Source organism: Phyllostomus discolor, chromosome 6 (genome assembly GCF_004126475.2).
Source record: "Phyllostomus discolor isolate MPI-MPIP mPhyDis1 chromosome 6, mPhyDis1.pri.v3, whole genome shotgun sequence".
Classification (NCBI taxonomy): domain Eukaryota; kingdom Metazoa; phylum Chordata; class Mammalia; order Chiroptera; family Phyllostomidae; genus Phyllostomus; species Phyllostomus discolor.
The window spans coordinates 50446005-50517566 of NC_040908.2; the positions used below are offsets into that span (position 1 = coordinate 50446005).

Here is a 71562-nt window from a genome sequence, read left to right on the forward strand (position 1 = left end):
ATCTTCTGTATCCATATTCATGACAGAGATTGCCTTGTACTTTTCCTTTGTCATATGATCCCTGTCAAGCTTTGAAATTGGGTTAATAATAATATGAAATGACTTAGAGGGAACTCCCTTTTTCTCCCCTATACACTTGATAGCTTTATGAAATTAGAGTAATCTATATTTTCAGTATTTATTGAATCTCAGTGTAAAAATTGTCTTGGTGTAGAATTTTCTTGTATGAAATTTTAAAACTTCTAAACTATTTTACTGGTTATAGAATTATTAAGTCTTTATATTTCTTCTTGAGTGCAATCTAGTGAGTTAGTTTTTTAGGAATTCAATTTACCTAAGCTTTCAAATGTATTGACATAAAGTTGTTTATAATACCATTTTATTGACGCTTTAATATATCATCTATATTTTACTACTCTTTTTTTGTTCCTAGGATTGCTTGTAATTCATCTCTTTTTATTTATAGTCAATTTTACCTAAAGTTTGTCAATTTTCTGCTTTTCCAAAGAACCAATTTTTGAACTTGTTGAGCATTGCTATTGTGTATTTGTTTTCTATATTATTAACTTCTGATACTGTCCATATTATTTCTTTCCTTCTCTTTATTTTGAATATTTTATGCTTCTTTCCTTACTTTTGGAATTCAATGCTTGACTCAGTTTTTACACTTTCTCCTTTTATAAAATAGACATTTAAGACTATAAATTGCTATAGCTGCTACTCACAAATTTTGATATGAAGTGCTTTCATTAATGCTGTGTTGAAAAAATATTCTACTTCTCATCATGAATTTTTCTTTGACTCATGTTATTTAAAATATGTTGCCCAACTTCAAAACGAATGAAAGTATTTTGATTTATTTGGAGGAAAATATTTACTCTGTCTTTAATTGAAGTTAGAAAAATGTGTTCTTTATGAAATGTGGTCTTTGAAATTTTTTGAGATCTGATTTATCCCTCAGCATGTGATGATATTCATAAATATCCCATATATGTTTAAGAAGAATATGTATTCTCCATTGTTCTCTATATATATTCATTAAAATAATCTTGTTAATTGTGTTAAAAAATTATATTCTGAACTGTTTCATCTACAACTTGTTGAGAGATGTGTGTTAAAAATCCTTAGTCTAGTGAGATGGTTAAATTCTCTTGAAATTCTTACATTTTTTCTTCACATATTATGATAGGTGTATATAATATAGAATTTTTATCTTCCTAGTGAACTTAATTTCTTATCCTGAAATTCTGATTAAATATTTCTTATATGAAACATGGGATTCACCAGTTCCCAAAATCAGTCACATTACACTGTATCCAATTTGTGGGTCACAGTTCTAGTTCTTTCTCACTCACTGCAGGGTACTATCTAAAACTGTGATCTTTGAGGGGTTTTGACAGGTTTCCATATCTCATGGCTTCAGGATATTTTGGAAGTTCTACTACACTGGTAGTACATTTCATGTGAATAGCAAGAAATTGCTTCAGGCTAAAGGAAATTATTATAATTTCCTCCCAGTTAAGATGGTAAATAGTAACATTTCAAGTGGTGGAAATCAGTGTCTTTGTTTGATAGGGGTATATTGGAATATCCCATCTGAAGATGTGGGAATGGATTAGATATCCTTCATGGCATCTAGGAAAGAAAATGTATCGGAGAAATTTTAAAAAATTAATTATAGTTTCTTATTTTCATATATAACATTGGGACTCTATATTTCCTCTGAGATCTTTCTGTTTCACTGGAGAGACCATTGCTGTATGTGGACTGTTTGACTTCACTTTCCTGGCCACAAAAGTGTGAGGGTCATGAATTTTTTAACCAAACAGGGTCAAGGAAAATTGGAATTGGGATTCAAAAGTATTAGACATTATTTCTTGTACTGGAAAGATATGTCAACGTGAAAGATGAGGCTAACATTTTTGTTCTGCCATCTTTTGCCATGAGTACAGAAAAGGATATTCATAAGATGGAAAGAAGGGGAAAGCAGAATTTAGAAGGTAGCAGAGCTAACATATGGCTTCAGGGAGAGAGAAGGAGACATGGGTCTTGGTGTCAATATGGTTCCTGGCTCCCGTCTCTTTGATACCAGCTGCTTTTCTTACTCTCACATTATTTTAGAAGCTTCAATATCCTTTCCATTAACCCCCTTTCTGGCTTAAGCTACTTGGAGTGAATTTCTACCCTTGCTGATCTGAAATACTACTGTGCACATCAACTGTAGAACAGTCTTCAGAGCAGTCGGATGGTGTTGGAACCATTCCCAGAGCTGTGGTTAGTAGTATCTGAAGCATCTAAAGGAGTTCTATATAAAGGTCAGTTCCTGAATATTGGGTCTAATGAACCTTGACAACTTGCTATCACCACATGCACTTTTGATCAAATGGAAATTACAAGGAATTTTAGGTTAAACTAAATTCAGTGCTAAATAGTTTTATTGAAACTTAAAGAAACCAGACATAACTAGGAGAAAATATTTCAGAATGAGGTGACAGAAAACATTAGAACCTACATTTTTCTGCATAGAATATTTTATGACTAAATCCATAGCAACATCTTTTTCAGTTTTCTTCTGTACTTCCACATAAGGAAATGTTCACAATCCAGAGTACATTAACACTGAAGCACTTTCCCGAGTAAAAAAATAGGCTTGCCCCTGAAAAAAAGAAAGAAAAAAACCAATATCAATGTCTTTTCAAGGACTTTTGGGGAAATGTGGGGTTGTGGGTAGGCGGCAGGGAGAAGGGGATGTCACACAGTTTCTAAACTAGCTCTGCAACAATTTCAAGATCTAGCTAGCTAGCTATCAAAATTAAATCAGTTTATTCAAGGATCTGGAAAGTTGCTGTTAGGTTTCGTTCCTAGGTGGATACTTTGATTTTGAGAGTTATTCTTTAGATGCCCAGAAACTGAGTGATTATTTGAGCAACAAAAAATCAATAGATTCTATTGGTATTGTCCTTTCATTTAGTCACTAATGTATTTCTTTGAATATATCTTGAATATTCTCTAGTTTTGCCTTGAAAGGTGTGTTTCATAATGCTTAAGAGCACAGAATCTAGAGCCAGAATGGTTAGGATTGACCCAGGCAAGAGTTTTGTGACCTCTGTCTGTAACTCAATTTCTTGTTCCAGGAGCAAATTAATTAACACACTTAAACCATGTAGAACAGTACATTGCAGGGATCAAGTGTTATGTAAGTATTGGCCTTGATTATCATCTCTGAGTAGATGGTGTTTTCTGTGGACACACCTGAGAGTAATCTGACAATCCCACTGGCACTCATTTGAAGTGCCACAGTGGGAAGGCTACTGACCTTGAATTTCTTCTGCCATGTACGTTGGAACCCCTTTGCACATGCCAACGATGGATTTTCCAACTGTTCCAGGTTGTTGACTTTGTTGGGGTTTGATGGAGTACATCAGGCCTTTGGGAGGTGGTCCCCTTGGTCCTTCACCCTGAAGCTGAGTATGGAGAAGACAGGGAGAAAGAGGGGGGATGAATGCTAAGTCCAGTGGTTTGTTGAACTGAGGGTTGTATGCAAGACACACAGGCAGTATTGCTGGGCTATAATTTTTTCATAATAAAATGAATAAAAACCAACTGCAACCATGTATAACTGAATTTCTAAGTGCCCGAAGGGATTTAGCTGTTTTTGAAACCTCAGCTTCTCACAAAAGCACAAATCTGAGGTTAAATTTATTCTGAAGTTTGGGCCTTGCTTGGTTATCTTATATTTCTTGGATTGAGCTATATAATAACCAGCTTCTGAGAATGCAGTTAATTTATTTTCTCTACCTGGTCAATGAAAGGTAGTCATTGATCAGTGAGGGCAGATGTGAGCCACAGCATTTGAATGTGGTGCCAGCCACTTCTCCTCAGATACTTACCCACTCCACTTCCTCTTTTGTGTTGCACACTACTGTAGTCAAGTGGGAATAATGACCTCATTATTTACTGAAAGTCGTAAGACCTGCTCTGGAAAAAAATAAAAAGAGTTATTTTTACCTTCTTTTCCTTGACCATGGCATCAAGGGCTTGAAGAGAGGGCAAGGCATCCTTGTTCATTCTGTGCACAATGCACGCCTTCTTGTGAAAGACTCTGATTGCAGCAAAGCCCTGTTAGGAAGGCGGTAGACAGTGAGGAGCAGGTTCTTCAAGGGGCTTTCTCATCAGAAATCAGTTTCACCAGCAGAGGGAATGGAACTCTGAGGTCGTGGTGAACTGGGATAAGAGTGGAGGATCTGGCCCTGTTTTGCAATTATATTAATCACTAATATTTCTAGAGATAAACTGCAAACTCTTTCAGGGCAAAAACTGAGTGTCTAAAACTTGTTGCTTTATCTTCAGGTTCTAGCATGGTAAGAGTCATTTACATATGTCTGTTTTACTGAAATAAACTAAAATACTATCACATTTTAATCTCCTTTGATCTTTACATTTTGGGGAGCCAGATAAGATAGGAATTCATATTCTAATTGATCAGATGATAAAACTAAAACCATAAAGAGTTGGCTTTTTAAAGTATAAAGTTTGTTAACTGCAGCGCTGGTAATTGCACACTTGGGTCTTCTAACCAGAGCCAAGTGTTTCTTGCTTCCCTTACCAATCACTACCATTTGCATTTTCTTTGGTCCCTTTGAATTATAGGTGAAATGTCAATTTCTTTCTTTCTAAAAGGAAATTGAAGATAGAATGAGAAAGGCTATGTTTGGGCAGCAGTATTTTTGTGATAGTCTTTCAGCATTACAGAAAGTATCTTGCAGGAAAAGCAAAAGGATGTTCATACTTGTCATATAGCACCAGAAATCCCTTGAACCTAGTGGGTCCTCATTACTGTTCATTGGTTTGAATTTTAACTGATTGTGGAAAAGCTTACTAACAGCAGCTATATCTGGGGGGTGATACTGGGTGGATAAAATAAGCACTTTTACTTATAACTATGCTTATGTACAATTAGAATTTATTTTTTTAATGATATTATTTATGTATTTATTAGGGAAAGAGGAAGGGAAGGAGAAAGAGAGGGAGGGAAACACCAATGTGTGGTTGCCTCTTTTGTGCCCTCTACTGGTGACCTGGCCTGCAATCCAGGCATGTGCCCTAGACTGGGAATTGGACCAGAGACCCTTTGGTTCACAGGCTGGCACTCAATCCACTGAGCAACTCCAGCCAGAGCTAGAGTTTATTTTTAATGTTTATGATTAATAGGCAGTTTTTAGTTAAAAAAGAAGTCTTATATTTGTAAAGAATGGAAATTGTATATTGGCTACCTACAGTTTCATAGTCCCAGAGCATATGCCAGGAGTCCCATCCATTATTATTGTCAACATTGGCCACGTTATGCTCATTGTTGACACTCACTGACTGCTGCCCACTTCCACCACTGTTGTTGTTATCGCTGATGTTGATATTCTGAAATGCATAAGAATTTGATAAAAGTTTAATATCACATTCCTTTGCAAATACATTTTGGTAACACACTTTAAAATGTGAGACTTACATAGTCAGCAAAGGCAGGAGCCAGGAGTATACCAAGAAGTCCAGCAAAAATGATCTGAAATCATAAATATTGTAACATTGGTTTCCAGTTACATGGCAAAACAGTGTCCTCTTCCTTCTTTCTCTATCCAAGCTTGTGAAAAATCTTTACTAATTTTACCACTCTGCTGAGTGGTCTCTCTGTTCTTTGACCTTGTATAGTTTTAATCATAGAAAGTTTTAATGGTAATGTAGAATTGTAGGTTAATAGTAATTATATTATTATGATATGTAGTTTTAGAATTCTTAATGTAGGCCTTGTGAAAAATATAATAAAGTGTTAATATATTGAAAAATAAATTTGAAAGTGAATAGCATACATGATGTGAAAATGATTATAAGTTCTGAGAATCACATCTGAAAATGATTTAAGTTAATTTTCCTATTTGATATGAATGCTTTACTCATTTCATAGACCTCCTAACAGCCAAAGAGGTTTTTTTAATTTTTATTTTTTAGAAGCAATAGATTAGGAAGCAGGTCAAATACCGATGCTGAGAAGCAAAGGATGGAATGCCTGGCTGTCTGTCAAGTGTGGATAGCAGAAGGGAAGTCAATAACTGTCCCAAGGTATCTGTTTCAGTCATTTGTCACTGGGTCACAATATTACTCATCAGAACACAGAAGTTTATGTAGGTTGTCTGGTGCTGAGTACCTGCTGTCATTTCCCTCACCAGGGACAAAATTGTTTGAGAAATGCACTGGTAATCCAAGGTAGTTTTTTTTATTTGTTTAATTTTTCTCCTGATAGCCTAAGAAGGAAGTAAAAATTAGTCTCCAAAAAAAAAAGTCAAGAGGTGAAAGAAATTTTAGAGATAACTAGTACAATGATGTCCTTTCACAAATGAGGAAATTGAGCTTCAAAAGTCACATAAGTGACTTGACCAAGTTCGTACTGGCTGAGGCATAACTCTTGTTCATGGTAGAATTAGGGAAGATCCAAATCTGACCTTCTTTATTTTTAACTTTGTTGTTTTTGGAACTTGTTTCTAGATGATAATTTTATACTCACTTACGAAGCAGAGTCTAAAGTAATAAATTTTAGTATTTAGTAATAAAACTTAGTGTTTAGTATTTAGTAGTAATAAAATTCAGTGTTTTTTAAATTTAGTATTTAGTACTTTATGTTCAAACATGAAAATACTCATCTGATTGTAGCCCCATGCATGATGTTATAAGAAACACAAGATACAGTTACTTTGGCAGAATTTTGCAGTCCACCTGCTATTCTCTCAGCTTTTTATCTGGAACCACAGGTGAGATGCTGCACTAGCTTTATGCTTCAGGTGTTTTCATGAATAAATCACTATTGACATAGTGAATAAATCACTATGCAAACTGTTCTTATTTGGAGATCCATTTGACAGGAGAGAATGTGACAGTAAGTTCTCACTCATTTGTTTTAATAATATGCTTTTTATCTTGCCTGAACATACTTACAAGTTTGGTAAAAAGAGGATTGTAAGATGTGGGGGGAAATCAGACATTTTCTAGGGATTAGGGATTGTGCTCTCTGTGCAGACTTAAATCAGGAGATCTGGAGAGTGATTTTATGAAAGACAGCGTGGTATAAGGTGCTCAGACAGCTGTCTGATCTCAGTATAACTATCCTTTTCTATAGAGATGTTTATAAAGGTCACAATTCCATGAAAATAACAGAGAAATTTTTTTAAACCAAAATTTTCCATTATGGTGATATTTCCATAAGAAGCAGATGACCTTAGGCTCAGCATGTTGACAGTCTCCTGTTATAATGTAGTAAATTCAAAAGGAAAATTTTACTCACTGTGAACCTCATCTTGGCTTCACCAAAGCAAAGGAGTGGAGAAGGCAGGCAGGCATGGACTCAGACAAGAAGCCTGATATTTGTACTCAACTGGCTTTACTCAAACTAGGTGTGACCAGGTGGAGTCAAAGCCTTATCTTTCTTCATTTCCCACATCTATGTCACATCCATTATACCAAGAAGCCTTTGGACTATCTGCCTGGTTAGTTAGGCACTTTTACATGGAATTAATCTGACTCATCATTTGTTGAAGTTGAAGATATCACAACAAACTCAATATGATTTATGATAACTTTTGGTCCTACTGAAGTATGGGTGTGGATATTTTATATATTGATATTACTCAGATTCAGAGAAGAAATGATCCCTAAAATCAAACAAGATCACAGATGAGAAACTGTGGGCACACTGGGCCTTCCTGATAGCAGCTCCTGTAAGAATGTGGGAATGACTTCACCTTCTTACCTTTACCTGAGCTCATTGTAATGGTTTTTCTTAGGCTGACCATGTTCTGTTAGCTACCCCCACCAACCTATCCCCTTTTCTGCTGTTTTGAGCTCTCTCCATGATAGTACCATACATCTGGTTAGACACCCTGGGGGCTGTCTTCAGCCCATTCTTCTGACCACCACATCCAGTTAGTTTTGTCATTTCATTTTAGGAATGCCTCTTGGGTTTTTTGTTTGTTTGTTTGTTTGTTTTGTTTTGTTGCGATACCTCAGAGGTGGTAGACTGCTTTAGCATCAAGTTGAACATCAGTTTCCCAGCCACTGGCTGCCTAAAGCTCATTGGAATAGACAATACAAACTTTTTACCTTTTATAAGAAGCATAAGGACAAGAAGTTGCTGCTGACACTCTGGGTGAAGAATGGAAGGGTTATGTGGTTTGGATCAGTGGTGGGAAAAATAAAAAAGGTTTTCCCAGGAAAGCAGTGTGTCTTGACCCACAGCCATGTCTGCCTGCTGTTGAGAAAGGGGTATTGCTGTTATAGACTTGGGAGGACTGGTAAGAAAAAGCACAAATCTGTTTGAGGTTGCACTGTGGATGCCAATCCCAGTGTTCTCAAATTGGTCATTGTAAAAAAAAATGGAAGAAAGATATTCCTGGTCTCACTGATGCTACTGTGCCTCATCACCTGGGGACCAAAAGAACTAGAGAATCTGCAAGCTTTTCAGTCTCTCTAAAGAAGATGGTGTCCACCAGCATGTGGTGAGAAAGCCCCTAAACCAAGAAGGTGAGAAACCTAGGACCAAGCACCCAAGATTTGGTGTCTTGTTACTCCACATGTTCTGCAACACAAATGTCAGTGTATTTTCTGAAAAACAGCATACTAAATAAATAAATAAATAAATAAGAAAGAGGCCACAGAATATCTTAAACTTCTGGCTAAGAGAACAAAGGAAGCCAAAGAAAAAGTCAGGAACTGATTGCCAAGAGACAAAGGCTGTCCTTTCTGAGAGCTTCTACCTGTAAGTCTGAGTCTAGTCAGAAATGAGATTTTTCTGAGAGTAACAAATAATTAAGATCAGACATAGGAGGGAAGGAAGGAAGGAAGGAAGGAAGGAAGGAAGGAAGGAAGGAAGGAAGGAAGGAAGGAAGAAAAGGAAGAAAAGAAAGAAAGAAAGAAGGAAAGAAAGAAAGAAAGAAAGAAAGAAAGAAAGAAAGAAAGAAAGAAAGAAAGAAAAGAAAAGAAAAGAAAAAGAAAGAGAGAGAGAGAGAAATGCCTTTCAAGTCTGTCTTTGCCCATAGCTCCTCTCTCCTAGACTTTTACAACAGTCAGGTAATTGATCACTCTGGTCACCATCTTTATATTTTAATGCACAACTCTACCAGCCAAATTTCATTGGCAGCCCAGGAGATACACTTCAAACTCATTGGAATGTCATCAGAGTCCTTTATAACAAAGTTTCCAGAGCCTTCCAAGCTGTATCTGTCATCCTCTGCCATGTACCTACATTCAAACTGAAAGAGTTCCCATCATTTGGGGAATATTCAGGATGTTCCATGCTCCTGTGCCTTCACACACGTTCTTCTCTCACCTGGGAGCACCAAGGCCTTGCCTTTCTTCAATTGGTAAACTGCTATCCATTTTTCAAGGCCCAGCTCAGTACCAGTGCTTCCTATCACATCTTCTCTATATCCTAGGGGGAACTTTTATCCCCCTGGAGCTATGCAAGAAGTCTCTGTCCCTTTATTTACTTCTAGATAATTTATTTTTCAGAAATTATGTTAAAATAGTAAGAAATGTTTCATCAGAAGCAGAGTAGCAACTGTCACAGGCAAATACATAAATGCTCAGGAGGTGAGTTTAAGATTCCCCCCTGCCCCGTTCTTTTCTACAAGTTTAAACTAGTAAAGCAAATTACTGAAGAGGAAAACTTTATTTCATTAACCTCTATAAATTTCCCCTTTGGAAACTTTTTTGAGCCTTGATTATATTTTTATGCATGAATTGGAATCACAGCACATGACTACAAGGTTCTAAAGCTTGATTCACTGCCAACACCTCTTTCAAAATGTTGGTATGGGTAGTAAGGTTTTATGTGTTTAATGTGTCCACAGATTTCTTTCCAATTTCCTCATTAGTTGCAAAAGATCAATAAGCCCAGGGTGGAAGGCAGACATATGGGAAGAGGTCTTCACCTGTTTTAGAAACTATCACTTCACTGCAAAGTCAAAGAGTGGACAGCATGGTGACTTTCCAGTCAGCCATGGGTAGTCATTTTAGCACATGCGTGCAATGCCTAGTGCACTTCATGCATATCACACCTTACCAAGGACTTGAAGTTGACATTTTCTGCAGTAGGCCTGTGAAATGTTCAATGACAAACAAATGGAAGGAGAGACAGACTGCAGGATCTAATAATCCTTCTCTTAGAGATTGACAATTCACATTCACATATTAAATGCACTAAGAAATCCTTAGGGGAGCAATCTATGTCAGTTGCTTCATTCAGATCCTCCTAAACTTAAGTGGCCGTAGATCTCCATTGTTTTTCCTTTTTCTTATGTTAATTTATTTTTATAACACATATTAACATCCCTGGGGGACACGTGCTACCTCTGAAGATGCAGCCTGGATTTGAAAATCCATTTGGGGAGCTACTGATTGGAGCTAGAAGCCAGGAGACTCAGATTCTGTTCTGCTTTCTTCTTTCAGCAAGCCTTTTTTTGTCCTCTAGGCTTTAGGTTTCTAATGGATCAAAAGGAAAAAAATTCCTTCTGTATACAATACTGTTATTTCAGTGGCTCCTCTGTACTTTGTGTGGTATATGTATGAATGCATGTTTGTGAGTGTGTGTGTGTGTGTGTGTGTGGAGGAGTTGGGGGTAAAGTGGATGGTCAACCCTTGTCTCTCATCCAAAGCCAAAAGTCTTAAGGAAGTGTGAGCAAGACTCCCTCTAATGCTGAGAGCTGTGCTTGTATGACTCTTGTCCAGTAGGAGAAAGACACAACATATCCATGTTTATTTTTTTGTCACCTCTAGAGAACCTAGACTACGCCGGCACATAAATGATCCTCATTAGCAGCATTTAGTTTTTTTTTTCACCTTTTAAAAATTAATCCTCACCCGAGGATATGTTTATTGATTTGAGAGAAGGGGAGAGAAGGGGAAGAGAGAGAGGAATATCAATGTGAGAGAGAAATATCGTTCAGTTGCTTCCCATATGCACCTTGACTGGGGACAAAACCCAAAACAACTCAGACATGTGCCCTACTCAGGACTCAAACTCGCAACGTTTTGGTGTACGTAATGATGTTCCAACCTACTGAACCACCCGGCCAAGGCTCAGTAGGCTTATTTTTAGTATAGTAATCACATAAATGAGATGCTTAAGCTCGAGAATAAAACATGCATTTTCTTTATTTATTTCTGAGTTATGGAGCCATGGGAGAGGTACTGGCTATGAGGACTCACCAAGGGAGTCCCAGGAGATGGTGTGGCCCCAGGGCCCAAAGGTCAATGTGGGGCAAACAAGCTTAAGAGTAAATAAGGTCTGCCCTTCCCACAGAGCTTGATGTGGGGCAATGGCAAGAACCAAGCCCTTATCACCATTTTATCTATCTCACAGTGCACACACCCCACGCCTCACTGTATTCCACACCCTGTCATGTTGAACTGAGCAAGAACTCCCTTTGTGTGGAACAAACAGGGGTACAGTCCACATATAATGTGCTCACACTTAGAGTTGGAGGACCCTCAGTGCTTTCCACAGACTTTTCTCTGAGTGGAAGAGAATGTTCATTTGCAGGATATGTTTTCAGCATTAGATACCTTTATTCAAGATTCCCTCTCCTGTACAGACGTGTTCATGGGCTGACTTTGCAGTCACCTATGAAGCCCTTAGTAATTTTGTCCTCCCTTTAATTCTTGCCCTGTTTCTGACATTTAGGACTCAGCTGGCCTTTAGCCCACTTGACCTCATATTCTACTTGCTTGAACATAGAAGCCCCCTCAGGCAGAGATTCTGTCTCAGTCTCTTTGCCTTGATTCTTGTTTCCCGGAGCACCCTACCCAGCAGTCTGAAGATCCTTGGGATGGTCTCAAGTCAGGTGATTCACTGTGAGGTGTGAACACACTGTCACCTCAGGGGAAACTTTTGTCCCCATAAGGTCTTGTTTACCAGCCTGCAGCTAAGACTCCAGTTACAGGCTCTGGTGTTATGGCTCCCAGGGCCTGCGGCAGGGGTTTGCTTATCTCAAATCTTCCATATACATCTGTGGCCAGGAATGACACATCCAGAAACAGAGCAATGGAACATGTAAGTTAACATTTTAATAACTATTGCTAAAAAGCTCCTAATTCCAGAAAATCCATGCTTATTACATAGTTGTTTTTGTATAGCAGAGAAATTCTTCTCAAATAACAGCCAAGTGGAGGAAGCTCCTTCCCAAGGTGTGACAGAGCCCTCTCCCTTTGTTTCCTCCAGGACCGTTGTCTTCCAAAATGTGTACAGCACTGCCTTTCTGTTGCTGCTTGTATGTCTGTTCAATTGCATTTGCCAAACCTTTTGGATCCTCCCCGGTGGCAACCAAACTGGAAAAATCCTGTTAAAAGAAGGTCTCTTGAGTGATGACTTCATTTATATAAAATATGGGAAAGTAGAGATAAACAAAATGTAGAACAATCGAACCTGGGTCAGGGCTTTCATTCTGAAAAGGATTTGGAGAAAATATGTCCATATAAGTTACAGAAATCACAAAGAAACTTTATAATGATCTCATAGCTAATTCAGAAATAAGATCATTTATTCCTTGTGCAGTGTTCATTGTGAAGCAGGTTAGAGAAAATCGTGTAAAAGCACTCATGCTTAAGGTATGCTTCTTCAGCCATGGCCATCGGGCCTGGAAAGGACAAAATACTCAGAGGAGGATATTGGATTCTCAGGGGGGCCTCAGGGAATTTTGAGTTTCCAGGTTTATTTTTCAATAAGAGCAGGTCACCATGCTCTGGCAAGTGCAATGCCCCAGTTAAGCACAAGTGCTACAGAAGATTCAGCGATATAAAACAACCAGTGCTCATACTCCAAGATCCTGAAATCTATACGAGAGACAGGGCTGGCTTCATGGACACATGACCAGTGTAGCCACACAGGGCTCATGTTCAGAAACAGGCCCAGCCCTGGCTGGCGTAGCTCAGTGGATGGAGCGTGGGCTGGGAACCAAAGTGCTGCAGGTTCAATTCCCAGTCAGGGTACATGCCTGGTTGCAGGCAATGACCCCCAGCAACCTCACATTGATGTTTCTCTCTCTCTCTCTTTCTCCCTCCCTTCCCTCTCTAAAAATAAATAAATAAAATATTTTTTTAAAAAAGAAGACAGGCCCATACTTGAGTTTAATGCTTTGTAGGCGCCATTTTGAAATTCTTAATGATTTTAGTTTTGAATATGTGTCTTGTAAGTGAAGTCTGATGAGACAATAGAGCATGCACTGAGGGCTTGGAACAGTGGCTCACTTGTGATCCCACCTTCTGCCTCTCCCCACCTCCCTGGATAGACCCTCTGCCTCCACTGGTGGGGCCTGGGTGCAGGTGCAGGAAGGGTCAAACCTTAACATGTACACCTGCATGCTGAGTCACAGGGTGAGGTGCCTTTGAGGATTTGCACTTACCTTGCCAATATCCCCATGCCCAAGGGAGTGTGACATTAAACAGCAAATCAAACACACCATCATAAGGTGAGAGAAAGAGAGAAACTCTGGAAGAAAGGAAAAAGCTTTTTTCTGCTTTTTGAACAAGGGGTCTCCTATTTTCATTTTGCACTGGGCTTTGCAAGACACACACATAGTATGGATACACCAAAGTAAGGCAAGAAAAAGGCAAAGTTCCGAGATGCTTTTCTGTCCAGAGTCACATGGCAGATGAGAATGGAATGTTCTCATGTAATCTGAAGCCTATGTTCCTTCCCTTATGCCTGGCAGCTTCTCCAAATGAATAATAGAGACAAAATATTCAGAGGAATTTGAGCTCTTTGAGTTGAAGTAGTTATGGGGGCTTCATGCAGAAAATAGACATTTGTTTGAACCCTCTGGGACAACCTGGACATACATATATAGGGGTGAAGGATTAGGCCACTCCCACCCAGGGGAGCAGCAGAGCCAGGTGATGTGAGCTGGGGTATCAGTAGCTGTGAGGAGACCAGCTTATAACATTCTTAACACCCTCAGATTCAACTTTATGTTCCCAAAATAACTCTTTTAATCACAATTAGATAGAGACAAATTGAGTTAGAATTATTTCATTTACCAAGAACCTGCAATTTGCTATACATTGAGCTTGAGGTGTTATATGGATTTAATCCTCAGCAATGGTCATTTGAAATGTCCCTTTTTCCCTGGCCTTTGTGCTCAGGCATGCCCTTGCATGTCTGAGGCCTTTTGCTCTTTCTCACAGTTCTGTGGTGTGTTCCAACACCCTTGAGCTCCTCCCAGTAAATTAATATTTTAGTTGGTGGCCATGGGAGTTTCTCTAAAAAAGCAATCACTTGATTTTTTTTCTAACGAACACACCTTTACATTTGATTTGGTTTCTTCATAAAGGAATATGAGGGCACACATTAAAGGAGACATTAAACAGGTATGTATATTTAAGGAATGTAGATAACATTTACTTTTGAAAATTTCATGATTCACCTTAAAATAGGTTGAGAGTATACAGATGACATGTGATGGGCATCTTTTATATCTTTTAGGCTGTGGGTCTTTTGCGACAGAACTCATATGCCTTGCTTCTAGTCTAGGATAGTTACTGCCACATGATTGGTGCTCATTCAAGGATGGTCTCAACTGTAATTCAGGTACAAAATAGATGCTACTAATTTTGTTCACTTTCCTAAAATCTAGAAGAGGCCATACAATTTCCTCTCTATTGTTGAATGGGAAGTAAAAAAGAAAAGAATTTAAACTAAAAAGTAATCTTCCTTGGACCATTAATAGTGTCAGTGGAATTCCGTTTTCCTCATCTTTAGTGAGGTTTTCCCCTCTTCCTTTTGGCCACTGTTCAAAATGTTTTGCCAGTCTAGCCAAGTCCTTTATGTCAGCCCTATCTTAACCTAATTGCTGCTACACTGAGAAAACAGAAGGCATCAATCAGGCTTCTAGAGGTGTCATCCTTCATCTCCCAACCTCTCTCTTCACCCGTTCTTCCTTGCCTCTCATCTTGGAAGAATGTGCTCTTAACAGAGTCCAAGCCCAACACCACCTCTGATGCTCACCTTCTCCATCAGATGGTTGTCCTTACCTCAGACTTCCATATCTTCCTGTTGGTTTGCTACTTCTTTTTGGTTTGTATGGGCAAATCTTCCCCATGCTAAAACAAAAACAAAAACAAGCACAAAAACCTTCCCTTAACTCTACTTTCTTCACACAGAGAGCCTATATCTCCCCTTCCCTCTACATCTCTTAGAATTATGTAGATTTTCTGATTCCACTTCTTTACCTCCCAATCATAGGTCAACCCACTGCAGTTTGGCTTCATGTCCAAGGATAAAGGCTGTTGCTGGGACTCAAAGGCAAAGAGCCTAACCCTGCAACTTCTGATATACTGATACCTTTTCAGTATATGAATTGACTCTGTACTTTTTTCTTTTCTATGAATTGGCTCTGTACTTTTTGACCCTGATAGTCTCATCTTTTTTCAAATTCGCTTCTTGATTAACTTCTGTGACACGCATTCTTACATCTGCTGCTTTTTCTACCACCCAGACAATGTTTGGCTCTCTTCTTCCATCTGTCCCTTCAGTGTTGGTGTTGGAGTCTATCCTTGATTCTTTTCTTTCATCACCCTGCCCATTATTTCTGGAAGACCTCCTCTGCTCTAAATACTTGAGCTGCCCTACACAATAGAAAAACAGACTTTGCTTTACAAATACATATGTTAGAAATATTTAATAATCACATTTCAAAATCAAATACACTTCAAACCAAACCATTTTTGTCAGTCTCCAGTATGCTATTTTTCTTTAACTTCTATTTAGTTCAGTGACATTTTTAACAACTAGCCAATCAGAAGAGGCACCTTAGCAATCCTCACCCTATCCTTCCCCCTTACACAATTGGTCACCATGACTTGCAAATTCTACCTTTTAAATATTTCTTTTTGAAAATGATCTAAAATCTTTTTTTTCTGATCAAGAAAGCAGCTTCTAGAAAATTACAGAAAACTTGGAAAATTACCAAAGAAAATGATTGACACATTATTCTACCATGCAAAAATAATCACTGTTAACTTTTTAGTATATCTCCTTTTTATTTATTTGAGACTTCTTTGATCCATGTGTTATGTAGAGGTATTATTTTGTCTACAAATATTTTGAGATCTTCCAGCTATATTTCAACTATTGATTTCGAATTTAATTCCATTGTGGGCTGAGAACATACTTGGATTTTTATGCTTTTAAATTGTTAAGATGTGTTTTATGGCCCAGAATGTGATCTACCTTGGTGACTGTTCCATATGAGGTTGTTCCATATTCTGCTGTTGCTGAATGAAGTATTCTATGTGTCAGGTAGATCCAATTGATTTAGTTCAACTATATTCTTACTGATTTTATGTCTATGTGATCTATCAACTACTGAACAGAGGTATTGAAATCTCTGCTAGAATAGGAGGTCTTTCTATTTCTTATTGTGGTTCTATTGGTTTTTGACTCATATTTTATGATACTCTGTTGTCAGGTACATGCATGTGAAGGATCATTATATTTCCTGGAGAATTGACCACTTTATTATGATGTGATCTCTCTCTTTATCTTGATAATTTTTCTTGTTTTAAAATCTGCTTTAACTGAAATTAATATAGGTACTCCACCTTTTTAAAAAATAATTTAGTGTTAGATGACATATGTTTCTTCACACCTTTACTTTTTTCATTAAAAAAATGTTAATGTTGACACTATTACAGATGTCCTCCATGTCACCCCTTCTGCCCAGCCCCCACCCTACATCAGCCTTCACCACATTGTTGTCTGTGTCCATGGGCTATGCATATGTGCATATATGTTCTTTGGCTAACCTTTTTCAGTTTCCCCCCAAACCCGTCCCCTCTGAGATCTGTCAGTCTGTTCCATGTATCCATGCCTCTGGTTTAATTTTGTTTGCTAGTTTATTTTGTTCATTAGATTCCACACATGAGTGAAATCATATGGTACTTGTCTTTCTCTGACTGGCTTATTTCACTTAGCATAATAATCTCCAGGTCCTCCCATGCTGTCCCAAAGGATAAGAGTTCCTTCTTTTTTACAGCCAGGTAGAATTCCATTGTATAAATGTACCGTTGCTTTTTTATCCACACACCTTTACTTTTAACCTCTGTGTCTTTGTATTTAAAGTAGGTGTCTTATATAACATTTCCATCAGTTTTCAATTTGTTTTTTAAACATTACCTCTTTTTACATTTAACATTGTTTTCCTAATCAGATTTATGGTAATATAATTTAGAAACACTAAAGTTTATCCTTATCACTCTGCAGTTCTTTGAGTTTTGAAAACACATGCAGTCTTACAACCACCAGCAAACTCAGTGCAGAACACTGTCATCACCCCCTGAAAGGTGTCTTGTGCCCTTTTACAGGCATCCCTACCCCTCTTTCCAACCCCCTCCAACCACTCATCTGTTTCCTGTCCTTTAAGTTTCATTCTTCCAAATGCCATGTAAATGGAATCATATAGCAGGCAGTCTTTTGATTCTGGCTGCTTTCATTTACTGTAATACACCTGAGATTCATCTGTGTTGTGCCTCAGGGGGTTGGTAGTTTCTTCTTGCTAAGTAGTGTTTCATTATATAAATGCACCACAGTTTATCTGGTCAATCACTAGTTCAAAGGCATTTGGGCTTTGTTTCCTGTTTTTGGTGACTTCAAATAAAGCCACTATAAATATTCATGTACAGGTTCTAATGTACCCATATATTTTACTTCATTAGGAGTGGGTTTTCTGGGTTAGATGGTAACTTTATGAGAAATTGCCAAACTGTTTTACAAACAAATTGTAGCTCCTTGAATTCCCACCAGCAATGTCAGATTGTTCCAGTTGATTCAGATCTTTGATGACTCTTGGCATTTTCAATTTTGTTTGTTATTTTTAGTGATTCTAATACATGTATAGTGATTTTAATTTGCATTTCCCTAATAACAAATCAGGCTGAGCATCTTTTTTATGTTCTTTCTTTCCATCTGTATATATTCTTTAGTAAACTCTCTTTTCAAATATTTGGTCTATTTTTAAAATTGAAATGAATGCTTTCTTATTATTACTTTGAAAGTCCTTGATGTATTTTAGATGTTTTTTATCAAAAGTTCTTTTGCAAATATTTTCTCCCCCAGTCACTGCCTTTTATTTTCATGTTCTTAAGAGTGTCTTTGGAGGAACAGATTTATAAAAAGTTTATTGCATTCCAATTTATTAATTATTCTTTTATGAATTTTAATATAATGTTAGCTGCAGGTTTCTTATAGATGTCTTTATTAGGATAAAGACATTCTTTTCTATCCTAGTTTACTAAGAGATGTTATCATGATATGTTCAATTTTGACAAATGCTTTTTTAATTTAAAATTTAATTTTTAAGTATATTTTATTGATTATGCTTTGACAGTTGACCCAATTTTTCCCCTTTTGCCACCCTCCACCCAGCATACCACTTCCCTCTAGCAACACCACCCCCTCTTAGTTCAGGTCCATGGGTTGTGCATGTAAGTTCTTTGGTTTCTCTATTTCCCATGGCATTCTTAACTTCCCCCTGCCTGTTTTGTTCCTACCAATTGTGCTTCTTAATCCCTGCACCACTTCCCCATTCTTCTATTATCCCCCCCAATTTCATAACCCTCCAAATGATCTCCATATCTATGATTTTGTTCCTGTTCTGGTTGTTTGCTTAGTTAGTTTGTTTGGTTTTTAGATTCAGTTGTTGGTAGTTGTAAATTTGTTGCCTTTTTAGTGTTCATGGTTTTGATCTTCTTTTTCTTAAATAAGTCCCTTTAACATTTTATGTAATAATGGCTTGATGGTGATGAACTCTTTTAGCTTGACTTTGTCTGGGAAGCACTTTAGCTGCCCTTCCATTCTAAATGATAGCTTTGCTGGATAGAGTGATCTTGGATGTAGGTCCTTGCTATTCATCACTTTGAGTACTTCCTGCCAGTCCCTTCTTGCCTGCAAAGTTTCTTTTAAGAAATCAGTTGATAGTCTTATGGGAACTCCTTTGTAGGTAACTGTCTGCTTTTCTCTTACTGGTTTAAAGATTCTCTCTTTATCTTTAACCCTTAGCATTTTAATTATGATATACTCCTCTTTGGGTCCACCTTATTCGGGACTCCTCATGCTTCCTGGATTTATATGTCTATTTCTTTTTGCCAGATTAGGGAAATTTTATTTCATTATTTTTTCAAATAAGTTTTCAATTTCTTGCTCTTCCCCCTCTCCTTCAGGCACCCCTATGATTCAGATGCTGGCACGTTTGGAGATGTCCCAGAAGTTCTTAAGCCTATCCTCATTTTTAGTGAATTCTTGTTTCTTCTTCTTGTTCTAGATGAATGTTTATCTCTTCCTTATGTTCCAAATTTTTAGCTTGAATCCCAGCTTCCTTCCCTTCTCTGTTCATTTCCTGTGGATGATTCTTTATTTCACTTAGGGTAACCTTCATTTCTTCCTTTATTTTTTTGCCATACTCAGGGAGTTCTCTGAGCATCCTGATAACCAGTGTTTCAAACTCTGCATCTGACAGGTTGGCTACCTCCATTTCGCTTAGTTCTTTTTCTGGTGTTTTGTTCTGTTCTTTCATTTGGGCCATATTTCTTTGTCCCCTAAATTTAGCAACCTCCCTGTGTTTGTTTCTGTTTACTAAGTAGAGCTGCTTTTACTTCCTGTCTTAATAGTTTGGCCTATTGTGGAAAAGGCACCTGTAAGTTTTGTGGGGCAGAGCCTTAGGTAGTTGCCAAGGCAGGGCAACCCACTTTTCCACTTTGTGGTTGCATAGGGAGGGGTTAGAGAGGACACAGTGCCACCACCTGACTTCTGGTGGTTCTCCCCAACTCACCCTGTTTCCAGTCACTTCGCCCCCTTCCCATGTGCAACTGTCACCCTTCCAGCTGCTGTCCCAGTGGTGAATCCCAGAGTGGGTGGGTTTTCATACATTCTAGATGATGCTGGCCCTTTAAGTGGTAAAAATTCAGCAGTTACTTCTGCCACCCCAACTACTACTAGTTTTTACAGGGATTTGTCTTCCCCATACTAGAATCCTCCTCTGTGTGGTCTGGGCTGAGGCTGGGAATGCTCACTCCCAAGATAGTCCTCCTGTCTGATCCACCACCACTGCTGTGGTGGCTGCTGCCTTTCTGCACCTCATTGCCTCTCTGCCCATCTTTGTGAGTTTGCCCCTCCTACACATCTGGATGAATGTCTCTCCTTTAAATCCTTGGTTGTTGGACTTTCATACAGCTTGATTTTCTAATGATCTGGGTGTTATTAGTTTTGAGATATGGTTGTAATTCTTTCTATGGTTGTGTGAGGAGGCAAAGTGTGTCTACTTATGCCTCCATCTTGACTGGAAGTCCCAAATGCTTTTCTATCAAGGTGATCATATGGCTTTTAATTTTTATATTAAAATATGTGGGATGATATTGATTTATTTTAAAATATTAAATGAATCTTGAGTTCCCAGGCAAAAACTTTGTGTATTACATTATTATTTTCATATATTGCTATATTTGATATGCTCATATTTTCAAAGATTTTTTCATCTATGTTTGTGAGGGTTATTGGTCTGTGTTTTCTTTTCTCATGATACCTTTGTCTATTTTTTTCTATTAGTGTATGTATATTGGACTCATACAACAAACTGTGAAGTGTTAGCTTCTTTCCTACTTTCTGGTAGAATTTGTGTAGAATTTACATTATTTCTTCCTTAAATGTTGGGTAGAATTTGCCTGTAAAGCCACCTGGGCCTGGAGTTTTCTTGGCAGGAAACGTTGTAAACTATCAACTCAATTTTTTTCATTGATATAGGGCAATTCAAAGTATTTATTTTTTCTTTAGTGAACTTTGCTAGTTTGTCTTTTTCAAGGATTTTGTCCACTTTATTTAGGTTGTTGAATTTTTAGACGTAAAGTTGTTTGTAATAATTCCTATTATTCTTTCAATGAATGTAAAATCAGTAGTGATATAGTGATGTCCCCTTTTTATTGGTGATGTTAATAATTCATATCTTCTTTTTATTGGGCAGTTTAGCTACAGAGTCATCAATTTGGCTGATCATTTAAAATAAGCCATGGGTGCTTTTCATTGATTTTTTCCCTTATTTTTTATACCTAATTTCATTGATTTCTGCTCTTTATTATTTGTTGCTTTGTGCTTGCTTTGGGTTTAATTCCCTATTTGTTTTCAGGTTCCTTAAAAAGAATAGTTAGATCAAGTATTTGAGACCTTTCTTCTTTCTAATGTGAATATTTAATGCTATAAGTTTCTAAGTACTACTTAAGCTTCATTCCACAAATTTTGACATGTTGTACTTTTAATTCCACTTAATTACATATACTTTCTAATTGCTTGTGGCTTCCTCTTTAACCAATGGATTATTTAGAAGTGCTTTTAAAAATGTTCAAATATTTAGGGGCTTTCCAGGTATCTTAGTTTCATTTAAATTTAATTAAATAGGCAAATCTACTTAATTAATAAAATATATGCCTATGACCTCATTACCTGAGTAATTGGTTGCAATATAGACCTGACTTAAGGAGCCCATCTTCATCATTGCCCCCTGAGACTCAGTGAATATGACAAGGATGCCAACTGTTCAGTAATGCCAGCCTTTGGACACCAAGTCTGCCACTCCCCAGTAACAGCCAAATGACCCAGATTCTGCAAGATCCTTCTCCTCATGTGAAGGCCACTCTCTATGCCACCCCCAACTCTTTCAGGGACACCCTGACCCAAGGATAGGTAGGACAGCAGCCCTGTGCAACTGGAAATAGATACAAGAAGATGAAACCTTTGCCCATTGCCCTTTATATGATTATAAAGGGGTGTACCTGAAAAGGGGGGTTTATTGTAATGGGTTGCAGCCAGGGCCCACCCCCAAAAAGGGTTTATAATGAGGTCCAGAACTTGGGGTATCCAGGAAATATAAAAATATAGGTGAACTGAGAGATGGGAGACATGGAGGAGGGCCATTGAGAGTTATTTTGTATATCAACAGTTGGCCAATTTCATACCTGATATGCAAAAATGGTTATTTTACATATCTATAACTGCTGGCTAGCTTCATAGATATGTTAAGTAGCCATACTTTGAGCCAGGGACATGAGAGTGACTTTGACCCATGATGTAACTGGGAGGTAGCTCCCCCTAGTTACAATGCTTGTGTGAGAGCTTGAAGATGGTTTGCCCCACACCACAGGGCCATGCCTGCCAGGGTTAACTATGGAAGCCAAGAAAGGCTTGAAAAATACAGGAAGGCTGGCAGGAGTAGCTGATTATGGGAGGAGTCAGAAATGGGGTTGCAGAGGAAGATTCCTGTGGGAATTTAAACCCAAACATGGCAGCCATGTGGGGGCAAACCACACGGTTTTGGGGCTCCCTTTACCGCATGGCTTAGGAAGCAGGAGAGCAAGATGTAACAGACATGCAGAGCTCTCTCTTAGCAGTTTAGAAGAACACAGGAAAGACAATGCAGGACTAGGGACAGGGACAATAAGGGATTAAGAAGGACAATACAAGGACAATGTGAGACCTTGCAGGGAAGGAAAGGGGTGAAAGGATTCTTGCTGGTGCACCATGAGAAGGTGCCATGTGGTTTTGGATTAAGAACTGGAGATCATGGGGATACAGCTGGTAGTGTTGGGAACCACGGCAGACCTGCCAGCCAACCACAGATAACTGAGTGAAACCAGAAGTGAGCTGCAGACCTGTTTTTCTTCTTCTGGAGGATGGTACATCTGATTGACATGTTCTAACAATAGTCTGACAGGGCTAAGAGGGAAGGAAGGGCTGTGTGTGTCTGTGGGTGTTTTAAGGGACTTTGGGATTTTAATGAAGACATTAAGTCATTACTCTAAGTCTGTATAACTTTTGAATAAATAGTTCTTTTCACACACACACAAAATTAATTAAATAATACTGTCTGAATTTGCAATTCTCTAATAATTTATGAGGCTCAAATATTTTATTTATAATAAAAATGACAATAATATTAGGTAAATATCGAGAGCTTACCCTGTGGCAGCTGCAAGTATTTTATTTATGTGAGCCATCAATGTTCACAAAGATGTTTTGAGCAGGCACTTTGCTATCCTTTCTTTCCACATAAGAAATTAGAGAAGTTGGAATTCAAAGAGGCTGTTTCTGGAGCTTCAGCTCTTCACCACCTCTTGTTAGTGCTTCTTCTTCCTCTAATTAGATTCTTTGCCCATTAAAAAATTATATTTGTTCATTATTTTCCCATGGACTCATAAAAACATTTTGTAAATTGAAAATATTACCCTTTGGAGATTTCTAGTAAGCCCCTGACAGTTTATTAATAATAAAAATAAAGAATGCTGCCCTGGCTGGTGTGATGTGTGGACTGAGCACCAGCCTGCAAACTGCAAGGTCACAGGTTCAATTTCTAGTCAGGGTACATGCCTGGGTTATAGCCCAGGTCTGCAGCTGGGGTTGTGTGAAAGGCAACCGATTGATATATCTCTTACACGTTGATGTTTCTCTCCCTCTATTTCCCTCTTCCTTCCCCTCTCTCTAAAAATAAATAAATAAAATCTTTTTAAAAACAGAGAATGCTATTTATTTTTAAGGAAATGAGAGAATATTACCTTTGCCTTGCATGTGTTAAAAGTATTTTTTTGAGTTTTAAATTTGCCTTTAATTTTTGCTTTTAAAGACCAATTATCTTTTTATATTTTATGCAATTAGGCTTATATATCTTTATTCTTATGATTTATTCTAATACTTTTAGGCTTGGAAAAAATCTTTTCTGTTGCCAAAATTAGATCAAGGTTTACTTGTATTTTCTTGCAGTGTTTTTCTTATTTGCTTTCTTTTTAAAAATTTTATTTCATTTTATTTGTTTCCATCACTATTTATCATCTCACACATTGTTTACATGTTTTTTTTTTTAAATTGGGAATTATTTTTCTTATGATAAGATCTATATTAGCTCGCCCAAATAAGTATACCCTCTTCCCAGGACTATTTAGATTGAATCTTTTTTCCTCTCTAAGCAGTTTTGGGCCTTTTCTTGGGTATGACAAAAAGAAAAAAAAGAAAAAGAAAAGACAACATGATAATGAATTCATAGGTTGACTGCACCATATCAAAGAGGAACTTTGGGAGAGTGGGGGAGCAGAGGAGAGGTTATGTTATGGCCTTAGGATGTGGATTTAGGGTCCCTAAAAGAAAGGAGTGGTTATTTATATAACATAAAAAGCAATGAAGAATATAAATATGTTTTTGCTTGTCATCAATTGATATGGCCAACATAATTTTTACTTTGGATTATCATATCATTCTACTCATGCCTTTCCCTTTGATACTTAACATTTACTATATTATAATAGTTATTTGTGTTTTATGATAGCAAACTCTCTGAGAGCCAAGATTCATTGCATCTAGTTCATCCTTCTGTCCCTTTCAGAATGTTCTCCCCATGATTTTGACAAGGTGGGAAGTCACTAAGAATAGAAGGAAGAAAGGAGATAAATGAAAGAAGGAGAGAAGAAGAGGAGGAAGAAAGATAAAATGGATAAAGGTAGTATGAAAGAAAAATAACATGATAAAAAGTGGGGTAATCTAAGATATGGAGGAGAGGAACATATAGTCAAATGATTTGAGTGTCTTTTGTGTCAACTGAGTACCTGAACCTTTCTCTACCTCTATCATCCCATCTTCTTTCTTTTATTTAGAATATTTCCTCACTCTTACCCCTTGGGGAGATTAGTTTAGAAGGAGACTACAGAGTGAGTTAAAAGCCCATCTAAGAGTCTTCAAGTTTGTCCTAGAGTTGATGGAGAATTTTAAGTCTTGAACACAAGAGCGATGTTGGCATGGTGGTGCTTTTAAACCATGAATTAATAGTGATTTTGAGGATGAAACAATGGACAACCTGAAAGCAGGAAGTACAATTTTGGTCTTTTGCCATAGACAGGCTTTCTTTCCCTGGCAAGAGCTAAGCTTTGTTTCTCTCACATCTAGATATGGTAGTGTAACTGGTCTTTACCAATGGATAATGAACAGATGTGGCCATTTCAGTCTGAAAAAGTTAAAAACAGATGTGTCTTCTCAAATTGTTCATCTAGACTCCCATCTGCCAGTTCAATGGGGTCAGAATACTGTGAAGCTACATAGTGAAAACAGGGAAATTGCCTAAGGAAGAAGATGGAATCCACAAGTCATCACTTGGAGGAGAGCCACCCATCAAGAAGTCATCTGTGTTGGACTTTATGTGAATAAGAAATAAGTTTATTTAATCAAGTCACTGAGATGTACATGTTTGTTATAACAGCTAGTGCCAATCATTTTAATTAACATCATTGTGACAGGGATAGTGTGTGGTGATGATGACAATGAATGGAATACAGGCTGATGGGTTGGAGGGAAAGGAAAAATGGCAGAAGAATCAAGGATAACTTCAAAGTAAGCCTGTAGACCTGGAGAAGTTGTCATCAGAAATAAAAATGTCCAAAAAAGAGCAGCTTTGGGGAAAAACAATGCAACATCCTTTCTTTTAGGCATGTTGAACCTTATATATTATGGCACATCCAGATGTAAAACAAAGAGTTGCAAAAGTAAATTGTGGGAGAGAATGGAAAGGGAGAGAGTAGGGGTGAAAGAGAGAAAGAAAAATATTGCAAAAATAGAGCATTTAGTTCTCATAATAGAAAAGGTAACAGTTACAATGAGTTTAAACTTATGTAAAGAAAGGCAACAAACCAAGTGAATTTTTATTTAGTTTGAATAGAATAGCAAGAAAAAGTCTTATTTTTGCCACTAATTATACATATATGACCTTGGCCATGTTTTGTTTTGTTTTGTTTTAACCTATTTAAATCTTAGTTTCCTCATGAGAGGTTTGAACAGGATTTGAAAACAGCTCCTTCAACCAGAACCACCCATGGAGGTTTAAAAGTCCCCATGCTTGTGCCCCTTCTCAGATCTACTATACCAGAGCATCCAACGTGTAGGTGCCACCAGCACGAAGCCCTTCCAGGTCAGCAATGTTGTCCCCTCAGTGGAAGCTTAGTCATGCATTTCAGTTTTAAGAACTTTTACAGTGTCTCATTCCCGTATTGAAAAGTTTTCACCATTGAGTTTGTGGATAGGCCTAATTTTTCCAAGTCAATTTTTTGGTCAAGAAACATTCTGTTTCTGGGAGAGAGGTTGAAAAGATGGGTGAAAAAGGTGAAGGAATCAAGGAGTACAAATTGGTTGTTACAGAATAGTCATGGGGTTGTAAAGTACAGCATCTGAGGTATAGTCAATAATATTGTAATAACTATGTAAAGTGTCAGATGGGCATGAGATTTATTGGGATGATCACTTAGTAAGTTATATAATGTCTAGTCACTGGGGTGTACACCTGAAACTAATATAGTATTGTATGTCAACCATAATTGAAAAATAAAAAATGGTATAAATTAAGAAAAAGAAGAAGAAACATTCTGGAAGCAGAAGCCTCCTTGCTAATACCCCCACCTCAGTAAGGCAAGAAGTTATACTTATCTAGTAACTAACAGAGAGACCCTATCAGACTAGTAGTTACAAGCGCTGACTGTGGAGTCAGGTTAGGCTCAAATTCTCTCCTGCCCCTAGAGCTGTGTAAAGTGAAGGAGTTACTTGACCTCTCTGTACCTTAGTTTTCCTATCTGTAAAATGGGACATGAATAGGAGGTAACTTAGAGGGTTGTTATGAAAATCAAATGAATCAATATATTTAAAGTGCTTAGCAAGTGCTAGAACACATCAAGTACTTCTCAAATGCTCACTATTATCATTAGGAAGCCTATAGACTCAGAACCCCTGTGGACAGGCAGGAGACTAAGTAGCGGGTAGGAGGTAATACCTCTGTCTGCTCTCATGCCTATAGGAGTAGGGACCAGCTTGCTTTGGGGGTATTTTGGAGCCAGATATGGGAGCAAAGTGGAAGACATACCACAAAACTATAATCCTTCTTGCTGCTGCTATCTCAGAAAGCTTAAGAAAAAAAAGCACATTTTACATCTACCCCAGCTAAACAGCCTGCAAGCAGAATTCCAGTGAACCAGGAAACTTAGTAAGCTATGTATTTCAGTTTTACTGAATAAGTAAAACTTAGTAAGCTATGCATTTACTTAGTAAGCTATGCATTTCAGTTTTCAGTTTTAGCTTTACCCAAATTGCCCCGATGTCAGTGTAGTTGTAGATCAAGGACGTCACGCATGCTACTTCTTTGCCTACTGTAGTGCTTCGCCCCCTTTGTAACACCTTTGCAACTTCTTATTTGTTTTTGTATTTCTCCACCTTCTGAGTTCATTATCCCGCCCTTACACTCCCTACATTTTTCTGATTGTAGCATTATAAAAATTAAACAAATTAAACTTTATTCTCTTTATTTTTTGAATCTGAGAATTTCTCAATATCCCTCTGTCAATAACTGTCAATAAATCACAGTTTTTACTGTGTTTTGGGCAAGGAAGGCTTAATGTAAAAATTTGGTTAACCCTGGTAATTGGGTAGAGAAATCTCTGAGCCCTATTCCTCATGAATCTCTGGAAATTGCAACCAACTCTAAAGGGGAGGAGAAATAAAGTTAAAGGTTGTTTGTTCTCAAAACAGGCTTCCCTCAACCACTCTCCTTGCTTCTAGTCTCATGTCCATTCCTTAGGTGGAGGAATTCAACAAGCAGGGCAGGGACAAAAAAGATGCTGAGTGGGGCCCAACTCAGGTCTTAGGGGAAGACTTTATTGTCGGGGCGCAATATTAAGAATATGCCCTTATATGTCTATGACAAGTTTGTGGAAAAGGAGCATCTTGCAATGTTTTTAAAGGGTGTAAATTGAACTCTCAAGTGCAACAGAGAGCAGATAAGCAGGGAATATTTACAGAGTGACCAAGTGGTGAATTTTCATTACTGACTAATGGACTTCATTGATATCAGGTTATGTGGTTGGGTCTCAATCCCGATAAAGGAGTTTGCTGGGGTGTGTCAGATATGGCACAGCTTTCTCCAAAATGATCAGTTTGGAAAGCAATTTCCACACCTTAAACCCAATATAAAGGGTAGAAGCTGCTCCAGGCAGCCTTACTTGCTCCAGCACCTTTTCCCTTCAGACAAAATGAAAATCCTTGTGAGTATTTGCTTATGCTTCTTTATGCTCTTGTGGTGGCTGTCTGCAGAGTATGTTCATATCCAATATGTCTTGGATTTCAGGGTTCTTAGACAAACACTGTGTGTGCTTCTAAGCTTCTGTGATTAAATTAATGATGTCTTTGTCAGGAATAGTGTTGAATATTAAGTCAAATAGTTGTTTGTCTATTGTCTACTTTTTGAGATGTTTCTTAAAAGAAAAAAGAAAAATTTTGGAAATACCTAGAAAATTTTAATTTGGAAAATATTTAAACATAATTCTTATTATGAATTTTAGAGGAAAAGTAATCGTTTTAGGATAACTACATTTACTATCTAAAAGAGAAGTGGTAAGTTAAAAATAATAATGTCAGTAATATTAACGATAGTAATAATAGCAGCAATCATTTCCTAAATGTATTCTATGCCTTATGCTAAACATTTCACATGAATAATTTCATTGATTCACTTCAACAACTCCAAGAGCTGAGTAGTATTACCCCATTTTACAGATGAGAAGACTGAAGCATAGAAGAATGTGATTTTCCCAAGCCAGTGAATTTGGAATTTAGCCTTGAAATTTACCCAGCGTAGGCCCCACTTACAGGAGAAATGACAAAGCATCTCTGTCATGACCACTCCTACTCCTCCAACTGACTATAGCCCCGACCCCACTCTTTCCCAAAGCTCCTCACCGCAGTGCTCCACGGGCAATTGGACTATGTTCTGATCTTTATCAGAACTCCTTCCTCCAGTCTCTATCCCTTATTCTCATTTAGAAGCTGAGGGAGAAAGTAGAATGATAAGTACCTCCCCATAAGGTGCTAAAGGCTGTTAGTTTAAAGAGTTTCCTTTTCCAGGAGTCTCTTGATTTTCCAAGAGGAGGCCTGACCTGAATCATAAAACTGTAACTGTGGTATATTAATCTCAGTGTTGGATGGGTGGTTATTTGGAGGCAGGGGCTACTTCCTGAGCTCTCTCTAATTATACCACTAAGGTGGTCAGTCCTCCATCTACAGTCCTCTGTTCATGCCCCCGTATTAAATCCATTAACAGAATAGCATGGGGGCGGGAAGGAGTGGTGGGGGAGCGGGGTGGAAATGGAGACAACTGTACTTGAATAACAATAAAAAAAGTAAAAAAAAAAAAAAAGAATAGCATGGAAGTGTTAGAGGCTACTGGAGCCACCCAAAGCCAGAGAAGATTTGACCCTATGCAAGTGAGCAGGTGGGATACCTGCACACAGGTCTTTGCTAGACACTGCCCGCAGTCATCAGGAGAGCGATGTTATTGGCAATATAAAAAGTACAGTAGAAAAGTCCCACTGACAGTTCTCAAAAATACCTACCTTCTAGCAGACCCCCTCCAGCCACAGTTTTCAATAATAGTACAGGTCACTGTGATGTCAGAAGAGACTGCACAAAGCCAGGATCAGAATATTGCACTTGACTTTTACACAAGTACAGCAAAATGTCAGACCTGCCTCACTGTCAGTTCCATGACCTGCTGGCCTAACATTTGTCTGATGGTAACATTAAGGCACAGGTTGTAGGAGAACAAGGTTTTCCTTGATGTCACCCTCAAAAGTTAATCATGTCCCAAGCATCTTATTTTCATAGTTTCCCTTAGAAATCCATTCTATCTATTGCCCATGAATCCACTTTTAATCTGTTTTACCACACCCTCCCCCCCCCCTTTTCTTTTTACCAGAAGACACAAATTGACTTCTTGCAGTCCAAAACCAGAATGAATCACACCAGGGTATTCCCACAGTAAAATCAGCCATTTCTTACTGCTCTTCTGCCCCAACTTCTTCCTGGCATAAGAACACATGCTATGTAGAAGTTTTTGATGTTGGAAAGGGCTGGGAATTGGGTGACAGACATAGAACCTTGTATCTGGTAAGAGCATGAACTCAAAAAATACCTGTTAAATGAGTGAATGTGTGTGTAATTTTATACTTTGAAAATGGACTGTCGACGGTCCATGACCACACACCAGTGTCTCTGGGTGTGTTTTCTGAGATGTTTATGCTAGTTCTGCACAGTGTCCCCTCATTCCTCTGTCTTCAATGACTACCCTATAGAAGATGGAAGTGACTGGTCTGTTTTTCAGGTGTTGTCTCTGGTGGTGCTAGCCACCTTTGGAACACAATCTTATGGATTCGAGGTGAGTTGATTCATTATGAACTTTATAGCTTGGAGATGTTGGGAAAAGAAAAGGCAGAAATAAGATAATTTGAAGGACAGTAGGAGTCCATAGTATTTGGGATAGAATCCCAGAAATAACAAATAATGGAAACAACAAGATTGATTATTTCTTTCCAACTATAATATCTTAAAAAATGTAAGGTATTACTTTAAAATATGGCCAATCTCATTTTTCCTGTGATGTCATTGCTTTTCCTATGTAATAAATAATCAACTATGAGGAAAAGTTTTACATTCTTATTTTAACATGTATTTTCAGTCTGGGATCCCAGAAGAGAGGTTTTAGGCTTCGATTTCTTGTTCATAGAAGGTGGGAGGCTTTATTTTGCTGGGAGGGATCCTTTAAAATGCGTGGGATTTATGGAAATACCATTATTTTTTTGTTGTCAATCTAGGTGTACAACATCATCAGCCCAAACAACAATGGTGGCAATATTCAAGAGACAATGACAATTGACAATGAAAAAAATGCTGCCACCATTAACATCCATGCAGGATCATGCTCCTCTACCACGGTTTTTGACTATAAACATGTAAGCAGCAAGGGAATTTTTGTATTCTTCAAGACTAGGCTTCGGAAGGGCAGAGGGGCAGGCATTTTGGACACAGTTGAATTCTAAAATGTATCCTGCAATTCCATCAGGATTTCCTTACTTCTGCTTTTCCTTTTAAATGATCAATCTATTGATTAACCAACAAACAAAATCATTTCTAAGAAAAAAAACATGACAGGAACACATGTTTACTTGACCTTTTTAGGTGGAAATTGGAAGTGTGATGATATTGTCTCACTACAGCTTCAGAAAGAATGATCAAAGCCCAGAGCAATGCCTGGAACACAGATTCTCAAAAATATTTGTCAGATAAATAAGAATGAATTAGGGCTTCTAATACAAAATATTATGCAAAAAGACCAATTATGAAAAAGTTGCAAATTGCCAGAAATCCAGCGCAACTATACACATTTAAGTAGGCATGTAGGCTACACAATAAATCATGCTTCTTCTGTAAGAAGGCAAGTATGTTAATTAAAAACACCAAACTATTTTCAAGTTTTAGTTGCTGTTATTAATACTAAGTCTCAGAAACCTACTCAGAAAACTTATTCTGTCCTTTATCCAAGTCTTCCTCTGTTTGTTTTCCATTTGTTCCACTAACATTATGAGTTTGCTTTTAGCTGTGCCCAGTAGATGTGGGAGAGCTGTTATTCATTTCTTGTTATTCTTTTCTCCTTTTCTTGTAGAAACATCCTCACATGCTTCCTCTCCACTGGTATGGGGGGCTCCACATTTGAGAGTGTGGGGTCTTTGAAAAAATACAGTTTAAAAGGAAGCTGTACTGAAATTGTTTCTAGGCAGTTTCCAAAGAAATCCTAAAAGTATCTTAAAAAATGGAGTGGTGAGGATTTGGTTTAAGTCTCTTCCACTATTGTCACACTTGGCCTGTGTCTATTTTTGAATTTTAGGAACTGGCAATTTGTGAGAAGTGAAAAATAGGAAGTAGAAGGGTGTATGTCTTACAGAGTGTACCATTATTTGGAACTCTGAAGAGTTCCACCCTAGCTGAGGATTAGATGGCCTCAGGTTCCTTCTGGCTCCATGGTACTCATCCTCAACTGCTCTTCCAATTCTTACTTTTCCAACCCATCCCTACCCGACAGCTTGTTTTAGAGGTAGAGAAAAGATGGGGAAAAGGTGGGGAAAAGATGGTAGAGGAGGGAAGCATATATGAAGCATGTGTGGGGGGGGTGAAGGTAGGTGTAGGTATGATAAGCAGAATTTCTAAAGCAACAGTGTCCAGTGGAACTTTCTGCGGTGATGGAAATGTTCAATATCTGCATTTTCCAATAGGGAAGCAGCTAGCCACTTGTGGCTATTGAGCCCTTGAAAAATGTGACAGAGAAAGTACATTTTAAATCATATTGATTTTGATTTTAAATTTAAAGAGCTATAATGTGGCTAAAAACTAACATATTGGGAAACACAGTTCTAAAGAATATTGTATATTCTCCAAATCCAGGAAGAGGCTGGACAAAATGTATAGAAAGAGCCAGAGAGCTCTGCTTCTCAATCTTTCAGATCACAAACTGCAGACCCTTGTTCCATGACATGAAAAGTGGGGCACAAATCCTGGGTTCTCACAATTTCAGAGACAGAGATGACAGTGAAAAAGTAAAAATACTATGTCAAAGAAGTCAAGTGGACAGGACTGACTGCAGATTGAAGAGAAATCACATGTACTCACTGTGCATGCTCAAGGCTTTCTCATGGTTCATATGTCATTCTCACCAAGTTCACAACCCAGGGAGCTGGGAGGGGCAGTAACTGTGCTCTTGCTGCCTCAGGGCTACATTGCATCCAGGATGCTCTCCCGAAGAGCCTGCTACATCCTGAAGATGGACCACAAAGCTATCCCTGCCCTGGACCAACTCAAACGGTACATCTACGAAAGGCAGGTAAATATTTCCCATTCTTGAGCCAGGGATTACTGATGACTATGAAAAATGAAGAGGGTAAAGCGATCATAATACTATACCTTACTGCTCTCCACTTATTAGTATTTTCACATTTATTGTTTTTGTTGCTGGAGTATATCTCTTAGCTTGATTTCCACCATACAACCCCAAATACAAGAAATTTTAATAAATTCCAGTGTTTCTGTGGAAAGGGCTACACAACTTCTTTTCTCAGAGCAAGGCTCAAAGAAATAGTGGATGGCAAAAAAGAAGTGGAGTTATAATATCCAATGATGCAAGGTGCAAAGAAACAATATAGTATAGACAAAATAAATAAACACTGCATGAAGCTAGATATCTGGGGTGTGATTCTCCCTCCATAGCTTTCCATTTGTGCCACCTTTGGCACAGGAATCACTCTCTTTAGTTTCACTGTCACCACCAGTGAAATAATGTTGGTAACAACAAGGCTTCTCTGGAGACCAAGTGGTCAGGAAGAGGCGATATCTAGAATCCCTGACCTTCTATTTAATAATCTGAAAAAGTCACCAGTTAGAATGAGGTATACCAGATGATATCAATTTATTTCTACCCAATCCCACTCTCTTATACCGGTCTAGGCTCTGAACACCATGTTCTCCAACAAATACACCTGGGTCAAGTACAACCCACTGCAGTCTCTGATCACAGACGTGAAATGGTTTGTGTTTGGGTCACCCATTGAGCAGCTCTGCAAACATGTCCCCTTGTATAAGGGGGAAGTGGTTGAAAAGACACGTGAGTACCAGTAAATCATTCCTTCACCAAATATTTTCTGAAAGCTCTAATGTGCCCCACACTCTGCCAGGTGTTGTGTGAAACACAAATAAATAAAAAACATGACTCGATTCTGCTTACTTTAGGAATTAAATCCCAACCATGTTAGGAGAGATACAGAAATGAAGAAAACCCTGCCTGCAAGGAACATGTAGTCTGGTGGAAAAGCCAACCCATTAACACAGAGCATGGAATAAAAGCAGATCCCTGGGTGTGAAGGAAAGGCTATTGTACTGTACTATTGGAAACCCTAATGTACTGTACATGGTGTGCATGGTGACTGCAGTTAATAACATAACACTGTATGCTTGCCAGTTACTGAGAGAAGTCGTAAGCATTCTCACCACACATGAAAACCGAGTTACCTGTGTTAACTATGTGATATGATGGCTGTGTCACCTTGATCTTGTGATCTTTCTACCATGTGTATATACATACATCAAATCATCATGGTGTACACTTAAAATATATACAGATATGTTTGTCAATTATTTCTCAGAAAAGTAATATTCTCAGAATCCAGGATAAAGTTGGCCCAAGAAAAAGCAGGCAAAGTGCCCTGGCAGGGAATAAAAGTCCTGAGTCATCCAGGTAGCACATGTCACTGCAGTCACTACTGGTATTTTTATACAAAGTCTCTAAATACAGAAGAAAGGCCAGAGGGAAAGAGAGGCTGAGCCACAAGAGCAACAAAGAGCAACAAAAATTCCCCCAGAGTAGTGGAAGGTAGATAAAGAAAAAAAATAGCATTCAATACATTTGCACTGCCCAGAAAAACTTCTAGTGAAGACATTTTTCTGTTTGTAAGGTCATTAGTATTTATGAGTAAAGACACATAGGCGTGGCATTAATGTATAACATCAATTGAATTGAGCCAGACAGTACTTCTTGGAGTTGTCACTCTATTTAAGTTAGTATATTATTTTCCTTTGCAATATGAGTATAGCTAAAATCTTGGGCAACATGAAATTACATGTACAGCCACTAGTCAAGACATTGACAAGAGGTGCTGGTTTGCTGCATTCTAATAATGTATTTCTTAATGTCCTTTCTTCAAAAATGTTCCCCTTTTCAGAAAACATCGGTGCTCAAGGCTGTGCAAAGGCTGGGCTCCTGGGCATCTTTGGGATCTCCATCTGCGCGGATGTTCATGTTTAAGCATCAGCCCACTGGTTGCATCTTTTCAAAGAAATACATCCTTTGGTTTCTACTCAGCAACCAAATTAAATTCTGTCCCAATGCCCCAGCTAAGTTTGAGATTCAGTAGTAAAACATAAATACTACATTCACAGATATCTGAGTGTTTGTTTTTTTGTAAACAGCAAAGGGATGTCAAGCAATGTTTATGTCAATATGTGGAAGGAAAGAAATTTCAGGGATTTCAAGTGAAGTACATACAGCATGAAAATTTCCAGATAATAGGGTTGGGTCACATGCAGACTGGTCAGTGGATATGAGTCTCCGTATTTGCTGCTGCTCACTGACAAGTGGCCCATTTGTCTGCCAACACACAGGGGGAGGAACCAGGGCGGTGCAGGGGCTCAGCTGCTGAGGTGAAAGGAACTATCCCCTCTAACAAAGCATCCAATTTTGAGGGTCACTTACATGACTTTTAGCTCATCAAAGCAGTAGGCTCAACCTACTTTGATGTACTTTGCTCCAGAGTGAGGAGAGGAGATTGTTAGAACACCCATCACCCAGAAAAAGATGAACCTTATTGAAAATCTTAGCAGAAGTGAGAACCTAATAGGAAATTCCAAGCCCATAAATAGAAGGGAAGCAATTTCACTATTTCAAAGAAATTGCATAATATGAGAAAATTTCCCGATCATATAGGTGGTTCTCCTGTTGACTGACCATCTGGGTGCAAGTTCGGGAAAAAAAAGAAGTACTTTAACAAGAACATCTATCTGTCATCAACTGTCCCTGCTCCTAACACTATACTACTTATCACCATTACTGAATACAGTTAAGGCACTGAATACAGTGCCCGAACCCATGGCTCAGCACCAGGATGGGTTTGCTAGAGGAAGGGGCCCACCATAGTCAAGAAAGTTATTTTTTTGTTGGGGAAGGGAGACATTTGTTTAAAAACATTTGTAATAATAGTAAAAGGGAGTATAATAAACTGCCAAATGAATGGTAGAATCTATTAGCTGGGAACTGGATATTTGCAAGTGATGAAACCCAAGTCTAACAGGGATGGAATTTATTGTCTTAGCTTACTATAGAAGGAGGAATATTCTTATCTTGGGTGGCTAGAAGTAGGTATTTTAAGGTGGCCAGACTCTTTTTCCCTCTGTCTCAACTTTTCTTTCTCCTTATCAGCCTCAGCATCTTACACTGGCTTTCTCCATGAGGGCAGAATCCAACTCTGCTGTTGGCCCCAAGGTCCCCATTACCCCATGGTCATCCTCAGAGAGAAAGAGATTCCTTTTGTTTGAATTTCAAATTTAAAAACTTCTGGGAAAGGACCCTAATCAAATCATTTGGGGGCACATTCTTACTCCTGTGGCCAGGACTGGTGGGGTTGGGGCTGGAGGTGGGAAGAAGGGGTGTTATGATTGGCAACCCCCTTTCAATCTACTGCTCAGAGATGTGTTATCTTCATTAATTTTTATGATAGTCCCATTGTTAAAACAAAACTTTCAGTTCTACTTTCTCCTTTAAGTCAGTTAACCCTGCTCAGTGCTAGTGTCACCCTGAGCAGCAGGCAGAGGAGCGGGTCCATATGGCAGTCTGAGGAAACACCACTAGTTGATCATTGCTGTAGGCAGTCTACAGAAGCTCTGAGAGGCTCATGCTCCACTTGTACAGGGTTTGGGGACAGGCCAGAGGGCCCAGTGCTGTAGGGATGTAGGCTCATGGACAGTGACAACTCTGCTCAAGGAGTATGCCTCAGGGGACAGCCTGGGTAAGAGAGAGGGCTGGGGATCAGCCTGGCTGAGGGAGAGGGCTGGGGGGACAGATTGGGTGAGGGGCAGGCCTGTGGGGGACAGCGTGGGTAAGAGAGAGGGCGGGCGGGCAGCCTGGGTGAGGGAGAGGGTACAAGCACCACCACAACTGACACAAGCCAATGGAAAGGTTCTGTAGAAAGAATTGCCGAGATGGAGGTCAACTGTAGGGTTGGTATCTCCACCCTAGGTGGGCAGCAGCTTATTCTAGGCAGGATAAAGAGCTGAGCTCCCGATCTTTGAAAAATTTAGGACGGGTTTGCAGGGAGCTAGAGAACAGACAATGGGCAGCTACTGCCCTGGGCTATGGTCCAGCTGCCTACACCCACAGACCTGAGGCTCAAGGCCAGTGGGTTCTTCCCTGAGGCTGCTCAGAGCAGCAGGAGAGGTGGGGACAGTTAGGAGTGCTAACAGCTGGGGTGGAAGGGATCATGATTTTCCTCCCAAAGGGAAGTCAGTGGAAAGTCATTCTCTGTGCTAGGAGACCAGGGAACTTGACCTCTGTCTTGGATATCCTCTCTCTGAGAAGGGCCTCCTGAGCTAGGGTGGAAGTTTTGCATGAATCTCAGATTTCTTGGAGGTAGGGTTTTGTGTGGTTCCCAGCTGGGATTTAGACATGACAAAGGCTTTCTGGTGATCCCTCAGAGTACATGTTTGCAGGAGGATAAGGGCAAACCTCAGGAAATCTGACGTACTATCTTGGCCCAGCACCAAATCCTGGCTGAGAAGAGCACCACCCAGTTCAGGTCCCAGCAGGCTCATGCTTGAGGCCTCGGGGTGGGGATGGGGACTGTGAATAGAAAAACAGAAGGTACAAAGGACAAAAGCCTTTTCTTCACCACAGTTTCTCTAAGAAACCAGGGCATGTGTGGTCACGGTGTGAATTTAGTGTCAGGTCACGGACTGACACTAAAGCATGGGGGTGACACATTCACCATTTCTGCACTGAGTCCGGAAGTCTGTGTTCCTATGTGCCCCGGAGGCTCCCCCATCAGTGACCACGATGACAGCATCTGAGGGGCAGCTGGTGGTGGTGAAGACAGCTCAGCTGTGGGTGCCCAGTCCCCTTTTCCCCATCAGGAGAAGGGAGCACTGGCGGTTTTGGCAGAGGTTCAATGACAGCAGCTGCCCCAGGAGAGAAAAAAAAGAAGAGAAAAAAGGTACTTCTTGGAATATCAAAGGTCAAATTCTTAGCCACCTCTTAGGCACTCCCATGGGAAACTTAAAAATTAGTCCAATGGACTTTGCAAGTTTTTCAATCACAGGTGAAGGGCACCATCTGTTATTAATGTTAGTGTGACCATATTTTAAACAGAAGGCTGGTAGCCCTGAGAAACATGGACTATGTTTGGGTCAGAATCGGGGCACTGGACTTATATTCAAATATGTGAATTTTCCTGAGTGCTGGATTAGACATTAACAATAGTCATCAGTAGGTGGTTCTATAGACTCGTGTTTGTGTCTCCCTTTGAAGTCCCCAGAAAGTTCCCTTGTAACTTCCACCACAAGCATGGACACAGTGAGAAGGACACAGTGAGAAGATGGCCATCTGTGAACCAGACAGAGAGCTCTCACCAGACACAGAATCTGCTATACCTTCATTTGGACTTTCTAGCCTCCAGAACTATGAGAAATAAGTGTTTGTTGTTTATAAGCCACCCAATCTACAGAATTTTTGAAATTTGCCCTCCTAATTCTGACTCCTGAAAGACCTAAGTCCTAGTATGTACACAGAAGATTATTTTTCTAAAAAAGATTTTATTCATTTTTAGAGAGAGGGCAAGGGAGGGAGAAAGAGAGGGAGAGAAACATCAGTGTGTGGTTGCCTCTTGCATGCCCCCTACTGGGGACCTGACCTGCAACCCAGGCATGTGCCCTGACTGGGAATTGAACTTGTGACTCTTTTGTTCACAGGCTGCATTCAATCCACTGAGCTACACCAGTCAGGGCAGAAAATTCTTTATAAAATAACAATTGAACTTGTAACGTGAAGGAACAAAATCTTCCTATAAGGTCTAGAAGACTGCCAGGACAGAGCTATTATAGCCCAGTTAATGACAGCCAAGAGTGATGCTGCACAGAAGCACAGCAGGCCTTGAACCCCGAATTTCTGGGAGAGGTCCAGTCTAGCTAGCTGGGTCTCTGACAGGATGGTTCCATATGTAAACAAACATGATGGGTGCATTTGGGTCCTTGAAAACTTCCAGAAGTAACAGGTATGTTACAATAGTCGGGAGGAGCCTGAAGGTATTGGGAATTTCAGGAGGAGCTTAAGCTCAGACGTCTGGGGTGGGGATGGGGGAATTGGCATAAGAGCAGTCAGTAGGCCAGTTCTCACACCATCACAGAGGGCTCGGGAGCAGGGGTTTGGGCAACTGTAATAGGGACTCAGGCACATGGGATAAGACAGGGACAGGTTCCCAGAGCTGGAGTGAAGGTGGAGGCTGGCTGTCAGGGTCGAGGTATATATAGGTTTGGGTGAACTGACAGCTATGGTGACTTAACTCTGGGAACTCACTGGGTCAGGCCTTGAGGCTAGATACTGCTCTGTGGTCCTCTCAGGGCTTTCGGTTGATTAAGCCTTGGCCTGTCACATATCTCCATTTTCCTTAACCTCAGCAAGCTACATGGGACCAAACCCATGGGTTCCAAGCCTCTGGCCTACCCCATCATACCATAGCTGAGCCCAGAGGTTTATCTTGGGCCTTCCCCTGCAATTGCCTTTCCATTCATGGCTGTAGGTAGCCACACCACATTATGACTCCACAGAGTTGGCACTCAGCTCCGTCTCCTGTGGACTGGTGTTGAGATCACCCAGAGTTCTCCCACTCCATGCAAACACACTCTTCAGCACTCCCTCCTCCCAGCTCCACCCCAGTCCCACCCTATTTAAAATGCTCCAAACTCCAACATAACCTCTGTGGACATCTATATCTGTATCTCCAACATTCCTTCCTCTGTTTATTCCCTTTCTAAGGGAAGGGGAGCCAGGATGTTCTGTGTGGTGTGGGTAGAGCTGTCTCTGTCCCTCCCAGCTACAGTGGTGACCAGTTAAAGAACCAGTGCTAGACTTCCAGCAAGATGGAGGCATAGGTGGACACACCGTACTTCCACGCATAACTAAGATTGGAACAACAACAAATTAGAGGCAGAATAACACCCAGAACTGACAGAAAATTTATCTGAATGGAAGTTGGACAGCCAAGAAGTTGAAATAGACCTGTTTATCCAGACCAGTAGGAGGGGCAGAGACAATCAGCTGGCGCAGGTTGCAGCACGGAGAACAGGGAGAATTGAGCGCAGAAGGCAACCGGGAGCCCGGGAGTGCATAAGGCATCTGGGGTGTGCAAGATCGCAGCGGGTGGACCCTGAGTATGCAAGCGGCAGCTGGCAGACCCAGGTAGGCAGTGATTGTGGAGCAGGGCAGAGCGTGCAACCAAGGATCCCAGGGAAGGAACTGAGGTTCCATGGAGAATGGAGCTACCACTGCCATTGTTCCCCCTAGATCCCGCCCTCACATACAACATCACAATCTAGTGACTGGGGTGCCCAGCCCTGGTGAACACCTAAGGCTCTGCCCCTCACCGTAACAGGAGTGACCAGACTGAAAAAACAAATAGCTCAAACAGAAGAACAAATCAGTGCCCCAGAACTCATCCTTTTGAGTGACTAAGAGATAGCTAACCTATCAGATGCACAGTTCAAAACACTGGTAATCAGGAAGCTCACAGAGTTGGTTGATTTTGGTCACAAATTAGATGAAAAAATGCAGGTTACCATAAAAGAAATGAAGGAAAATGCATAGAGAACTAATAGTGATGGGAAGAAAACTGAGACTCAAAACAATAGAGTGGGCCAGAAGGAAGAAAGAAACAACCAAACAGGAAAGAATGGAGAAATAAGAATTTAAAAAAACTAGGAGGAGCTTAGGAACCTCCAGGATATCTTTAAACGTTCCAACATCCGAATTATGGGGGTACCAGAAGGGGAAGAGGAAGAGCAACAGATTGAGCATGTATTTGAACATAATAAAGGAGAACTTCCCCAATCTGGCAAAGGAAATAGACTTCCAGGAAGTCCAGGAAGCTCAGAGAGCCCCAAAGAAGTTGGACCCAAGAAGAAACACACCAAGGCACATCATAATTACATTAGCCAAGGTAAAAATGAAGGAGAGAATCCTAGCAGCAAGAGATAAGGGGACAGTAACCTACAAAGGAGTTCCCATCAGACTCTCATCTGATTTCTCCAAAGAGACCTTACAGGCAAGAAGGGGCTGGAAAGAAGTATTCCAGGTCATGAAAGACAAGGACCTATATCCCAGATTACTCTATCCAGCAAAGCTTTCGTTAGAATGGAAGGGCAGATAAAGTGCTTCTCAGATAAGGTCAAGTTAAAGGAGATCATCATCACCAAGCTCTTATTTTATGAAATGTTAAAGAGACTTATCTAAGAAAAGAAGATTAAAAAAACATCTATAGTAAAAGGACAGCAAACTCACAATTATTAACAACCACACCTAAAGCAAAACAAAACAAAAAAAAACTAAGCAAACAACTAGAACAGGGACAAACCCACAGAAATGGAGATCACATGGAGGGTTAGCAACAGGGGAGTGGGAGGAGGAGAGAGGGGGAAAAGGTACAGAGAATAAGTAGCATAGATTGTAGGTAGGAAATAGACAGGTGGAGGATAAGAATAGTATGAGAAATGTAGAAGCTGAAGAACTTATAAGCATGACACATGGACATGAACTAAAGGGGGGGAAGTGGGTGGGGGAGGGTATAAAGGGTCAAGGGGAGTGAAGGGGGAAATGGGACAACTGTAATAGCATAATCAATAAAATATATTTTAAAAAAGAAAAACAATTTTTAAACATTGTAAATAAATAAATAAATAAATAAATTGAAAAAATAAATTATATAAAAAAAATGAACCAGTGCTAAGAGACCAGGCTCCTTATTCATTTGCGACAGAGAGAAATGCCTGTGAGTTACCACTAGGGGGGGTTAGATCAATGCTAAAGGGAGGTCTGAGGGAGCTTTAGATCCCTCTCAGGGGTTTGCATGGAGCAAGCTGGGTCGTCATGGTGAATAGGCTTTCATGGAATATCAGCATCGATTTGCAGGAGACAGAGATGTGGCCTCATACCTGACAGTTTGTCTATGCTGTGACTAGTGTCTTTTTGTTATTTATTGCCAAAATTCTCAAGAGATTCTTTAAGGGACACCCCAAAGAGAGGCTTTTAGAAATGAGACAATCTAGGAGAGGCACCTCCTCCTTCCCACCATGCAGGTGTGCAGTTTTGTGGACTGCACATGGATGGGAATGCCAGTAACTCAGTAACTTGAGGGGGGACAGTGAAGGCAGGGAGGGCTACACTATCATCTGCTACAGCAGTGAGGCAAGAAACTTTATTGTTCTAACCCAGAAGGAGAAATTGTACCAAATTTTCCAGATTACAAAGGTGAATCTGGGTATGAAAGGGAGAAGGTGGAAATGAAGAGTTTTTTATTGGCAGAGGGGGAGCATTGAGGCCCTACATGCTGGTTTCAGGCCAATCACCCCACTAGGCTGGTCCGTGCTCCACATGGCTGACTTGGAAGTTCAGAGCCCAGGAATCTCGCCACAGATGGAGAGCCCCATAAAGGACAGAAGCTGGACTTCAAAACATGAATCAGGGTTAATTGCCAGTGCAGTACCTTTAAGAAGAAAAAGAGACATTTTGCAAAATAATTATTTAATCACTTTATGATCCCAAAGTAGAGTGGGTATACTAGGTCTGTCTGGAAAAAGTCCAGTCATTGTTAATATAACAAGAATGGTTTGTGAAACATCAATGTAACCTGGCAGCCAAGGAGAGTAGACTGGAATGCACATGTGTGAATGATGATGACTTCACTGTTATAGTCAGTGGGGGTGGTAGACACTGTTGAGTGAGCATGGGTACTGTGTGGCTGTCATATTCAAAATGACTGAGTAGAGCAATGGATCTGCATCAAATTTTGCATTACGCTTGAACATTCCTTTGCAGAAATTATTCAGATGATTAAGAAGGTCACAGCTATGGACAACTGGTGATTGGCAGCTTCATCAAATACACGCCCACTCACGCATCACGTCTTGTGGAGAGGTTTTTGTCAAAACATCAAATCATCCAGGTGACTCGGCCCCCTACAGTCTAGATTTGGCACCCTGCAATTTCTGGCTTTTCCCAAAACTAAAATCTCCTTAGAAAGGGAAGAGACTTCAGGCCTTCAATGAGATTCAGGAAAATATGACGGGGCAGCTGATGGTGATTGGGAGAACTATGTGGGGCCCCAACGTGCCTACTTCGAAGGGGACTGAGACATCAATTTCTATGTATAGTATTTCTTATATTTTGTACCTTCTTCAATAAATGTCTCTATTTTTCGTAGTACATGGCTGGACACTTTCTGGACAGGCCTCGTATTACAACTTGCAGCTACATCAGGTGTGGCACTCAGAAGAGCTCTGCCAGCAAGAGACTGAGGTCTCCCCTGTGCTGCAACAGCTGGTCCCCCGTCCCTCTTTCTACTTCTTTTACTTTTACATCTTCCTAAGGAGGATGACCTTTGATCATCCTCCTTAACCCCCAGCCCCTCAAGTTCTCCTCCTTTTCCTGCTGTGTCCCCTTGCTAAGAAGTCTTGTTCGTGCGGTGAATTTACCCTAAGATGTAAGTGACTGGCAATAGCCTAATGGGAAGAGACTACTGACTATATCTGGAAAAGTGGGTCATTTGGAAATTTCTTATCTGGTAGCTTTCCAAGCTGGCCATCACTGATTCCCACCATATCCCCAGCAGGGGTGCCATCCTGAGATGTCCCTTCCCCAGTGCAGTCTACAACTATTAGGGTCCTGCTTGCCAGCCTCTGGGGAGCCTGAGAAACAGGGGGAGTGACAACCCCAAAGCAATGGACCTGTAACAGTGGGTCACCAGGCACTGTGCTGCTCAGGCAGGAGGTGAGGAAGCTTTGGATCAGGTGACAGTATCCACAAGCTGTCAAATTCTTCAGATGACATGACTGTCCTCAGCCATCCAGTAAAGCTAAGCTACCTCTGCTCCCTGTTCTCAGTGAGCCCCAATGCCAGGAGACCACCTCTGCCACAAGAGGAAGTATATCCCAGGCTGCATTATTTTTATACCCAGTAGCAAAAAAATAGAATAGGCCCAAAAACTGTCATTAGAACTTCCCATGATCTAAAAATTGTATTGCACTTTTGGTCTTGCCAATGGTCTTGGGTTTCTACTTATTAACACACCTTCTTTTTGCTGCTGGGCAAAGTAGGTAGGGACCTCTCGGCACATGTCCTTGATGGCCATTCCGTACTGTGCTAAGTTCTTGACCCGGCTGGTTAGGACAGTGTAGGTAAGGCCGCGAGTGGGTGGGTAATGCTTTAAAGCCTGGAAGAGGTGGAATTTGGAAATGATGAGACAGCATATAGAGGTGGTGCAGAAAGGAAGAAGGGACAAGAAATGTATTTTAGTACATGATTAAACATGTGCTAAAGCGTGATTCATTTTACACAAATAGCTATAAATCCAAACTTGCCCTTGTTTTGTCTCTAGCTGAAATATTCTCTCTGGCCACAAGGTGACAACATTACTCCAGAAAAATCTGTGAGGGAGCCTCTGTGTGTGTGTGTGTGTGTGTGTGTGTGTGTGTTGTGCGCATATGCCCAAGACTGGATTTATACTCCTTTAACTCTTCTTATTTCTCAACTTGCCAACCGCCAATGATTTTCTTATCTGTGATGATAATCTAGAATAGTTTAAAAATTATTTGTTACTTGTTATAAATCAGATGAGTGGAATACTTTCAACCTCTCTCTTTATGTGACCCAAAGTGCATTTCCCCCCAAATTCAGTGACTCTCCTGCCATGGACATTAAAGTTGCTCAGCTGATCTGGGCAGGTTACCAAAGGAAGTGACAGCATGTTTCAATGACTTGGCAAGGACTTCATGCTGATTTTTCATTTATTTGACTACCCTTGTCATTTGAGAGGCTGAAGGAAAGAGAGTTTCAGCAGACCTGGGCTCATTTTCATCTAAAGACAATATGTATGTGTGTGGTTGGGGGAGGGGCATGCAGGGGAGGAGTGAAGGCACGGGATGTGAACACTCCATTAGTTCACACTAATAGCTGTAGTCAACAATTTGTATTCACTAACATGTAGCTCACACCCTTTTGGAATATATAAAATTATGTCATCACATGGAATTTTTATTGACCCAATTATGATTTGACTTAAATGGGCCATGGATGGGACTTGGGGTCCTTGGCACAATGGTAGGATTTCATGGGCATTAAGCACAAGCAGGAAGTGGATTCCCCCTGTGTGTGCACAATTGTCCTAGTAGGTCAGGATGCAGAGTCGGAAAACAGCAGACTAGAGGACCACAGTGAGCTGGTCTCGCTTACCTGGTGGTCCAGGGCCTTCTTAATGTCATCCAAAGTTGGAAAGGCAACTTGGTCCATCTTGGCCAAGACACAAGCCATCTTGCTATACAGCTTAGCCACCAAGAGGGCCTTAAAGCAACGTAGTAGAACTATGTCATTCATTCATTCAGTGTCAGTGGCTCCTACTCAACATCAGTGCTGGCACATAGCTGTCTTTAGACTGTGATGTAGGACACCCAGGAGAGTGCTGCCCTGACATCAGAGTGAGCAGCAGCAGGACTGTCAATGCCCAGAGATCCTCCTGCTTCCGAGGGCCTATGGCACAGTAGCTGCTGCTGGCTTGGGAAGAAATCTCCCAGGGCACTCTACCCACCACTAATGGACTGGTGGCACTGGAGCCAGGCCTGACTGCAAAGCTGAGCTTAGGGTCCTATTCTAGACTTTAGCAGCTGTCATGGTCCTCAGCTGCCTTCAGAACCCTCTACCTCCCCATTTGTAAAGAAAAAACTACAGGCCTCCCCCCACCACAGGTTTGTCATGATGACAAGAGGATAAGCTGAGACACTACTGCTTATGAATGCATCCTGCAAGTTACAGAATGTTCTCTGAGGACTCAAAGAACTTATATGCACAACCCATGGACATGAACTAAGGGTGGGGGAATGCTGGAGGGGGGGGCAGTGAAGGGGGGATAAAGGGGGAAAACTGGGAAAACTATAATAGCATAATCAATAAAAGTACTTTAAAAAAGAAAATGTTCTCTGAATATCCATACAGATTGGGGTCTTTGGATCATACCCTCTAGACTCAGATTCTAGATCTGTGTCTGCCACCAACTGTCCCTCCATATGGCCCTGAGCCTGTCATTTAGCCTCTTTCAGCTCTGGGTGGGAGAAGTGGTTCTCCAGCTCTGTCTGACTGAGCTCAAGGGCACTTCACCTGCATCTCCCTCCTCTCACCAGAGTAGTTCTGACTTCTTTTGTTCTATAGAATGGAATTCTATGGAATATCTTGTTTGAAAAAAACATTTCTATGGCTTAAAACAGAGTTGGAAATCACTAAACTGCATGCCACATAGGAAGATTCAGGAAATGTCCCCTTGAGGAAATCAGGAGTGTGTTAGGTGCAGTGTGAGGGAGGATATGTTTGGGGAAGAGAGCATGATAGTAGATGCAAGTGGGAGCAGACACAACACCTGCATTTAAGGTGTCTGTCCTGAGATGCCCCATGTGGAGGCAGATGGAGGGGCTTCTAATCAGCAATGGCTGGATGTAACTTCTGGGTTAAAGTGAGGAATGTGGGCTCCTACTTCATTTAACCCTCCTAGAGTTCTTTCAGATGCTCCCTTGCAGATGAGAAAGCAAAGGCACAGCAAGCCTGAGTGATGTCTCTGTGGTTAAAGAGCTTTTCTATCAGAGAACTAAGTCAAAGGCATAGGCAATCGCTTCCCAATCCTGCATCTTCCTGCTAGGTCTAACTATCTAAGGACACGGGTGGTCAGGTTAAGGCAAGATTTCTAAAAGTGAAAGTAAATCACTCTTATTTGTAAATAAACTAATTAAAATCTGAGCTCAAGACAAAAGAACGTTTATAGTACATACCAGATACAAGAAATGGGGTTCTTTTCATCATTCTCTTATTTTAGAGACCTACAGGAGCCATGTAAAGTCAACGCCTCCCAGGAACACAGATGGATGTGGGATCCCTAACTACAGAAATTCCTCCTACAGTTGCTCGCTCAAAAAAGTCATACAACTGCAGGAAAGCTAGTCCCTTGCCTAGAAACAGGCATTCCCATTGAAAGCCTAAACCTAGAGAAGGCAAATGTAGACCATGCCCTCTTCTCTCTGGCAAAGCATAAGGCTAACTTTTGGAGCAGAAAAGGCTGCCTTTGGCATTGTAAATGAATGTGTTCAACAGCTTACATTCTTGTAGTCCAAGACTCCATACCATTCACTCAAAACATTGTTGTCTCGGATGTAGACCATACCTCGGAAGGCATTGACATGGATGCTCTGAGTCCCAACAGAGCCATCCAGAGGATGGCTGTCACTGATGTTCTGGAGAAAACCAAGCAACAAGGAGAAGAGTTGAAAATCCAGTTTTTGCTTTGCCCATATCTTACAGTTTTAAAGGGACACTCACAAGAACTTGAGAAAAGTCATCCTAGATTATCACTTATGAAATATTCCTGCTAAAAGACTACACAGGTTGGATCCCTCCACCCACACTCACCATCAGGGCCAGAGATGGAGTTAGGAAGAACATCACAAGGAGGGAAGACACAATCTGAAATGGAAACAAACATCAATGTACCCTAGCTGCCTTAGTCTCAGATGAGTCCAGAGTCTGGAATTCAAAGGGCCACCAGGGTAAGAGCCTTCTTAAAATGACTTCACAGATTCTTGTACCTCTGGGGCCCCAGTGTGCATTGGAGGACTGTTTGGTGTGGTTGATATGGAGAATGCTGGCTACTCAGAAGGCAAAGCTTTATTGTTCATTCAAGAACTTTTTTTCTCTCTCTGTGTCTACTGGCAAATCACTGGGCTGAATATTAGGCAACTTACCAACCACTTTACCTACACACAGGACAGGACCATCTTAAGCCAAATTGTAAAATATGATAATTCAGGTTCTCAGTCTTCCCTTTCTGTACCTTCCTCCTCTCTTCCAACCATTGGGGATCCCTCTCTGTCCCCTCTGGCACCTGCTATCCTCCAGCTTTCCTTTCCTTTTCTTGCCCACTTTGCCCGAGAATAAAGGACCTGGCACTGCTTATTTACACCTCATTTGGAAATAGATTTTACTAAAATGTTACTAGTTCTTGAGGCATTTTCAGGGATCATTTTCTCTTGGTATGGCCTGCCTTGCCTGTTGAAGGAATTTCAGGCATCAGAGTGTAAGTGAAAGAGAATTAGCAGGGAAGGAATGGGCTAGGCTATGTAAGTGTGACAGTGAGCCTTTCCCCATTTGAGGGTCACTCAGCTCAAGTGCACTTACAACATAAGCAAAAACTGACAGGCAACCTCCCTCTCCCCCATTCCCACAATACTCTATGCAATGTTCCACATGCCAGATACCATAAAAGTTAGGTTTATCTTCAAAGAAAAAGAAAACAAATACTCTATGAACAATAATCATAATGCAATGAGATTAAGCAAGGAGATACATGAGATGCAGATAGCATTTTACTAAACTATTCTGAGAGTTAGGGCCATATATCAAATACATCTGAAACTTTCCTGACACTTTTTAAATAAGATAAATCCATGCAGAGAGGACCCTAAAATATGAATATCTACTCAACCCCCAAAGATTCTTGACCTTTTAAAGAATTAGTTGTTAGTTCTTTGGGGAAATACCCATCATTCAGGTAGATGTTCCAGAACAGAGAGGTTATGTGTCAGAGATGCTCCAGAACAGAGATGTGCCAGCAGAGAGGTTATGTGTCAAATTAATATTTGGAAATTCTGTTTGGGTTTAATTTGAAGAGTCTACAGTGGGGGAAAGAATTGCTCCCTGGCAAATTTGGCTCTGAAAACACAATCACCTGCACTTGAAACCAGAAAGTATACTTACCAGGTGTTTCATATTGCTTCTCACTCAGACCCCATGCAACTGCATGCATAATAGAATTTGCTATGTCCCACTTATTTTCTAAGTCTGGTTTATATATTCCAGGACATTTCAATTATTGCCATAATAAAGGACTCTGGATGGTTAATCAAAATCCAGATACCATTTGCAGGGAAAAGGCAAGTTTATGTAATTACAGTTATCACTTTTCTTTAACTACTTCTAAATATTTTCCCTTTACTGTGTTATCGCTACTGGTTTCAAGGCAAACATGGCACATGAACAAGTCTTTGTGGGTTGGCATGCCCGTGACCTTAATGACTAAGGTAAGAATTGCAAATGTTAGATCGTGCAAAATGGTCCTGGTACAAAATCAATGAGTTCACCCTTTCAGCTTCTCAGTTCCAGAGGAGTTCTATACTAACAGTGGAGGGTTGAGAAAAACTTTACAAAGCCAAAAGAAACAGATCAGAATTATAAGATTGGATTGAAAAGCAATCTGGTTAGCTCTTCATCCAAACCCAAAATCACGTGGTTGGTCTTTCACCATCTTCTGGCCACGCGCCAAGCTGGCCTCATTTGACCTCTTCAAACATTCACCTCTGATCGACTGTTATGATATTCTATGTTTTGCTTTCACTCTATGGTTTGCTCTCTTCCGCCAACTTTCACTTCACAGTGATTTTCTCCATAAAGGACCATTTGACCAGCCCTGGAACCCCTGAGACAATGAGAACACCTTTCTATGATGAGCCAAACACTAATTCAGGCCTTTTCCTCTATTATCTTATTTTTCTCAAACCCTGGACTTGTGGGGACCCAACTATTTGGGTCAAAGTCCAGAACTAAACAGATAATTTTTTTTTCTGAGAGAAGATGAGATATGGATGAGCTTAGGCACTAAAGTGATCAAAGAGTAAAGGCATATCTCAGTCCTTACAGGGCTTAATGCAAATTGGCAAAGGGAAACTGAAGTAGATGGGCTTTGGGAACTATCAGACTACCCAAGGCTCAGAGAATATCTCCATTACTGTAAGTACTTTGAAAAAAAAAATGCACAGAGCACATATTCAGTAGTTACTGACTGAATGAGGAAAATACATTAAAAGAATGTCTTTCATCATTTTGCATGTGAATTTTGCAGTTTTCCCAATATCGTTAATTGAAGAGACTATCCTTTCCCATTGTGTGTTCTTGGAGCCCTTGTCAAAAATTAGTTGAAAGAATATACATTAATATATATTATTTCTGAGCTCTCTATTCTGTTTCATATGTCTATGTGCCTGTTTCTATGCCAGCACCATACTGTTTTGGTTACTATAGCTTTTGGTAACATAGTTTGAAGTCAAGTTGTATAATGCCTCCAGCTTTGTTCTTATTTCTCAGGATTGCTTTGGCTATTCAGATTAAAGACTTAAAGCTAAGACCTGATACTGTAAAAGTCCTAGAAGAAAGCACAGGGGAAGAGATCTTTAACATTAATCTTGGCAATGATTTCTTGAATGAAACACCAAAAAAATAGGCAGAAAAAGCTAAAATAAACAGGTGGGACTACATCAAGCTACAAAGCTTCTGCATGGCAAAGGAAAAAATCAATAAATTAAAAAGATGACCCACAGAATGGCAGAAAATATTCTCTAATATATAAAGAACTCACACAACTCAACAGTAAAAAGGCGAATAACCCAGTTAAACAACGGGCAAAGGGCCTGAATAGACTTTTTTTCCAAAGAAGACATATAAATGACCAATAGGTGTCTGAAAAGATGCTCAACATCATTAATCATCAGGGAAATGCAAATTAAAACTACAATAAAATATCATCTCACACTTATTAGGATCACTGTTGTCAAAAATACAAGAGATAACAAATATTGGTTAGGATATGGAGAAAGGGGATACTTATCAGGTGTGTCAAACTTATTTTCACCGGGGGCCACATCAGCCTGGAGGTTGCCTTCAAAGGTCCAAATGTAATTTTAGGACGGTATAAATGTAACTACTTCTTAACAGTTAAGCGAGAGCTCAGTACTGCCTTCAAGTAGAAACAAGGTGCCTGGCCAGATTAAACAAGGTGGAGGGCCAGATTCGGCCTGCGGGCCTTGTGTTTGTCACCTGTGACTTATACACTGTTGATGGGAATGTATATTGGTAGATTCACTATGGAAAATAGTCTGGTGATTACTTAGATAATTAAAAACTGAACTACCGCATGATCCAGCAATCCTACACCTGGGGATATAGTCAAGTGAATTGAAATCAGTAACTTAAAGAGATATCTGCACACCTACATTCATTGCAACATTATTCACAATAGTCAAAATGTGGAAACAACCTTGACTTATAAAAGTATCATTTAATTTGTAAATCAATAAGAAAATGTGACTATATGTGTGCTTGTACACACATGCACACAGAAATATTATTCAGCCATTAAGAAGAAAAATTCCTGCCATTTGCAACAACATGGATGAATCTGGAGGGCATTATATTAAGGGAAGGCCAGACAAAGACAAATACTGTTTAGTATCACTTAAATGTGGAATCATAAAAAAAAAAGAAAGAAAAAACATAAGAGAAAGCCAAGAGAATAGAGAAACAGAGAATAGAATAGTGGTTTCCAGAAGCTGGAGAAAGGGAAAATGGGGTAATGTAGGCCAAAGGGTACAAATTTTCAATTGTAAGAATAAGTTTGAAGGATGTAATGTACAGCATGATGACTATAATTAATAATACAATATTGTATATATGAATTTTGCTAAGAGTGGACAAATTTTCTCACCACACACAAAAGAAGAGTTACCTATGTTAACTATGTTAGGTGATGGGAATGTTCATTATTTTGATCTTGATAATCATTCTACAATGTATATGTATATCAAGTCATCACATTTTACACTTTAAATATATGTAGTTATATTTGTCAGTTATTTCTCAATAAAGTTAAAAATGAAAGAATAACTTTCAGGGACTAACAAAATGGTAAGCTTTCTCTCTAAGTAGGCGGTGGAAGTGTGGAAGAACTAAAAGTCAAACCTTTTGTTTTGAGGCCCAGGGAGTTTGTGAGAAGCTTTTATATAGAGCAATCAAATTAGCATCCAGAAGTGATCTTAAAATCCAGTGTGGATTCTCTAATGAAAATGTTGCAGAGATCACCAGGAGAGAAGACAGAAAGGACTATGAGTTGCAGAACGTTAAAGGGAAATGTAACTGTATATATCAGTAAGACACTTGACCGCCTTCATTGTCATGACTTCGTTTGCTTCCTATCACTACCTGTGAGTTAGGAGAAACAGCCATTGTTAACTAACTTTATGGATGAGGACATGCAGTCTGTAGAATAACTCTCAGGAACCAAGGACAAATCCTGGCTCTGCAGTAACCAGTTCTATCAGTGCAGAGTCAAAATTGGAACTCCAGTCTGTGGACTTCAAAGGCTCCAACTACACGCATTTTCCCCAACAATGTGCTGCCTTTGGGGCTCATTAACTTTAAGCTGTAGATTAACAGAGCAAGGGCCCTGAGGAACAAATATCTCCTTTCATGTCCCCTTTATAGTTGTTTGCTTTTCAGATAACCAAGCAGAGCAGCTAATTTTCTTGGAGTCTCTCCCTGGGCAAATAGGGGCTGTGATCATTCAGGTCACAGACAGCCAAGCCCCACCCCTTCTGTCTCTAAGTCCAGGTTTGTGGACCTTGGGGACCAAAAGTAAAGGCAGCTCTGTCATAAAGGCAGAACCAGAGATGATTCCAATGTGTTTCTTATCATAGACCTATCCCAAAAAGAAGGAGCACCTATACAGGAATGCAAACAAAATGGAGACTGGAGTCAGAAAGAGCTGTGAATATCAGGCCCCAAGAAATCAGAAAACCATGAGGTGGACAAACTCAGTCACTTCTAAGTTCCCCACTCATGAGCATTTGGTGTGAGAGGGGCTGTGGATGTCTGCAAGATAGTCATCCAACTCCTCCCCCCTCAAATATTATCCCTGTAGACAAGGTTCTGGGGTCACACTCTTCAATTTGTTGGGGTCCCTGATGAGTAATAACAAAATGTTTAGATTATCTTACTCATGTAAATGAGTCTATTATTAAAAGAAATGATGATTATAATGGTGTTTGAATGCTTGTTAAAATATTTATATGTAAGTTAAATACACTATTCAGCCACATATCAAATCTGCATTTGGCTCTGCAAAACCAATGGCCATGCGCTCAAAGGAATAATCAATATGTTCCAATCATGGAGTCTCACTAAGGAATGATCTCTGGCCAAGGCAAAGTTTGAAAAACATCTCCCTTTTGCCCTACATTCTTTCTTTTATTTTTCAATCTGTTCCACAAACTCTTACAGTCTTGCTACTTCACTTCTCAAAAGTCATTCAAGGACTTCCATGATTTGCCATCCCCTACCCTTTGCAAGCCTGTTCTTCCCAACCTGTGCCAAGATGCTAACCAAATCTGCCTCTCCAGCGTCACCCATTTGTAGCCCATGCTTTCATAACTCCAGTCCTTGGTTCATGCCTACAGACTCCTTACCCCACTTCTTTCTCCTGTGCATTTTTCAGAGCCAATGAACAGTGTCCCACTCCCCAGCCTTTCTTCACTCCCTGCCAATTGGGACCTCTTCTTTCAAAATATCATAGACTCCTGCTTTTACCTTTTTTTTTTTTGCTATTTATAGTCTTCATAGTATTATATTTGCTTGTATAGTTATCTAATCAGGCCATTCAGTTGCACATTTATGTCCCTAGACTATAAAGTCCATAATATTAGAGACTGCTTTACCACTCTAATATCTAATATTTAGAATAGTACCTGACATACAGTAGGTACTCATAAAATATATATGTTAAGTGAATGAGTGAATGGATTGCATTGATATATTATCCGACTCTCCCTTGTAAATACTTAGTAGTGTCTGGTACATGGTGAGTGCACAGTATATAATTGTTGAATTTAATGGCAAGTCATGGAATCAACTATTTAATAATAATGTGAAGAGGAAGACAATTAAAATTGAAACAGAATACTATGCACAACAAGGAAAAATGGACCTCTTTATAAGTTCCACTGACAGTGCAAATTATAAGGTTAGCAGAGAGACATTAAGATTTTTGTCCCTGGACTTGAGAGTAGGGGGTGAAGAAAAAAGGAGTTTGCAAAGTTGTTTGTCTTTTATCTTGCATCCTGGAACCCCTGGCAAGAGCAAGACTCCTTTGCCCGGATCCCTTGTCCTGCTAGGTGTTTGCTAAACACCCTTTAGTTTTCTCAGTAATGTACCTACTACCTGGTGTAAACCAGAAACTTCCTCGTCCATATTTCACATTTTCTAGTTTTGTATTGGAATTCAGACTTTTATATTTATCCTTGTAGTTGTGCTGATATTTAACTAGTCTCTCCAACTTTGCAGGACTCAGTGGGCATCACGACTGAGGTACTCTTTTTCTGATTCAAAAAGCTTTGCTCATGCCTCGCTATTCTTGTATTTCTTCCCTAATCTCTAAGAAAATGCAAAATATAAATCAATAATCAATGTGTAAATTTGGCCAGAAACAAACGCTCCTTCTGATATTCTTGTTTTGTTTGGCTTGGCTGTTCTAAATTGTCCAGAGTCTGGTACATAGTGAGGGTGGACTCTATCCAGGTGCCACTCGTTTTACACACCTACATTCAATTAGGGCTCTATTTGTTTCCTAAGGCTGTTGCCAAGGGCTGTTGCCAAGGGCTGCACCCACTCCCTCTGTCTCCGCCCTTCGGATTTCCTCTTTTCAATCCCCTTTTCCTTTTACATCTCTCCATCCACCCTGAGACCTGGATCTGGCTTCTTGGACACTGACCACCCAGCTCCACTCTTCTCCTGTTATCTCTTCACTTTTAGCTATTTTCCTGGGTATTCTCTCTGCCTTTTCTTTTGTCCTCCCTGATCCCAGATCCAAATATTTTCTCCAAAGCTGGCACCCCTGGGTTTGTATTTCCTGAGCAGGTACAATTGTCTAGCAAACCTTATTTTCTTGTTTCTTATATCAACCCTGACCCACTTATCACTGTGTCTACCCAGCTTGCAATTGCTTGGTGGCTCCCACTTCTTCCTGAAGTTCATTCCAGATGAAATGGCAGCCAGATCCAGTGTACCCTATCTTGATAGGCAGCTAACATTATCTTTTTCAAAGTTAACTTTTACAATAGAGCTTTTCTTAAAACAAGGGATCTTATCTACACCCACGATTTGTGGCCAGTTCCAAAGTAAGCCTCCTGAAATTCTATGTAAAACTTTGTTTGTGAGTATATACAAGGTTTGTTCTCCCCAGGGAGAAGAGCTATATACCCGTCACCAAATTTTTCTAAAGAGCCTTATCTTAAAGAGTTTAAGAACCACTGCCTCAAAGATTCTCTTTTCCCCATAGAAAACATATATTTATCTTTTCTTCTTTAATTTATGTTCTGATCTCCTGGTTTAGTTCATTTGGGAAAACTTCAGAAGGGGAGAATAGAAAGGAAGTTTGTATGTAGGTGGTAAAACCATTTTGATAGTGGAGATAGTAGAGTTTTACCCATCTTATTATAGATGTAGAAACTGAGACCCAGCCCTGGCTATTGTGGCTCAGTGGATAACCACTGGCCTGCAAACTGAAATGTTGCCAGTTTGATTCCCTGTCAGGGCACATGCCTGGGTTGTGGGCCAGGTCCCTGGTTGGGGGCGTATGAGAGGCAACCAATTGATCTTTCTCTGACACATCGATGTTTCTCTCCCTTTCTTTCTCCCTCTCTCCTGTCTCTGAAAATAAATACATATTTTTTTAAAAAAAGAGATAAATAAAAAAGAAAGAAACTAAGACTCAGAGAAGTAAAGTGAATGTCTGGCCAACAGTCATATAGCAAGCTAGTGACAGATGTGGGACTTGTACACATCATCTGCTAGCCCCAGGCCCTTTCCACTAGATTCAGAGTCTCCTTCCAGGCTCTGCATTTCCCCTACTGGGGATTTCCCTTCTCCTTAAGGTAGGACGCCTACCAGTTCAACAGTAGCTCATCTTCCTGTAGATTCCTAAGCCAAAGTCAATCATTACTAAAAGATATTCTCCCAAGACTCTCCAACTGGGGCCTTGAACTGGACTTTATAGAGAAACAAACAGAAGAATGCAGAAGGCCAGCTCTCTCTGGAACAGCAGCCTTGAACCAGTAACCTGTGACTTCTCTTCTGGGCCTCACTGGGGTTCCTCTTGGTTTTCCTGTGTTGGGCATCCCAGGAACAGGGCCTGGCCAGCACCAAATCACTCAGCTTATGCCCCAACATGGAGTTCTAACAGGGGAGGGGTAGAAAATGGATTTCTACAGTATTTTTATTCTTTTTTTAAAATTAAAACATTTTATTGATTATGCTATTACAGTTGTCCCATTTCCCCCTTCATTCCCCTCCACGTCGCACACCCTCTCCCACCCACATTCCCCACCTTCAGTTCATGTCCATGTGTCGTAAGTTCTTTAGCTTCTACATTTCCCATACTATTCTTGCCCTCCCTGTCTATTTTCTACCTACCATCTATGCTACTTATTCTCTGTACCTTTTCCCCCTCTCTCCTCCTCCCACTCCCCTATTGCTAACCCTCCATGTGATCTCCATTTCTGTGATTCTGTTCCTGTTCTAGTTAATTGCTTAGTTAGTTTTTTATTTTTAGGTGTGGTTGTTAATAATTGTGAGTTTGCTGTCATTTTACTGTACATGTTTTTTATCTTCTTTTTCTTAAATAAGTCCCTTTAACATTTCATATAATAAGGGCTTGGTGGTGATGAACTCCTTTAACTTGACCTTATCTGAGAAGCATTTTATCTTCCCTTCCATTATAAATGAAAGGTTTTTGGATAGAGCAATCTTGGATGTAGGTCCTTGCCTTTCATGACTTGGAATACTTCTTTCCAGCCCCTTCTTGTCTGCAGGGTCTCTTTTGAGAAATCAGCTGACAGTCTGATGGGAACTCCTTTGTAGCTTACTATCTCCTTATCTCTTGCTGCTTCTAGGATTCTCTCCTTTATTTTAATCTTGGCTAATGTAATTATGATGTGCCTTGGTGTGTGTGTTCTTGGGTCCAACTTCTTTGGGACTCTCTGAGCTTTCTGGAAGTCTATTTCCTTTGCCAGATTGGGGAAGTTCTTTATTATTTGTTCAAATAACCTTTCCATTTGTTGCTCTTCCTCTTCCCTTCTGGTACCCCTATAATTCAGATGCTGGAACATTTAAAGATGTCCTGGAGGTTCCTATGCCTCTCCTCATTTTTTTTGAATTCTTGTTTCTTCATTCTTTTTTGTTTGGTTGTTTCTTTCTTCCTTCTGGTCCACTCCATTGATTTGAGTCCAAGTTTTCTTCTTATCACTATTGGTTCCCTGTGCATTTTCTTCATTTCATTTATTGTAGCCTTCATTTTTTCATATAATTTTTGACCAAATTCCACCAGTTCTGTGAGCATCCTATCACCAGTGCTTTGAACTGTGCATCTGCTAGGTTGGCTATCTCTTGGTTGCTTAGTTGTATTTGCTACGGTGCTTTGATCTGTTCTTCCGTTTGGGCCATCTTTGTTGTTGTTGTTGTTGTTTTTGTCTTGTCATGCCTGTTACATATGAGGCAGAGCCTTAGGTGTTCACCAAAGCAGGGCAACCCAGTTGCTGGGTTGTGACGCTGTATGTGGGGGCAGGGGCTGAGAGGAAACAATGGTGTTTGCTCTGCTCTCTGTAGGATTTCAGTCCCTTCTGCGGCTTCCCCCAAGCAAGCTGGGCCTTTCTGGTGCTAATTCCCATGTGGGTAAGCTTGTGCACGTTCTAGGACCCCATGGGTCTCTCCAGTGAACTCTGCTGTGTAGGCTGGGAGTCTCTCCCTGCACCTCAACCTCCACAAGTGTTTTCAATCAGTGCCCCGAGGCTCTATTTCCTGGCACTGGGACCCTGGGACTGCCTGGTCAGCCAGCTACCTTGTGCACAGTGCTTCACTTCACAGTCACCGCCTCACTGGGTCTGCCCCTTGCCACCTCAGCCGGGGGTCTGCAAGTCTCCGCCTGCGCACCTAGGGTCCACCCACTGCAGTCTTGCATGCTTGAGATGCTTCATGCACCAGGTACCACTGCTTTTTGTGCCTCAGCCCCTCTCCAACCAGCTGCCTGACTCTGCCCTTCCTACCAGTCTGGATGAATGTGTCTATTTTAACTCCTTGGTTGTCCAACTTCCATACAGTTCAATTTTCTGTCAGTTCTGGTTGTTGTCTTGTTTCTAAATCATTGCTGTCCTTATTTTGGTTGTGCGAGAAGGTACAGTGTGTCTACCTTAGCCTCCATCTTGGTCAGAAGTCCCTATTTTTATTCTTTTTTTTCTTCATTAAAAGACTATCCTTTTGTTACAAAACACAACAAGGGGGGCCTGGGATGATATACTATTATTGAAAGAAGGCCCCGGGTCCGTTATGTCCGCCGCCCTAGGAAAGACATCTCTCAATGCCAGAGATTCGTGAAAAGGAAAGGAAATGTTTATTTAATGCTATACTAACTTAAAGTAGTGACCTAATGTCTTTATCAAAAAAATCCTAAAGTCCCTAAAAACACCCACAAACACACAGTCCTTCCTTCCTTCCTCCTTTGCCCAGTCCAGAGTACCGTATCTCAAGAAAGGAAATAGAAGTCAATGGCTTAGGCAGTCCTCTGGTTCTTCCCAGTTAGTACTCCATCTCGACTGGGAGACCTCCCTGGGTTCCCGGCACCCTCAGCTGAGTCACTGGGATCTCTGCTAAAACCAGGTGGTGGTTCCCCCTTCTAAAGCTGTGGGGGTCCCCACTCTGCCAGGCCGCGTGGTTCTCTTCTCCAGGGCTGCTGCGTGGTTCCCTCTCTATGGGATGCGGGAGTCTCCACTCTGCTAAAGACGCGTGGTTCTCTTCCTCAGGGCTGCCACGTGGTCCTCCCTCTCTCAGGGCTGCAAGAGTCTCCACTCCTTCAAGTCCGCGTGGTTCCCCTTCTCTCAATGGCCGCCAAGTCTGCGTTTTAAATCCCCGCAGCCAATCTTCCTCTGCAGCCCCATTTCCGACTCCTCCCACACTCGGCTTCACATGCCAGAACTTGTATCCTTCCAGCTTTACTGGGCTGCCATCATGAGTCTGGGCAGGCGTGGCCCCATGTCCTGGAGCCAATCCTCTCTGAGCTCCCACGCAGGCGCTGTAACTAAGGGGACCCGCCCCCCCCCCAGTTACATCTGGGTGGGGAAGTTACTTCCATTCCCCTGGCTAAGAGCTGATCACAGCTACTTAACATATCTATGCAACCAGTCAAAGGTTATAGATATGCCAAATGACCACGCCAGAGCTTAGCTGCAAGGCTGTTGCTATGCAAAACAGCTCTCAATGGCCCTGCTCCATTTGTCCCTTCCCCCAACCCACACCCTGGGGGGGGGGGGGTGGGTGGAGACATCCCAAAATCTCCTGGACACCCCAAGTTCTGGACCCCATTTCAAATGCCCATTTGGGGTCCCCCCTCTTGGCTGCACCCTGTAACACTTTCACTGATAATCTCTTGAGGGAGGAGAGGAAGACCACTTCTCTGAAAACGTGGCATTTTTCTTCTTTAGATTCTAAATACCTTGATCTTCCTCAAGAAAAGAAAGGGAGAGGAACAGAGACAGAGAGAAGCAGGGACCTGTATGCCTTCATAATACACATACTATAACTGTAAGTTTGCACTATTGTCACACACACTTACTTGAAAACAAACTGTTAGAGCAAAGTAAGATCAAGTACATTCAAAGCAATCGCTATTTCTTTATTCTCTAAAAATTTCTCTAGTTATGCTATACCTTGTTTTTATCTTAAACATTTCAGAAGTCAATGTGGAGTATTGGAAAAAGCACCAAACCCAAATGCTGGAACCCAGTGTTTTAGTCTCAGCTTTGCCTTCTACATTCCACACTTACGGGTTGCCCTCTGTCCTCCAAAAGTTGAAGGTTTGAAAATTTGGCTCATGCCTTGGATGGCTGCAGGAAACTCAGTCAAGAAGCAGTTGGAACAAGAATGTCAAGAAACAATTCCATTGGTATCTACTTCCTTTTCATCAATCAACACAGGGTGGAAGAACCCTTTTGGGAATACAGTTATTTTATTTTGGGTTGGAACAGGTAAGAAGAGTTAATTTGTTGACATTGTTAAAGTGTAGGTACTTACATTTGTCAGGAACTTATTTGTTCACTCCTGGGTTTTTTTTTTTAAGATTTTATTTATTTATTTTCAGAAATGGAAAATGAAGGGAGAAAGAGAGAGAGAGAAACATCAATGTGTGGTTGCCTCTCACATGCTACCTACTGGGGACCTGGCCCACAACCCAGGCATGTGAACCAGAGACCCTTTGCTTCCAAGGCCTGCATTCAGTCCACTAAGCCACAGCCAGAGCATGTTCACTCACTTCTTGAACAAACATTCCTTGAGCATCTTCTATAGAAGGAGCCCTGCTGCCGCAGCTATCTCTAACATGAAGAAGAAAATCTTTTCCTTCCTAAAGCTTCTATCAACTGGGAGAAATGAGTTGTTGAGCTTAGGATGAATTTGCAGTATAGCCTGACTATAAGCAGTTTTGAAGGGGGTGTAAGAAAATACATCCTCTTTAGGAGATATACCTTCACATTAAGGAAGGCATATATAAGACTTGAAAGGGAACCAGAAGCCAAGAGTCTGAGAGTTCATGAGACAACATTACCAAATTCATGATTTTGTCCAGGACTAGACACTCCCAGGCTGAATGAATCGACACTTGCTTGTGATACACCACCCCAGATCTCCTCTACCTCTCAGCACGTTCAAGCTCACCTGGACTGGAGCTGGCTTTCCCCTCCAAGAAGACAGCACAATTGACAATATACCTTTTTGTCTTGGGGTGCGTTTAGAGTTGGGGTAGTCAATGAGAGAGAGGGTTGGCTTTTTTGTTCATTGACTTCCAATTAAAAACCCTAAACATAAGCTTTGGGTTGGGCTTCGTTTGTCTTGTCTCTGGCACCAACGGAGTCTTCACCTGTATTAAGAATGGCCCAGGCTCATTTTGGTGCTGCCATATTTCTGTTCATTCCTTTAGCTTAGACAGATTGGAAATTAAATGTCTGCTTACACTGAATTTGAACTCAGCATCGGACTACATATTTGGATTACCACCAGGTCTTAATTTGTCCCCTTTTCCTTCTGGCTGGAGTCTACAGGTCCTACACAGCCTGCCCTGTATCTTTTATGACATAATCTTCTTCTGTTTACTGGGTTTTCTTTCCTTGCTTTTCAAGTTGATTTAATTAATTTTATTTTAATTCATGTATTTGAGTACCTACAGTGTGCCAGACACTGTAATAGTACTGAGGAGACATAAATGAACCAGTTAGACATGGTCCCTCACCTTATGGAGCTGACATCCCAGTAGGGATATGCCATTGGACACATTCATCCATTCATTCAATTGATCATTTATCCAACAAATATTTTTATAGAGTTGCTGATGGGTGTTAGGCAACATTCCAGAGTGTTACAAATACAGTGGTGAGCTGGATAGAGCTGCATTTTGATGGCAAAGAGCTCTCAGCTATAGAGGAGATAGAAACTTAGTATATTAACACATTTGTCATCTATTCTTCCCCCATGTCTTCACTTCCTTCCTAACCCAGCTTAAATTCTATGGCCAATTATTTTAGTCACTACAGTAAATACATACTCTGCAACCTTGCCCCACTCTTGCTTCAATGAACTCTCTTGATTAAGCCACATCTTTGCCTATTCAGTGACTGGAGAACACACAGTCATGCTGAGTAGTCTAACGTTAAAATCATGTTCACTTACTTTCGTGTGCCTTAAGAATGACAAGCAATGTACCATACTCCTCAAGTCCAGTCATACTCTCAGTCTCCTAGACAGCATTTGCCTGCCCTTTTCTCTCTCCCTAAATGTCCAACATCTCTTCTCCATCTTCACTCTTGGATGATGATGCAATTTGTGTTTTTTTTGGTTCCATTTCTGGACTTCCAGGGTCTTTCCTGCATTGTAGGGGGCTGTAAGTCAAAAACTACATTTTCCAGAGCTCCATTTCCTGCTGCTTTCTGGTTAAGTTCTGCCATTAGGAGATGCTGACACCAGATTAGAAGGCAAGACAAAGGGAGAAGACATTCTTATTTTGGCTCCTGCAATGACAGCTGCTAAAAAGTAGCCACAGGCTCCAGCCTGCATGCTCCAGTCACATCAGCATTTCTGGCAGCTACTAGTAAGGGGGTTACCTCTTGTTTTGTATAAGCAGTGACTTCACGAGAAAATCAGTGGTCTTCTTACAGAAAACACCCCCTTTCCCATTGACTTCTTCAGACCTTCCAATTCCTTGTATTAAACTGATCTCTGCTTCTGAGTGTGTTTTATTTTCCAAATTGAACACTGACTAGTAAACCTTGCTCTTTATTTTATTGAGAATATGGAAGTGATCTGAAAAGAGCTTCCATGTGCTCCCACCACATCTGCCCACCTACCACCACCTGTGTGTGTAGACTCCAATTTCTCTCCTGTTTCTAAGAATTAGCTTTCTGTATTCCCAGCTGAAGTTCACTTCTACTTAGGTTCTAGATCCCACTCCTTCCTTCCCATTCATGCACTTCTCTAACTCTTATTAGTTTTTCTTCCCCGTGTCTTCCATTTTTGCTTCTCTTCTGAATTATTCCTACAGCAAAAATACTACTATTTATTATAAAATACTATTAAAATGCTATTATTTCAACTACATAAAATAAAACAATAGTAACAAGAGAAATAAACCAAAAAGAAACTCCTCTCAATAACATTTCCCACTCTAAGTGCTACTCCTTCTCTTTCCTTCCATTTAGAGCAAAGTTCCTTGAGAAGTCTATATTCTCTCCTGCCTGCCTCTCTTGAGCCCACTCCCATCAGGTTTAACCCTGAATATGCCACTGAAACAGTTTTTAACAAACCTAACGAGCTCCACAACACTGAATGTGAAGGTCAAGTCTCAGCGCTCCTCTTATCTGACACATCAGCAGCATTTGACATGTTGAGTATCCCCTCTCCTCTCAGTGGACTCCAGGATACCACGTTTTCCTGGATTTGTTCCCACCATTCTGGCCATTCCTTCTTTGTTTCATTTTCCTAGGCCTCAGTCCTTAGAACTTTCCTCTTTTCTGTTCACATTTAGCTTACTTTGTGATTTCATCCACTGTGCTAAGGCTCTAAGTATACTCTATATTGGCACAACTCTCAAGTTTATATATCCAGCCCAAGGCTCTCTCTGGACCTCTAGGTTCATATGTCTAATTCTCTACTGGACATTTAATTATCTAAAAATCAACATGTTCAAAACTGTACTTCAGCTGTTTCACTCCCACCAACCTGCTGCCCCATCTTTCCTGTCCATCTCACTGAATGGAAGCACTATCCTCCCACTCACTATGGTCAATGGCATTGGAGTCATCTCAATGCTTCTTGTTCTCCCATCCATACACAATCTATCTGGGAATATTTTCAGCTCTGCCTTCAAAATATATACAGGATTAAATAACATCTCATTAACTCTCCTACTACTATTACCTTGGTTAAGCCTCTCCCTCCTGACCTCTGTCACCAGAATATATTGAAGGCCCCTAACAGGTGTTTGCAAGAACTCTTCTGTTAAATCCTAAGGCAGACCATGTTATTTCTTAATCAAAACCTGGCTATGGCTTCCCATTTCACTCAGTGTAAAAGCCACGTGAGTCACAGGGACCTACCAAGACCCCTAGAGTTAGACCTCCATTACCTCTGTGCCTTCACTTCCTGCTGTTGCTGCTGTCACCCCTCAGGGCCTTTGTATGTTTTGTTCTATCTCTCTGGAACTTCACCCCCAGGAATCCTTGTTCTGTATCCTTTTCTTTTAGGCTCAAGATGTAACCACAGTTAGACCTTCCCTGGGCACCCCAACCAAAACTGCACGCTGCATTAGGCCCCTGACACTCTGTACTCCTCCTGCTTTAATTTTCTCAATCACAGTGATCATATCCTAACATACTATGTAGTATACCTATATAATCAGACCTGCTTCTTCTACTAGGATGTGAGCTCCATGAAGTTAGGGACTGTGGTCTGCTTTGTTTGCTGCTTCATCCCCAGTCTGAACACAATGCATAGCACCCAGAAGAGACTCAGTAAATAACTGCAAATAAAGCAGCAAATCATTCATACCAGTGCCCTCAGCAAAAGAAAAGAGTACGATGAGAGAAAATAGCAATGAGGACCCGATTTAGATGCCGGAGGAGCAGACGGAAGAGTTAGGCTTTTCTCAGATGTGATTTTTGGGCTAAGACCTTCCAGAAGCATGACCTGGTTAGGAGTGTGGGTTGGGTGAGGAAGGAGCCATATCAACTGTCTTGGATTGCTGGAGACTGGTTGGTCACTCTAGAGGAGAGGGGAAGAGTGTCCTCGGCAGAGGCTGGGACAGAGGCAAATGCTCCACTGGAGAGGCCACAGGGCCTTGTAACCTGGGCCAGGGGCTGTGTTCCATCCTCTGTGCACTGGGAGGCCACCAGAGGGTCCTTTAAAGGTGTTTTCTAGCTGTGGGTTGAGAATGAACTGGAGGCACATAGGGCTGCAATGTGGGTACTTGCTATCTTCAGGTAATGTTAGGAAAGGGGTCTGGGATTTATGAGGTTCCAGTCAGAGTCATCCCAGGCCTTTGGAGTGGGGATAGTGGGCAGGCTTGAGTTATTGCTGTTGTGTCTCTTGGGGTTGGACACAGTGGGCAGAGGGGGGCCTACCTAATTTCAGTTAATACAAGCCCTCACGTCTTTGTATATTGCTGAGTGGGTGAGATCTGAGGGGTTTCTTGATAAAGAGAGAGCTTGTCAAGGGGGATTTCTGAGCCATTTTCTTCATGAAATCAATAGAGGTGCTAATCCTCAATCTAGATAACAGAATAATTCAATTGCAGATTTTGCCTTTAAACCCCACTGAAGATTAACCAACTGTCAAGGGCCCCAGCCGCCAGCAGACAGGCCTTGATGATGAAAAATGCCAGACTCGAAGGGCAAAGACCATGGACATTCCAGCCCTGACTACTGTGCCTCAGGCACAGGGGCAGTGCCCAGAACCCTTGACTGCCTGGGGTACTTAATGGCCTGTCATCGTCAAACCCCAGGGGGCTGGAAGAAACCTATTCTGGCCCAGACTGTAGAGTGGGATCTCTGGCCCAGACTCTTTAAGGCAGAAACTATGAATCTAGGAAAAGAGATTGGCAGACACACAAGCATCATCAAAATCCTCTTATAGTAAAAACACATTTTTTAAAAGATTTAATTTATTTATTTTTAGAGAGGGAAGGGAGGGAGATAGAGAGAGAGAGAAACATCAATGTGCAGTTGCTGGGGGTCATGGCCTGCAACTCAGGCATACACCCTGACTGGGAATCGAACCTGTGACACTTTGATTCACAGTCTGCACTCAATCCACTGAGCTATGCCAGCCAGGGTATAAAAGCACATTTTAAACAGGATGAGGACGTTACTAAGCATCTTGAAAATAAAGTTGACCCTAACACTCTCACAAAAGCTGTGATTATTCTTGCATATCCCCTCCTGATACTTTTCCAATGGAAATTTATCTATTAACATGATTTTTATAAATAAATGTGCATCTTTTTTGTAATCATATATTTTCATTAATCATTCCAAGAGGTTAATAAAGTATGTGTGTGGGGGCAGATTATACAAATCCAGGATAAATGAGGAGTTGTTTTATAGTTATACACTTAATGTTGCAATAAATATCTGTGCAAAAAAATCTTTATTCTTCTATATTATTTCTATGTGCTCAACTCATAGAAGTAGATTAAAATCAAAACATTTGAAACACATTATAATTCACGATCCTCACTGCCAAATTGCTTTCCAAAGCATTGTTTAAATTTGCGCTTCCATTCAAAATGTATGAGTATAGACATTTTATAGCAATAAATATTATCCTTTTTAAGTTTTATGGTTTAATAGTATGTCATCATATTTTACATTTTTTTAACTTTATTTCATCGATTATTGATGAGATGACTGAATATTTTCCCACAAGACTTTTTTCTTTTCCTGTCTTTTTAAATGGTTGCTTGATATTTGTAATCCTCATATGACCCTCAGCTTCCTCTTCTATAAAATGGATATACCAGCAGTACGACCTTATAGGATCGTTGTAAGGCTTACTTAAGCAGAGCAGTGTTAAACAGAGGTTACAGCCTTAGCTTGGACGTCATCAGACCATCCAGGTTTGGATGCTGACTCTGACATTTGACAGCTGATGGCGAATGGCAAAGTCACATTGCCAAGAACAGGAGGGACTGAAGATATTGCAGTAGCCAACTTTGGAAAATACATCTGTCATGCTAATAGTTTTTGTTATTAATTACAAATAATGCACTGTATTAAAACATGAAAGGTAAAACTAAAGACTCTTCTGATCTGCACCTCAATCCAAACTCCTCTCCAAAGGTGACCACCACATTCTGTTTGGTGGACATCTAATGGAACCTTTAGCATGTGCTGATATACACACACGCACACACTTCCACAGAAAACCCATAGTAGACTTATGTTCACATAAATAGTATTATACTGTATGTACTTTATTTTGATGTGTTTTTTACTGTTTGTCCAGAAGCAGTACTGTGTCATCCACTGAGATCTAGTTTTGAATTGATCCTTCAATTCACCAATAGAGAATATGTCCTTTTCCCAGACTCTGACAGGTACAAAAAATGTTTTCAATTTTTGTCAGTCAGATTGGTTGAAATGCCATCATTGTTTTACTTTGAATGTCTTTAATAACTGACTAGTTACATATTTTGTACACTTATGGACCACCTGATTTTCTTCTGCAAATTGAGTATTTTTATACTTTGTTCCTTTTAAAAATTAATTTATGAGTTTATATACTATTCTTTCATTGCAATGCTCTTCTTTCAGACTTTCAGGTATCTTTTTAAATTTTTTATTGTTTTTTATTGTACTTTTCCCATTACTATTTAGCTCCCTATACTCCTCTCCCCCTGCAGTCCTCATACTGTTGTCCACGTCCATGAGCCCTTTTACCTTTTTGCTCAATTTCTTTACCCACTGACCTTCTTTCCCCACCACAGCTGACATCCTGCTCTCCATCTATGAGTCTGTCTCTATTTTGCTTGTTAGTTCAGTTTGTTCATTAGACTCCACATATGAGTGGAAGCATATGGTATTTGTCTTTCTCTAGCAGTTATCTTATTTATGGTCTTTTGTTGCACAGAATTTTCTTATTTTGATATAATCAATTTTATCATACATTTAAGGCTTACTTTTGTGTGTTTTTAAAAAATTTTCTTTGAAAACATTTTCTACCACCAAAATATTTTTCTTTAACACTATGTAGCTTCATTTTCTAAGTTTTATCAACAGTTCATTTAGGATTTAGTTTTATGAATGTGTGACCTAATGTTTTAATTGATAGCCAGTTGTTCCAATCTCATATATTAAATTATTTTCCCATTAACTTCAAATAGTATCTTAATTGTATGCTAAATTTTTATGTATACAGATATGCTTCTAGATTTTCCATTCTGTTACACTGATCCATTTGCTTACTCTTGTGAAAATACCAGTTTTTATTACTATAGGTTATTACATATTTATCTTCACCTCTTATTTTTCTTCACTTAAAAATATTTACTGGATATTGATTTGTGACAGGTATTAATAACAGCTCTCACTCCCCTCCCCCGCCCTCCATTATTTTTCTTTTTCAAATTTATCTGGACCATTTTGCCCATTCAGTCTTCCATGTGAATTTAGAATCATCCTGTTAAGAGCTTCTGATTGGCAATGTGTTGAATGTATTAACTAATTTAGGGAGAATTACAAATAATCTTTTATTTGTAAATTTGTCATTTTTTCCTTTCCTCCAACTGTGGCCTGTCGTTCACAGAGCAGCCACCAGGTGGGCGTAGCAGCAAAGAAGGTGAAACAGGCTCAGCCAGAGTGAACGAGCCAACAGAAAGAGGTGGTAATTATCAGCACATAATAACTCGTAGTTATTTTGTGCAGCTTACACACATTTTATTTACATTATTTCCCTCTGATTTGACAAAAAAGTGAACGTTTCCATTTTATAGATAAAAAACAGACCGGTGAGGTGAAGTGACTGCTCCAAGCCAGCAGCCTCCACAGGGGAATGTGGAGCTCCTGCCCTCCTCCCTCGTCAGGTCAGATGCTCTTTCCACTACACCCCACTGCAGATTTCAGATTTCCCTTCTTCACACCAACTGAAAGGAATGAAAAATAAGTAGAAACTAAAATCCAAAGCAATAGCAGGAAAATGTGTGCAGGAACATCATCCCTAAACTCCAAATCTTGGCCCACCTTCTGCGAGTCTCTCATTCCCACTTACTAACTTAAGTGGTCCCTAAGCCTGTGAGTTTTCCTTTGGGGCTTATTTCACGTCTCTCTTCTCTCTCCTGCCAGTATCTTTATCTTCATTGCACTCTGGCTGGTATCCATGACCTTAGGTTTCCCTTCCAATCATCCCTTTCTCCAAGCTAATAATTTTTGTTAGAGACGAGGAAACTGAGGACAAACAAGGTTATTTTTTTCCAAGATGAGGGGCCTGGGGTTGAATTGCAAGGTTTATGGGGCTTCCAAAGCAGGAAGGACCTTCCAAGAGTGTTTGGGTGTGTTGATGCACAAGATGCTGAGATACGAGGTGTGGAAACACGGTTCAGGTGATCGTCCCTATCTGATCACCTGGTGAGGTTTGGGGAGGGAAGAAGCAATAGGAGTCAAGTGAGGGGCGATCCAAAGTTAGGCAGGCATGGATCTCACAGTTTTTTAGGACATCAGTTCACACCTCATGGGGCAGCAGGACCACAGCCACACTCACCCATGGCCCTGGCTTTGGAATCAGTCATGCTCTGGGCCATGCTAATTCCAGGGACCTTGTGCCGGGACTAGGTAGCTCAGGGACTGTGCTGCTTTAACTCTGTTTCCTGGTTCTGGTTACTGAGCCCTTGTCACATCCCTCATGAATGGGGCTTTATTTTCCATCCAGGCCCAATAATGGTCTCATACCTGAGCTCAGGATCTCAGTTCTTCCAGCTCCAGGATCCTGCCCCATGGGTCTTCAAGGGCCTGCAGGCTTGGTCTTAACTCAGCCTTGCAGGTCTTGCTGACCTTGGACATTTATTTTCCTGGATCTCCTGTTGTTTTCTGCCCCAAACCTCCCTGTCATCTGATTCTGCCCCGTCTACAAGCCCTTACTGGACCTTCCTGTTGCTGAACATCTTCTCTGACCCTGGGCTCTGCCTGCCTACCTCACATCCTCCCTGCACTTGCTGTGGATCTGCCCATAGCACCTCTCTTTGTTCCTCCTGAGTCACCTACAGGAGCCTCTTGAAGTGTCTCCAAGGACCAGGGCATACTGTCTATGGACCCCAGAGAATGAGTAGAGCAGACAAGCATGTTGAACAAGCACCCTCCACTGCCAGTCACTGACAGGCTGCTGAAAAATGAGCACCTCCTGGATTTTCTAAGAAGACTTGCTGAGTCACCGTGGAAACGTGACCCTGGGCCAGGCCTCTCAGCACCTGCTGTTTTTCTACTTCCTATAACCTTAACAAGAGAAATTAGAAGCCTCCGTTTTGCCTTATAAGGTAATTTGGAACAATTCTTTGGGAAGGCGGGGCTGTGACTCAAGGAGGCCTCCAGGGGGCCGTGAGAGAATGTTTCCGTGCAAGCTCAGATCAGATGTGTACACACACACACACACAAGTGCATGCATGAGCAGTGCCCTGGCTTCATTGTGAGGTCTGGGAAAGAGGACATTCCTTCACCCACCATGCACACACACACACACCCCCATAGCTCCTCTTTGTCCTCTGTGAATTCTTTTCCTCTAAACTCACAGATCCTGATAAGAACAGAAACTACGTTTGATCTTAGCCAAAAGAATATGTTCATAGCAGTGCTATATACAATAGTCAAGTGTAGGAAACAGCCTAAGTGCCCATCAGTAAATGAGTGGATTAAAAGAATGTGGTACATTTACACAATGGTAAACTATGCAGCAGAAAGAAAGAAGGAGCTCCTACCCTTTGCGGCAACATGGATGAATCTGGAGAGTATTATGTGAAGTGAAATAAGCCAGGCAGTGAAAGACAAATACCATATGATCTCACCTATAAGAGAAATCTAATGAACAAAATAAATGAACAAGCAAAACAGTACCCAAGACATGGAAACATGGAACAAACTGACAGCTACCACAGCAAAGGGAGGTGGAGGAGAATGGTAGAAAGAAGGGGAAAGGATTAATCAAAGAACATGTTTGAATGACCCATGGACATGGACAACAGTGTGAGGATGGACTATGGGGGTGGGGGGTGGGCTGGGTGGAGAAGGGCAAAGGGGGGAAAATTGGGACAACTATAATAGAATAAACAAGAACAAAAAATAAATAAACCCATAGAACCTGGACTCAAACTGCAAGCATGGGGACTGAGGGTGCTCATCCCGCCATGTAGGAAACAGGTCTGCATAAACTGTGTGTCTAAAAGGAAAACATCAAGTCTGAGAGCCCATTGAGGGGCAGTGGCAGGAAAAACATGGGAACCTTAGCCAGTCTGGTGAACAGAATCAGCAACTGTGCTAGATTTCAAGAAGATTTAACCATATGGTAAGCATTTCTTACTATGGTAAGCTAGCATTGTAAGACCACATCCTTAAAAAAATAATTAACACTTTATTTAATAGACAGTCTAAAAAAGCCTAAACGTCCTCACTTGATTCCTCTCTTGTCTCTAATCCAGACCTATATTCTAAATGAATGCAAGCAGAACCCTAAGCAAGCAGAATAAATAAAGAAAATTGAAAAGGCCTTTATCTGCTCTCTCCTGGGCTCCAGTTTGCCCTGTGGCCTGGTAGCAGTGGGTGCTGAATAATTTGCTGAGTGAACTGGGGGTTGGTCTGGCTCCCGGAGAAGGACAAGTTGGAGCTATTGGGACAGGTTGAGCTATCGGGACAAGTTGGGGAAGACCAAAGCCAATGTTTCTCCTTGATCAAGTCACCTGCCTGGACACCCACTGTTGCCCATTCACACCACTGGGGGTGACCTGTGGATGTTTTTGCTGGCTGCGGCCAGAATACCCTCATTTGTGTTTCTACTTAAAAGTCAAGGACTACCTTAGGCACTGTGGACAACAGATGCATGCCTTGCCCATCACCAAGCTCCTGATATGTCTTCACCTCATATCATATGTCCAACCTATCCACCCAACATTCAATAATCTCTTTATTAAAAAAGCCCACTTTATCTCCTTGTCTAAATCCTCCATCACAACACCTTCTAGTCCGTGAGGGGAAGCAGAGTTAGTCTCCCCAGAGTATGCCCTTGGGAATATTGATTGTTTTAAGCTGGTTATTTTTCAGAAACAAAAGACTGAGGAAAAACCTTTGACCTCCTCCTAACCTAAAAGAATTTAGATAGAGGATCTGCTCCAGGAAAGGTGCTATCGTCACAGATAACTACAGTTTGATATGAACTAGATGTGATAGACAGGGAAGAGTCTAGCAAGGCCTGTCAGATCAAAGTCCTCTCTGTGTCCCATTGTTAAGAATGACCCAGCAGACATTTATTCACCAAATGTTTGCTTTTCCACCTCTATGTGAATTATCTTCCTCCCCTTTGAAGTCCAAACGATTATTCCCCTTTCTCCTTAGCTCAAGATGACATGTAAGTTTCAACTGCTTGATTCAGTCTCGGATCCCATATCTTTATGGCCCCCATACGTACACATGCAGAAAATTAGGTTATTCCCTCCTGTTAATCAGTCTCATGTCAATCTGACTTTTAGAAAAGCCTGAAGAACTTAGAAGGGTAAAAGAAAAATTATGTTTTCCTCTGCCATAGTACTGTGATATTCCTCTGCCTCTCTCCTTCACTCCCCAGAATTCTCAAGGTCACTGATAGC

At 40.6% G+C, this 71562-nt stretch overlaps 3 protein-coding genes and 1 long non-coding RNA gene across 5 annotated transcripts; 2 read left to right on the forward strand and 2 right to left on the reverse strand.

Annotated features, from left to right (window-relative positions):
• Positions 1-2417: 2417 nt before the first annotated feature.
• GKN1 (gastrokine 1) lies at positions 2418-7421 on the reverse strand. Its single transcript, XM_028514786.2, has 6 exons — positions 7328-7421; positions 5504-5557; positions 5278-5415; positions 4009-4119; positions 3317-3464; positions 2418-2656 (listed from the first exon to the last, which is right to left on the reverse strand). Exons 1-6 carry the CDS (start codon positions 7337-7339, stop codon positions 2562-2564), a joined length of 558 nt encoding a protein of 185 aa, XP_028370587.2. The 5' UTR covers positions 7340-7421; the 3' UTR covers positions 2418-2561.
• A 14073-nt stretch (positions 7422-21494) lies between these two features.
• LOC118501133 lies at positions 21495-39056 on the forward strand. The gene is made up of 3 exons (XR_004903733.1): positions 21495-21588; positions 22197-22199; positions 39041-39056. It is a non-coding gene; the product is annotated as an uncharacterized LOC118501133 (long non-coding RNA).
• Positions 28054-34909, forward strand: GKN2 (gastrokine 2). The gene is made up of 6 exons (XM_028517346.2): positions 28054-28134; positions 30249-30302; positions 30739-30876; positions 32688-32798; positions 33419-33575; positions 34690-34909. Exons 1-6 carry the CDS (start codon positions 28123-28125, stop codon positions 34770-34772), a joined length of 555 nt encoding a protein of 184 aa, XP_028373147.1. The 5' UTR covers positions 28054-28122; the 3' UTR covers positions 34773-34909.
• Positions 39057-41833: 2777 nt separating the features above from the next.
• Positions 41834-48704, reverse strand: LOC114498562 (gastrokine-3-like). 2 transcript variants are annotated; one of them, XM_028514515.2, is made up of 6 exons: positions 48570-48704; positions 47226-47279; positions 46916-47050; positions 45012-45119; positions 43851-43992; positions 42055-42267 (listed from the first exon to the last, which is right to left on the reverse strand). In XM_028514515.2, exons 1-6 carry the CDS (start codon positions 48579-48581, stop codon positions 42173-42175), a joined length of 546 nt encoding a protein of 181 aa, XP_028370316.1. In that variant the 5' UTR covers positions 48582-48704; the 3' UTR covers positions 42055-42172. The 2 variants fall into 2 exon arrangements, with proteins under 2 accessions (XP_035884030.1, XP_028370316.1); XM_036028137.1 differs by lacking the exon at positions 43851-43992 and having other exon boundaries at positions 41834-42267.
• Between the last annotated feature and the right edge of the window lie 22858 nt (positions 48705-71562).

Coding starts and splice junctions, on each gene's coding strand:
- GKN1 (XM_028514786.2), bottom strand. Junction 4,120..5,277: donor TGCTCTGGGACTATGAAACT/GTAGGTAGCCAA, acceptor CCTTCCTAACAG/GGCTTTGCTGCAATCAGAGT. Junction 2,657..3,316: donor CATGGCAGAAGAAATTCAAG/GTCAGTAGCCTT, acceptor TCTTTTTTTCAG/GGGCAAGCCTATTTTTTTAC.
- GKN2 (XM_028517346.2), top strand. Junction 30,877..32,687: donor CGGTTTTTGACTATAAACAT/GTAAGCAGCAAG, acceptor TTGCTGCCTCAG/GGCTACATTGCATCCAGGAT. Junction 32,799..33,418: donor GGTACATCTACGAAAGGCAG/GTAAATATTTCC, acceptor ATACCGGTCTAG/GCTCTGAACACCATGTTCTC.
- LOC114498562 (XM_028514515.2), bottom strand. Junction 47,051..47,225: donor CTCCATCTCTGGCCCTGATG/GTGAGTGTGGGT, acceptor GGTTTTCTCCAG/AACATCAGTGACAGCCATCC. Junction 45,120..46,915: donor GAGTCTTGGACTACAAGAAT/GTAAGCTGTTGA, acceptor CGTTGCTTTAAG/GCCCTCTTGGTGGCTAAGCT.